The sequence below is a fragment of the Embiotoca jacksoni genome, unplaced genomic scaffold (genome assembly GCF_022577435.1).
Source record: "Embiotoca jacksoni isolate LCO1_2020_lvr unplaced genomic scaffold, fEmbJac1.0.p SCAF_16, whole genome shotgun sequence".
Classification (NCBI taxonomy): domain Eukaryota; kingdom Metazoa; phylum Chordata; class Actinopteri; family Embiotocidae; genus Embiotoca; species Embiotoca jacksoni.
Window position 1 is genome coordinate 3,306,314 of NW_027185296.1, and position 70,588 is coordinate 3,376,901.

Here is a 70,588-nt window from a genome sequence, read left to right on the forward strand (position 1 = left end):
AGAAATGGCTGCATGTTTGACACATAAGGGGATAACGTTTTCTTCACAATTTTTTTCCCACTGCTTCCAAGTGAGCAAAAAAAAAAAGGTTATTTCAGGTTTACATGCTAATAAAATAGAATGCTATATGCTATTAAGCTATTTTGCTTAAGACAAAGCGGGTATAGATAACGGATGGATATAAAAGCCTGTGATTACTAAAGGAAAAGTGTCAGGGAAAACTATAGCTATTTGTATGGTCTGTCATGATAGCATAGGTTTGGAAAAACCTCAGAAAACTCCAAAACAGTCAAAACATTCCTCTCTTATATTTTTACATAAAATTGTTAAGAATAACATGCATATTATTAGAATTGAATCCATTTTATTTTGCTTTTGTTATACTAAAGTGTTGAACCAAAGAGAAAAAAAATTAAAACAGCAGCAATTGTTTACAGTTAAATAAAGGAGTGAAAGGCTTAAAATGTCCAATTTATTTATTCAAATAAGCATTGTTTTAAGCACAAAACACAAATGAACCCCTATAAACTGCAAACCTCTATAAACCACTATAAACAAATTCTGAACATCTTGAAATTTATTAAAAAGTACATTTTTTGTGACTGTCGGAGGGAAGAAATGTTTCCACTGAATTGGTGTATTGCGCAAATATAATTCACAACTGCGTCTGTGTGCGGATATTGTTGTCAGTCTGATAGACAAAAAAAAAAAGAGGAGGAGGAGTTTAAATAGAACTGTTTGTGAGTGCAAGTAGGAGGAGTTGGGTCATTCAGTAGAAGAGGGGAGAGCCCGCTGACAGACAGAGGAGGTGGATTTGGAGTTTGGAGAGAGGTGAACTAAAGTGTGTTTGTGCATAGTGAAGGAGGAGAAATTTTTGTATCTGGGATTTTTGTTTTGTTTCTTCAAGAACACATCTTCTTCTTTCCTTGTCGGATTATTCCCGAGCTCTGATGCTGTCCCCGGATCATGAAAGAAACGCTCACCATGAAGTTTGCCTGGAAAACTAAAATGGTAAAAAGAAAAAGAAAAACCTGGCGTGGCTTTCCATCCTGTGCTCTGTTGTTTGTGGTTTTAAAAACGGGGGAGGGGGGGGGTCATAGAGGGAACGAGGGAGAGGGGGGGGGGGGGGGGGGGGGTTTGGAGGCTTGGGAAAGTAGCGGATAACGGGGGAAAGAGGAGGAGGAGGAGGAGGGGAATAGCGGGGGAGTAGTTAAACACTGAGTTTCAATTGTTTTTTGTAGGCATTAAATCCAGTTTAACCTACATAGCTGGTGCGTAAAGATGTCGCGCAAAGTTTGGAAACGTGTAGATTATAAAAAAAAAATCTCCTGCCGATCTAGCCACAATATGACGTCGATCTGTTAGCTTTCCTCTCCCTGATGATGATGGATACGAAAACTTTTGTCTGGGGTCCGCAGTGGAACAGAGAGGGAACAATTGGCGAGTCCACGGGGCCATCACGGTCTCTCCGTGGGTCCCAGCTGTGTTCAGGCGAGGAAAGCACAACAGCGCCAAAAAAAAAAAAGAAAAAAAAGAACTGTTGTTGTTATCTTGAGGGTATTGTTTCCACACACAGCTGATCTCAGATTTAAGCAGAAATAGGGCACCACTTGTCTCTGTGCTCTCTGTCTCTGTGCTCTCCCTAGTGTCCTCCCTGTGCACTGTTTGAGCATCTTAAGCATCCAAAGGAGTAAACAATCTCCTCATCTCCTGTTTACACCTCACCCACTGTCACTTCATGTTATGTTCCCTCTGTAAACTCACCCCTATCTGCCCTGTGTTTTGTCTGATAGGCCTGTATACCCTCTATGGTGAATGGAAATATCACTTTTGCTTGCTTTGGTTTACATTTTCATGCAAACTTGTGGAAATGTATGGCATTATAAGGCCCGAAATCTGATGCATCAAAAGAACATAGTTTGTTTTTCTTTTTTTTTTTTTTTTTTTTTTTCCAAAAAACCCTGCTCTGAAAAACATCTCTAGCTCTGTGGCTTACAAAAAGCAGGCTGGGTGTGCAGACTGTGAACTCAGCAGCCCAGGCCCGGTCAGCACAGACCTCCTGCTATTGTTTTGGGAGTGTGCGGACTGCATGACTCATGCGCTGATGTATTTATCTGTCTCTGCGCCAGCCAGCAGGGCAGCAGGCAGTAGCCAAAGAAAGAGAGACATGTTGCCGGTCATAAGACAACATGCAAGAAGGTCAGCATGGGATGGGCATGCAGACATGTTTCATACAAATGGCAGCCTTTGACATGCTTGCTGGTTTCATCTGTCCGAGACAGTTCAAATCCTTTTTACTCCTCCTCTCCCTTTCTTTTTTTTCCTACCTTTGTCTCTTTTTTGTTTTGGGACTTTCTTTTCATTTCTGCATCACATGTTTCTGTTCAAACCCAAACAAGGCCCAGTCATGGTTGAGTGCCACCAGCGTCCAAGACTGACCATTGAGTCTGTTAACGGTGACTTTGACCCCTGATCTCCTTTCTGGCGGGCCCCTCTGTTTGGGGAGTAGCATGGACTTTGCCATTGAACTGTGCAAAAGAAAGTGGGGACAAGTGAGAGTAATCTTGGCTGCTGTTGCCTCTGTGTGTGTGTGTGTGTGTGTGTGTGTGTGTGTGTGTGTGTGTGTGTGTGTGTGGGTGCCGTCTGTGTATACGTGTGAGGACTTGGCCATCATACTGCATGCGTGGTATTTATATTTGGCCAGCCCTTCTCTTGTTAACTGTCTCCCTGCCTCAGTTTTTGTCTCCATATGTTGATGTCTCAGCAGATCTCAGCCTCTGTTTGCTCTCTCTCTCTCTCTTTCTCTCTGAGCAGGAGTTTTGTATTTTGTTTTCACTCCACTCTCTCTGTTTGTTTATTCACCCTGCTGTTTGGAAGTGATTTACAACCAGAGACAGACACAGCGCATATCAGTCCATGGCTGCAAGATGAACACAAATCCATTTGGTTTTACGAGTTGATTTAAATGTGGTTTTGCTCCTGTGGCACAGATTTGTAATCCCGCAATTAGACAAACACACAGACATATTAACAGAGACAAAAAGTGATGCAAATATTACTGCGTAGGTGTTTATTCAAGAGACTTTCTGGCTCTTATCAACAGATCCGAGAAAACAGTCCTTCTCTGACTTCAGCTCAGGACAGGCAGGGACATGGTGAAAGAGATGGATAGGGAATAAAAGAGGGAGTAAAGAAGGGAGGGAGGGAAGGAGGCCTGGCAGGCTGCAGAGTTGGGGGTTGGGGAGTTGGTCATTCTTGATGTTTTACTGCATTTCAGTCCTTTTTTTTTTGCATTCTCTAGTTGTTTTTTTTTTCCACATTCCTGCTTCTGCTTTCCTCAGATAGAGTTCTAAAAGTTATTTCCTATTTTGTTAAACTATTGAAACTGCACTTGTGGAAGTCAGCTCTTCAGCCTGCAGCTATTTACAGGAACTCCTGGAGGTTTCTAATACTTTCCCCTCTCACTCTCTTCCCTCAGAGCTCGGTGCAGGACTGGGGGGAGGAAGTCGAGGAAGGAGCCATCTACAATGTGACACTCAAGAGAGTTCAGATTCAGCAGGCGGCCAACAAGGGAGCGAGATGGCTCGGGGTGAGTGAGGTGATGAGGCTTCTTCCCAGAGGAGATGTTGATGCTCCGAACCTTCAGGGAAGCAGAGAATACTCTTGAAATCCTGACGCTTTTTCCACTTTCTCAGCCTGTTCTGATTCTGCATTGGATTTTTTATCATGTGCAGATGGTTTACAAAAAGCGGCTCGCTGTGTGCAGACTGCTGAGTTTTAAAAACACTAAAACCTCATCTCTATTGTCTGAAGCAGCTTGTCTTTCAGTTTCGGGGCGTCTCTCTCTGCATTGTGCTCCACCGGGGGCTCTTATTGTTCTAACATTCGTGCTGTAAAGCTCCCAGTTTAGACAACACCTTTTTAGTTGCCTGCTGAAAACCCAACAGTTTCACCAGACCTGGACTGTTTAGCCAAAGCATGTGATTTCCTGACTTTCCGCAGCTGCCAACAAAACTGCTCCTTCCCCTGTGCAGCGTACAGTGTTTTACGAAATGCTAGTATGACAGAAAAAAAAAAAAAAAAAGAGAGAAAGGAGTATTAAAGGCTTTTCCTTGAGTTGTGCATTTTTTGCTCTTTCCTCCACTGGGCTGTTTATATCAACATAATAAGACGTTAGACAGGGTATTATTATACAGGCACAGAAGGGCCAATTAGGGGCATTATCCTTAGTTTCTCTTGTGCCTTTTCTCAGGAAAAATTAGGGGACTTTCCTTTGGTTATATGAAAAATCCGGATCTTGTGTTGTGTTGTAAGCTCGTCTTTGGAGTTGACACGGGGGATGGGAACTGGCACACAAAGAAGAAACAGATAACAGCTCTCGGGCTATAAGGCTGTACCGATGTATTGACAAGAGGCATAAGCTGCCAACTGTATTAGAGCTAATTAAAACAATGTGGGTATTTTGTACAGGGCTGGCTATTGACTAGAGTAAAATAGAGAGAACTCCCTGTTGAGACATGAGTATATTTACCATAAACAAGTCAATTGTGAGTGAACAAAAGCAGCTACAATCAGTGCAGTTGTGGGCCTACACTCGCGTATTGTTTACGGTACAATGTGTGTGGTAGTTAGCGGATTTGGTTGCAAAGTCTGTGTTTAAAAAAAAAAAAAATGTATTTAGTGTTGTGACTTGTGGCGTTGAAGCCTGTGTGTGACTGTGCAGCGGATCACCTCACAGAGATAAATAATCCGACTTCTTGACGCTGTTATCAGAGGGGAGTGGTGGGAGAAGTTGGCTCCGGTGCTGTCCTCCTCCGTCTGGAGAGGGACGGTGGAGGAGGGGCCTCGCTGTGATTAAAAGCAGATTGGAGCGTTTCCTGTTGCAGCGTGCTAACCTCACCAAGGTCTCTCTCTCTCTCTCTCTCTCTCTCTCTCTCTCTCTCTGCATGCCTCTGCCACCTCTTCTACTACCCCCCCCCTCCCTCCCTCCCTCCCTCCCCCACCCCCCGCTGCTTTTTTTTTTTTTATTCCGTTTCCCCGTAGACACAATAGTCGGACACATCTGGAGATATTAGGATTAAATATAGGTCACGATTGTCGTTACCGTTTCCTCTTTCCCTTCATCTTTGTTGCTTTCCTTTTATTCAAGAGTTTAAAGCTTAACTATACTCGTCTTAATCCATCTCGTCCATCCATTCCCTTACAAATGACAAATAAAGCAATCTGAAGTGTCACAATTTGGATATGAAACGCATAAAGGCCAAAAAAAAAAAAAAAAAAGAAAAAGCAAAAGGCGGCGGATCCAGTTCACTCCGGTACAACGGTGTAAAGAACGTGTTTGTGTACGTGTTTAGGCGGAGGGCGATCGCCTGCCTCCCGGCCACACGGTGAGCCAGCTGGAGACCTGCAAAATCCGGAGTATCCGCGCCGGAACACTGGAGCGCCTGGTGGAGACATTATTGACGGCATTCGGAGACAACGACCTCACCTACACCTCCATCTTCCTCTCCACCTACAGAGCCTTCGCCGGCACACAGACTGTACTGCAGCTACTGCTAGACAGGTATTCTGAACATAATCCATATATCAATAAAAAAAAAAAAAAAAAGGAAATGATGCATTGACTACAAGTTGTAGTGATTTAAAATGTTTTTTTTTTTTTTTTTTCTTGTTTTCTGTGGCAGCTATGGAAGTGTGGAGGAAAATGAGCAAGACAGATGCCAAAGATCTGAAACCAATGGAGCCATCAGAAAGTGAGATACAGTTTTCTATGTACATTACTATCAGTTCCATATGGACAGAGACGTTACTTTCAGCAGTATTGCTGACTTACCACACCTGTCCATCGATCCACGCCAGCGCTCTCAAATGTTCCCCGCTGTCTTCACAGTGCCCTGGCTTCAATCCTGCGCGCCTGGCTCGACCAGTGTCCTGAGGACTTCCAGGAGCCTCCGGACTACCCCTGTCTGCACAGGCTGATGGAGTACCTGCGCAAAGCCCTGCCCGGTTCAGAGGCTATTAGACGGGCGGAGTGTCTGCTGGAGCAGCTGCAGGGTCAGGCCAGCATGGACGACACCGATGGTATCTTTTTTTATTTTACTTTTTTTTTTACAGGCATTTAAGATTTTCTCCTCAGTTTTTACTTCAATTTACACAAATGGTTTCTTTTTTTTTTTTTTTTTTTTTTTTTACCTCAAATGTCAACTTTAAATCAATTGTGTTTTCTTGGTTTCAGTTGGTTTTCACGGCAACAGTTCTTTCTGCCTCGGGGAAGAAGAGGAAGTGGAGATTGAGGTCCAGGAGGACTTCTTATCGTTCGATGCCGACCTCGTGGCCGAGCAGCTGACCTTCATGGATGCAGTAAGCGGAGGGAAAGGAGATGGACGCAGGCTACACGGGTTACGTCCTTGTGAAGTCTCCTCGGTGTCGTCATACTGACGTCATCCTGTTTTTGTGTGTTCCAGCTGCTGTTTAAAAAGGTTGTACCCCACCACTGCCTCGGCTCAATCTGGTCTCAGAGGGATAAGAAGCACAACAAGCACAGCGCTCCCACCATCCGTGCCACCATCACTCAGTTCAATGCTGTTGCGGCCTGCGTGGTCAACACGGTGCTGAAGCACAGACAGATCAGGCCGCATGTCCGAGCGCGGGTCATCCAGCGCTGGATAGAAATCGCTCAGGTCCGTAAAAAAAATACAGGCTCACACATGAATTAAGACATTAAATCTTTCAGAATATGAGCAAAGGTGTGACTGCCGCTGCGTTAATTTTCCTCCAACAGGAGTGTCGAATACGCAAAAACTTCTCGTCTCTGCGGGCCATTGTGTCAGCGCTCCAGTCCAATCCTCTGTACAGACTGAAAAGAGTGTGGGCCTGTGTGCACAAGTAAGCCTCCAATCTCTCAGCTATGCAGATAATCTCAGCTGGTTTTGATAGAAGAATCAGCCTTTTTGCGGAATTCAACGAGATCTCGTTACTGCTTATTTTGCACGTGTATTTTTTCTGCTGCTGTGTCCAAACCCATTAGCTGACATGAGTCTGTGTTTGCTGCAGGGACAGCATGCAGACGTTTGAGGAGCTCTCGGACATTTTCTCAGACCACAACAACTACCTGACCAGCAGAGAGCTACTCATGAGGGTGAGTTTGTTGTTGTTTACTGAATATCTGATGGAATTTATGAATGAGCATTTAGTATCCTGTGTAAAAATCTCAGTTTAAAAGTGTGTAGCTTTTAGTCTGACAGGCTTCAGACTCATCTGGAAATCCTGAAAACATTCCTTCATTGGCCGAGTTAGAATCTCGAGGACCAAAGCTATTTTTTGTTTGCCCTACAGGAAGGCACTTCAAAGTTTGCCAGTCTGGAGAGTTGTGCCAAGGAGCACCAGAAACGCACTCACAAGCGACTGCAGCTGCAGAAGGAAATGGTGAGACAAACACTGGCAGACTGAGAGCTGCAGAAACAAATGCCAGACAAATGGATCTTTTCAAATGCAGCTAAAATGGAGCTTTATAATTTTAAACAACGCATTCCTCCCAAGCAGTGTGCTGTAAAGTGAATTCGAATCTCTCCAGGGTGATGAAGCCACATGCTTAGCTTTGTTTACTCAACGTGCTGTAAAGCCGCCTTGCAATCTGTGACGACCACACTGTAAATACATATCTGATTTTACTGTAACATCTCGGTGAATCACATAACTGTTTCTCCGCAGGGAGCAATGCAAGGAACGATACCGTACCTGGGGACTTTTCTAACTGACCTGACCATGTTGGATACAGCCCTGCCTGATCTAATCGAGGTAAAAGAAAATCTAGCACCTGCCGATTGTGAGTGTGTTTTGCACTCGAGTGTGTGTTTCGATATTTGAGAGCATGTGTCTGCGAGTTTGCACAGCTCTGCAAGATCTGAGCATCTGTCTGTGCAACCGGTGTCAGAAAGTGGGGCGTGAGTTTCCATGAGTGAGTGAGGCATTTTGTCGGTCCATTTTTGGAGCGGTCCACCTAATGCTGTTTGTCTAAGCGGCCACTGGTATGTGATGTCCCGGGCCTGACAGCGTACTCTTTGTGTCCTCCGCAGGGTGGTCTGATCAACTTTGAGAAGAGACGCAGGGTGAGTGAGCCTCCAGTCGGCCTCCTCTGGCACAATTACACCGTGACATATTCACACGAGGAGCCTCAGATGACGTTTGAAGTGAAACATATCTAACATGGGTAACTTTCTGGGTTTCTGCAGGAGTTTGAGGTGATCGCTCAGATCAAGCTTCTCCAGTCGGCCTGTAACAGCTACTGTCTGACCGCAGACCCGGCTTTCCTCCGCTGGTTTAAGGGCCAGCCTCAGCTCAGTGAGGAGGAAAGGTACTATCGCTTTAATGCTTTAATACATTCTTTTTTTTTTTTTTGATTGCACCGTTATCCATTAGATAACAATCAAATTAGTGCACGAGTCATGGTCTGTTGGATCTATTGTTCACACACAAAAACACAAGAGAAGCTTTCTCTCCCTGCTGATCTCATGTCATGTCTTTACTCCCTACTGATCTATTGTGCTTATTGTTTTTGTTCAGCAAGCTCTCTCTTCTCCTTCACTGACTTCTCTGTCCTTCTCCCTTACTGAGAACACAGCCTCTAAAACCACTGATCACAGGATTTGGTCATGTTTTATGATGTTGAAAGTTTACTATTAATGCGTTCTCTTGCAGCTACGCCTTGTCTTGTGAGATTGAAGTTTTTGGCGACAGCAGCCCGACTTCACCCAAACCTCGAAAAAGCATGGTGAAGAGACTCAGCCTGTGAGTACACCCAGAAAAGAGACTTAACGGAATCAAAAGGAGGAGGGATGCCTGTTTAAAGTCCGAATTTATTCTGGAATGCGTTTCTTGGGCTCACACATGCCACATTGAAGATGTCAGGCTGTCATATTCATGCACTACGCTGCTGAGACCTCTTCATTTTATTATCTAACAACTCCCTTCCTCCTCTGTCCAGGCTGTTTCTTGGAACAGACAGTAACGCAGCCAGTTCTCCAGTCAGAGAGACGCCACGCTCGCCTCCTACTGGCAGCTCAGGGGAGAGCATGGACTCAGTCAGCGTGTCCTCCAGTGACTCCAGCAGCCCTTCAGAAAGCGAGGCACTCGCCACCCCCACTCACAACTCAGACTCCCAGCAAAACAAGGTGTGTTACTGCACAAATAAAAACAAAAATATTAGTATTATTAAAAAATATATATATTTTTGAGGGGAGGACAGCCTATCAAAATATCCAAACCCTATCACAGCTTTTCCAAATACCAAATCTATTTCTGAACTCATCCCCCCCCCCCCAATTACTTTTTGTACAGCCCCTCAAAAATCCCCTGTCTCCTTTGATACAAAGTTTTATAGGAAATACAATTTAATTTATTGTTCCCTATCTCGTTTAAGCCTTTCAGGTGTCACTTTGTTTCAGTACTTTGCCAAATAACCGCAGTAGATTATAAGAGGTGCTGTGTATTGTTGCATGAAAATGATTCAATTATGGTTGTGTGCATATTTTCGTGACTTTTTTTTTTTTTTTGCTTCCACAGCTATCAGAATCATCCTCCTGTACTTCACTCCACTCTATGGACACCAGCTCATCGACAGCCAGTGTCTCCATAACTCCCGCATCTCCTTCCCTCCCTGGGCCCCAGTGCACCCATAGACGCTCCATCTCCCTCACACCCATGTCTCCCAGCTCCCCGAGTCAAACCCCAGCCTACAACACCCAGGCCCAGGACGCCTGCATCATCAGAGTCAGTCTGGAGCATGGCAACGGGAATCTGTACAAGAGCATACTGGTGAGTGAATATATCTGTATGAGGGAGGCTGCAGGTTGACCTTTTCACAAAATTCATGATAAACCCTATATGACCTAAACCTGTCTGTTCTCGAAATAGTTGACCAATCAAGACAAAACCCCGGTTGTAATTTCTCGGGCCATGGCGAAGCACAACCTGGAGGTGGAGCCGGAGGACGGATACGAGCTGGTGCAGGTCATCTCCGAGGAGAGAGGTAAAACATGCTTCTGCTTTCAAATGGACTTCATTTTTTCCCCCCCATGTTGGGTTCATATATCCTCTCAGGTGATCGTTTTCTATGGATGCATGCAGGCCCCTAGTTGAATATACGCTCCCTGATTCCAATGGTATATTTCAGCACAGTATCACACCAAATAATACAGTCAAATTTACAGTAACAACATTAAGCGGACGTTGTTGCAGCAATTATTAAATAAAAATCCATTTGTAGTTGCAATTAATGCATTTTAAGTTTTCGACTGATCAGCTGCTTTTAAACTTCATGACGCACAATGATCACATCACTATCAGCAGGCCTCTAACTTCTCTTTGTTTTTTTTTATTTTAGAACTGGTGATTCCAGACAATGCCAACGTTTTTTACGCCATGAACACCTCAGCTAACTTTGACTTCCTACTGCGGGTGCGAGGCTCAGCGGGTCGGCCGGTGCAGCTGCGCAGCCGGTGTAGTTCCACGCTCCCTCGTACCCAGCACCGCTCGAGCCTCTCGCTTAGACTCAGCAAAGTCACACTGTGACCCTGGACCGTGGCGACCCAGCAGTCTGCCCTTCCACCACTAACCCGGGGTAACACGGGCCTTTGATGACGGATGGATGGATGGACGGACGGATGGATGGATGGATGGATGGATGGATGGATGGATAGATGCATGAGGAGCTTTTAGACGGAGCAGCTGGATCCCAATGAGCTCTCAGACTCTTTGACTCTTATCGTACCAGTCGGGTTTCATCCCGAACTGTGCCATCACCTGCCCGGCCTTAACACGGAGCATGGATGTGTGGTGTGACTGCTGTGCCAGTGGGACTAAACTATTGACTAGTGATGCCTGTGACGGAGTGAACCAGCGACCCCAAGTGGCCTCCACTCTTTACAACAACAGATTTTTGCACATGATGTGGGAGCAGCCAAAGTCCTGACCTCCAACAGTATTCTGATATTGAATGAACTCCTCTTTGTCCTGTGACGTGTGTGTAGCTGAAGTTGTACTTTTTCTCCTCACAGAGGAGTGGTGAATGCAGAAAGAGAAGGTGGCTGGTGGAATAGAAGGAGAAGCGGACTCGGTGTCCAGTCCTGTTGCCTTTTTATTAACGAATGAATGGACCTCTAACAGTATTCCGAATGATATTAACTGATTGACAGGAGCTGTGATGTCATTGTACCCCTGGTCAGCCGTGTCTGGCTCGTGCACAGTGTGCACAGCGTGTGCGCCCCTCTCATATTGTGAGCTGTGTGACGAATGCAGTGTTTATGTGCATTCTGATTGGTTCCCGTACTTGGTTTTATCAAGTCCTCGGCAAATATTGAAATGGCCTTACCTGCCCTGTCATTAGGTTGTAGAGACGCTGTTTGTGCTGCTTTCTAAACCAGAGAGATGTTAACTTTTCAGCTTCACATTCTCAGAGCTGGAAGAAAAGAACAGAGAAGACGAGTGAAGAGTCTCTGAAATAGAAATCATCACTGAAAGTGTCTCAGACTGATGCATATTTGTACCTCTTTGCCCTTCATTATATGAACTATAGAGTTGCACTTGTCAGTTGGTAGGAGATGCCAATGGGATGTGAATACGGAAGAGTGAATTACTCTTCGCTAAAAGAATTACTATTTTTGTTTGTAATGTTGCTTTTTATATGTTTATATGTAACAATTCAGGCCAGAAACGTCGACCAGACTGAAGAGTGATAAAAGACTTTTAACAGAACTGTTAATGAATTCACAGAGTGTTATAAAAAGAAAAGCCAGGACCAGATTTTACTGTGATACGTTTGGATGGACACTTCATTTCATTCCAGACACAAAAGCCAAACACCTCTTCACGCGGTAAACTCCCATCTCATGAACACACTCCTCATTTCCAAAAACCATCACACTCTCGCGGATACAACACCTTTCGCACGGCGGCAGATAAAACATTCACAGAGTCGTGGTTGTACCATTAGTCTAATCTGTTCATGTTCCTTCGTTAACATTACTTTCCCCCTGGGTTCACTTTTGGACTGTGTTAATGTCCCAGTCACGTTTCTCCATGCAGCACTCGACTTTAAAATGTTGTCAGTAAATCACCCTCAGTTCCTGTTCTCCACTGCCAAAGACTCCTACTCTACCTGAATAAATAAATTATTATCATTATTAAGATGTATTGTCTTTTTGTGTTTTCATTCCCTCCAATCTTTGCCCAACACTCTGTAACTTTGAGATTTTAAAGTGCCTCTGTAAGCAGCTCTTCGTCCTGTCCTGTCTTTTTTTTTTTTTTTTTTACCCTTGTGCCGTGATGGACAACATGCTCGGCACCATCACGGCTGACATTGTCAATAAAAGGACCAGAGGTTGTTCTGGACGGAGCCCAAGTTATTTTGCTGAGTGGAAGACGTTTCTGCTGACTAGAATGCAGCACTCCTGACCTTCCTTTCCTGAAACTGGGTTTGCTGCACTGGTCAAACATGTTTCCAGGAATTCAAAGACAAAAAAAAAAAGAAGGATCTTTTGACATTTACGGGATTTAATTCAAAAACCCTAAAACAGACGTGGCTAACAATTTCTTTGACAAAATCTTTTTTATGCAGCAGAAACAAGTGGAAGTGATGGTTAAGTATGTTTTGTATTTGTGGACCTCTTAGTTGTGTGCGTGCTTCATGTTTTTTTTAGGACTAGATCAGTCGGGAGTAAAGGTCTTGTAGTCTCATCCAATACTTAAAAATGAAACACTGAAAACTTCAAAGAACAAGAACAAGCCTTCTTCATGCTGTTTCAAAGCAATTAAAAATAAAACGGGAAACAAAACACAAAACAAAAAGAGCAATTAAACAATGTGTGTGGTTAGTTGTCTGTGTATCTTTGTGAGGACCAGCTTGAGTGAGACCTTTTTGGAAACGAAAGACATTTTAGCCAGTCCTCAATCTGTGACCATCATTGAAAGAGAGGAATTAGGTTTAGGTTGCGCTGTACAGCGAGGGGAGTGCATTATGTCCATGAAGGTCATCACAAGCACAAATACAAACCCCTGTGTGTGAAATAGGGGGACTCACTATTAACTTGGGGACAAATATCTGGTCCCCACAATCAGATTAAGAATAAAAAGGTCAGTGTTGGGGTTAGCAATAATCTACTGCTTCTGCTTTAGTAATCCTAATTGGACAAAGTGGTTCCAAACCTGTGGGTCAGGACCAGTCAGGTCTGATTGCAACATTATTTGTATGAAATACTTTCATTTAAAAAAAAAAAAAAAAAAAAAAAAAATTAAAGTCATGGGAATCTGGAACTGCGCTGACAGACAGATCAAGGTGGTAGTAATCTATGAACTCCATCTACCGGAAGATAAAGTGACAGTGAATACGCTTTGGCAGGTGCTTACTCAGCATGAAGTCCTCATTACGTAAAGGGCAAACAAAGGGTTTTACTCCAGTGTGAGTTTAAATGTGACAAGCTTGTTCAACAGCAAGTACAAGCCTCTTTTTTTCTCAGCCGTGCCCACACGACACAAGAGATGGCCTCTCACTTCAAGGACAGACATACAACCACAAAAAAAGAAAGAAAGAAAAAGAGTTACACGTACCACATGTTGCTAGAAGCAGCGATGCAATTACACTTGACAGAAGCAGCTTTGTCTCCGAGTGTTCCCGGAGTGAATCCAAGCAGAAATAACACAACAACATCAAGGTGGGGAACACATTGAAATCCACCACAGCCTTCACCAAACACTACAAACACAACAAGATACAGTATTCATAATTCACAGGTCATGAAGGACTGGTAACATCAGTAAGTGTGCATTGAGTCTAAAATAAACACGCAGCACAGAAAATATGCTTGTTTGCAACCTTTGCCAGAGCATGTTAATTATTATCTCAGCTGATAAAAGCATGCAGACAAATTAATTATTACTATTAAAGATTTTGAATGGCAGCCAGCATCAGTCTTTTTCAAAGTGTGCAACCTTTTGTCACAGTCAGGTCATTAAAAGAAGGTGGAAAACCAGAGGCGCTTTGTCTCCTTTTTCCTCTCCTCATTCAGGTTTCCTACTCAGCATAAAAAAAAGGCCATACGTGCATCTGACTGAAATGTGCAGGTAGACGTTTCCTGGTGTCTCAAACGTATACAGTGTAGTCTAAACTAACAAGCTGAGCACATTCAAAGGCAGCTCTCTGGCTCACACGTCTGTCTTCTGTTGTCGAGGCCGTGCTCATCCACCGTCCTTTGATGCATGTCAGCATGAAAGGCCTTTTTTTTGTTGTTTTTTTTTGTGCTCGGGGCTGTGTGAAAGTGTGGAGGGGTGGTGCTTGTGTTTGATGCAGTCAGGTCAGGCCGCACTAACTTACGCAGGGGGATGGACTGCCGCAGCTGCTTTTAATCCGTAAGAGCATTTGAGTGAGACACCAGATTGTTTATGTGGTCTATTGGAAAAAGAGCTGGCACAAGTGTGTGTGTGTGTGTGTGTGCGTGCGTGCGTGCGTCAGGGGATGAGGGTGAACGCAGCTTACGATCCATCTGTCTGTTTCCCCACAACGACAGCATTGTGACAGACAGTGAGGGGAGGCTGGGACAGACGCGAGCCCTTGTACTGGTTTAATTAAAACACATCACTTGAACCTTAGTTGGCACCGACGCTAACGAGCCCATCCAACACGCAACTCTACAGACAAGAGACTGCAGGGAGAGGAGGAAAAAAACAAAAAAGGAAAACACCAGGCAATTAAAAGATTCATTTACTCATCGGCCAATTATTCACCCGAGCCAGTCTTGGATGTTCCTCGTGCAGCCTTGTGAGGCCTTTCACTACGGACAGGTTTTTATTCACTGAGCGCCAAGGACCGCCGTGACTGGAAAAATCAGGGGCTGAATGAGACACGCGTAGCTTCCCGCTGACAAATGCTCTCTTGCACATTTACGCACACAAAAAAAAATGTCAAGACTGATGAAATAGTTTAACAAAGAGGAAAAGAGCCACATTTGTTATCAACTTCTGGTTAGCTTTTATTAACTTATTCTCTTTAATTTTTTGGAAAAAAAAAAAAAAAGATTTTTTTTTTTTTTTTTTTTACTAAAAATGTGTCAGTAGAATAAACAACGGATGAGAATGTGTGACGATGAAAGCGTGTTAAAACCAGTCCGAAACACATTTGAATGAAACAGGAGCTTTTCATATGTCTGCTTTTTGAAGCTCTTCTGTTATTATTGTTTCATCGCCTCACACACCTTTTCTGAACATACCCAAACACACATGGCTCTGCTTGTATTGCTTCATTGAACCTCGGCACAAATGATAAATTATAAACACCTTGGGAAAAAAAAATAAACAAACAAACACAAACACAATTTGGTTAATTTATAGCTTTCATACTATGTGCCTGCGTATCTGAACGCTGACATGACATGATCAAATTTATCACGCTGTGACATTTACATAACAAATGTGTAATTGATAGAAACATCAAATTTGATGAATAAGAAGTTGATAAAGGAATTTCAGCTTGAACATTTTTGCCTTTGCTCATTAAATATACAAAACATTAAGAGCAGGTACATCAGGTAAAGCGCTAAAAAAAAAAAAAAAAAAAAAAAAAGTTTGACTTTGGTTCATATACCGACAAGAAAACCTAAAAATCCTGATGTTCCAACAAAAATAATAACAGAACAGTCGTAATCTCAACTTTCAACTAAGAAGTCTAACAATGCGATGCTCAGTGACTTAAAATACGACGACTCAGTTCGGTAAAAACACTGATTCTTTTACATTTTTAGCCACTAATGTACTCATTTTGGTTTCCAACTTTGGTGGCGTTCCGATTGCATTGTTAACGTACATTTACGTTTTCCACACGTTGCACCTGTGACAACGTGGGGAAAATATGTGGAAAAGTATAACATGGGAATCTACATGGGCTTCACGCATGACGCCATGAAAATGTTTCAATACGGCACGTTTTCTGTGAGGATAGCCATTGGGATCTTGTCACGATGGACTAAAGTGGGTCTGAAAGAGGTTGTAATGAAAAACCTAAAATGACTTGGGACATGTAATCTTGTACTATTTCTCCGCAATCACATCATTGAAAGAGAAAATAAAGTGGTATGTGAGGCAGGATGGGACAATCTGCTGCATACTGTTCAGTGATAATTCTCCCAAAGAGATGAATTACCCATAAGGGCAAAATAACACGTTCCGTTTTCCAGCCGTTACAAACCCGGACTGTACCGTTAACGCCGGGAAGCAACGTTACTGGTGTTAATGAGGAGATCAGCTTAAATGCCGGACTTGTATGCGTAGAGAAATATTAAAGGCAGCTGTTATGATGACTGTAAACCAGAGAGGAGAGGCTTTAAAGAGACGTTGTACGGTTACACAAAGCCTGTTTGATGTCTAGTTTTTCCTGACAGTGTAGCACAGAATGGCAGTGGATTGTGACGTCAGCGTGTTGGTAGAAAAAAACAACAACAACAAAACAAAACGGTGCCAACACGGCTCGCCTCCTAAATGTCTCGGAGGAGTTTCATTACCGAACTCGTTGCCGATGCTGTCGAAGCTGGAAAACAACCTTTGAACTACGCTGCTGCACTGTGATGAAACATGTTTCTGTGCTTATCTGAATGAGGGAGGAAAGGATTTTTATTATTAGAATGTGAACCTCATCAACCATTAAAATGAGAAAATTGATGAGTCTTTTTTTTTTTTTTTTTGGAAGGGCCAGAAATCAGAAAATACTTTAATTCCAAGTACACAAAAAAAAATGTCCCTCAAGATGGAGGGTAAATGAGTAATATGGAAGGCAGAGAAGTTTTTAAGAACTAAAGACAGAAAACAATAGAAACAGACCGGAGCCGGGCGACCAGGGCTTGTTTAATTTTAGTGTTGCTTCTTTGCTCCAGACAGAGAGAAACAGGAACTCGGTTGACAGCTGTGACCTACCGGCGTGAGACGTAAACAACACTGAAAGAAAACGGACAGACTCTCAGACGTTCCACTAAATCAAGGGACTGGAGGTGTTTGCCTTTTTGAGGCCTCATCCTTCTTTTAAAACAGCCAATCCAAGTCCACTGCCGGGACACAGATATGTTGCAGAGAAAAAGTTAGTCAACGTCTCTCACCAAACTTAGTCTGTACCTCAGTTTTAGCATCAAAGTCAGCTTCATTTCACGGTTAAAAATCAAAGACAAAAACCAAAAGTTGTCACGCTGGATGAAGTTGCTATCAGAAATCGTTGCTCAAAGGATCTGAGGATTTTTTTTTTTTTTTTTTTTTTTTAAGCACACACTGACTCTAAAAGGAGGGTTACCTGAGCAAAAAGTTCAGTACAGTAAAAACTAAATTAAAAGTAAAAAAAAACAAAAAAAACCAACTCATATTCATGTATGTGGAATTCTCATTCTTCCCAGGAATACACACCAGTTTCTATAAACCCAAAATACACACGAGGGAGATATAATATTTGAAACACCTTCCAATATAATGCAGTCCAATTTGACACCAACCAATAACTACAAAATAACAACACGGTTAAACTGAGGATTTTTTTTTTTGTACTGTTTTTATATTGGATTGCACTTGATCTTGCAGGTGCAGCTAATATAAAGTGGGAACTCGACGTAAAGAACATAAATACAAACTTGCTTGCCAGAAAACCGAAATATTCCCCAACACGTCTCAAGAGTTCTCCAATAAAAACGTTTCGCCCTTAATCTGCAGAAATGAAAGTGACACACAAACTGTACGAGCAGGCTGGAAGCTTTCCGTGTGGACCGTGACGTGGCTGACCTGTATGGTTACTTATCAGTTTGTTGTTCTTTTTCACCTAACACCAACAACAACAACAACAAAAAAAACGATTTCCCCCGTGGACGCCGTCCGCGTTACTGCAGAGTACAGGAATACATTTGCTGCCACGTGACGCGGAGCAGCCGTGCTGTGAAAGTTTCTGCTTAAAAAAAAAAAAAAAAAAAAAAAACCACGACAAGAAAAAACACCAGAACAAAAACACCAGTCCGAAGTTCTTTCACACTCACACGCGTCCGTTTATGAACCCGCTCCCTCCGCTCCCTCCGTCTCATCGATCCGCGGGCGGCGCGGCGCGCGAAACATTAACACTCCCGGAAGCCGCGGGAAGCTGAGGGACGGTTCACAGGATTCTTGGGACAGATTTCCATCTCGCGCGCACACACACACACACACACACACGAGAGAGAGAGAGAGAGAGAGAGAGAGAGAGGGGGGGGGGTGAGGTGAGGCCGTAAGGGGACGGTGAAATATGGTAGTCGATGATGATTGCAGTGGCGACGGCGGCGGTCAGGCGTGTTGCGCCGCCAACTCCTGTCCTATGAAGCGGCGCAGTCGCTCCAGGTACTGGCTGTACAATTCAATGTCGTTGTGTCCCGCTCCCTCCACCCAGAGGGGCTCCACGGCCTTCGGGCAGCGCTCGAACAGGGCGAGGCCGTGGGAGAAGTCGATCACCTCGTCCTCCGTCCCGTGAATGATGAGCACCGGCGACGTGATCTTGGACACTTTCTCGATGCTGAGGCGGGAAATAAGGGCAGCGGTTAGGGACAGAAACAAGTTGAACAGCGCTCCTTCGTAAAGCGCCCGGCCTCGTGGGTCGGGGCCGTAAAAAGTACACCCTAATGGGTCGGTGTGTTTGGTCTGGAAAAAAAAAAAGTCAGTGAGATATGTTGTTGAGGATTAAGTACAAACATCTTAATGGATTTGTGGAAGCTTAATTTTGGCCTGGACCTCAATAGCAATTTTGTTGTTGTTGTTGTTGTTGTTGCTATAAAACATATTTATTGCTTTGAAAGTAACTTCATATATTAGTGTTGCTATTTCGGTTTAGCGAAACCAGCCCCAATGTCTGGCAGTTCAGCGACTAATAAACAACGGTGGTGCAGAGTGGGTGCAGATAAATGACGATAATGTGCAGATTTGGGATACGTCGCAGCTTGACCCATAAAAATCTGCAGCACGGATTTGACCCCCGTGAGTCTTGGGATTTGTTTGTAGTTCACGTTGCTAGAAATGAACACATTCGTCTCCAATAGAGATGTGAAAAATCAGATAAGATGGTCTCCGAAAAGTAATCGCAGCCACAAAAATAAGAAATCTTAAAAGTCATAATAAAGTCATCTGAGGGGGGAAAAAAAAAAAAGACGTATTCCACGTAGAAAACGGGAGGGAAAGATGCAGGAGGGATCCGCACGGAGGGAGGCCAGCTGCCCGCTCTGAGTCCGAGCAGCGGGTGAAAACTGGAGGCTTTCTCAGCTCACTGGACGCACCGAGGCGTTCCCTGCTTTCCGACGACCTCTGCCGCTCCTCACCCACTCGCACCATCCGGGATGAGATCCCGCACTGAGGTTGGCGTCGGCTGCCGTCGACCTCTGTCAGACTTTAAAAAGCCCGCTGCCGCAAAAAACTAGACCGACGACAAGAACAGAAAGGGATAGCGCCTTCCCTGACGTGTCCTCGTTGTCTGGCCATGGGAATGCATTTTGTGGCCAAAGGTGTAAAAAAAAAACAAAAACAAAAAAACAACAACCCTGTAACAAACACTTGAACACCCACATTACAGGTGCAAACAAATGCGTGGCGGGAGGAGGAGGTTATAACAGAGCGAGGAGCATTAGAGGACCCTCTGACAAGTCCGGGGCTAAAAAAAAAAAAAAAAAAAAAGTACAAGTTCACAAGCAGCCTCTTGTTTTCTGGGTAATATCCCCGGGTGTTAAGAGGCTGAAAGGGAGCAGGAATGTGAGACTTAAAATACATCCGGGTACATGTAGGCACTGCAGCTTTCTTAAGTCTGTATAGCAGCACCGAGGAATGTTGTGCTTCCGTTGACTACATTTACCAACACGGATTGGACAACATCCATTTAAAAAGTGTCGATTTCCCCCCCGTAGAAGTAATAAGAAACAGGTGATAAACTTCCACTTAAAACAGGTGATTGAAATAAGGCACGAGACCTTTGTATTTTGCCCTTTTTCCTTCCACGCTTCAGTGTGGTGAACATTTTTTCTTTGACTGCAACCCGCTGGCAAGAGCGACTGACTGGGTGTTTCAGGCTGGACGGGGTTAAGTTAAACTATTTTGAATAGATTCTCATAGCACAGTAAGTACTTTTGACACTTTAGATTCCATCATGTTGTCCCCCGTCCCCCGTCCCCCTCTCCTCACACTGGCGACGTGAACGAAGCAATCACTGAAAAAAAAACTGCAAAGTAACAAAACTGCCGGCCCGGATTTATTTCCTGCGGCTCCGCTTGCTTTTCAATAAGTGACAGGAAATAGCTTCGGACCCAAACTTTATCCTGGTAATTTACTTCCAATCAAAAGGACTGCACGTCTACACACGTTTAAGTCCACATGACTTTCCCCAGAAGCCTGCGGGACAGTGGCTGGATGTAACGACAGTGGTTTTAATGCTTCTAATGCTTTACATAAATAATGCGAAATGACCTTCCGCGCTCATTTAACTCCTTTCTGAATTAATAGAAAGCCTTACGTAAGGAGGTCTCGTTAATACCGACGTCGCGCGATGAAGGTCGCTATAACTGACATTAGATGTGCGAACGACACATAAAATCTCCGCGCAGAGAGACGAGTGTGAGCCGCAGCAGAAAAAAAATCACTTCCGAAAAGGTGCCAGAGGAGAAGAATTAATACACGGCGAGATCACACAGACCTCTGCAGCGACACTTCCTCTTGTAGAGCACAAAGGTAAAAAAAAAAAAGAAGAAAAAGACGCTATGTCAGCGCAGTCCTTTTGCTTGTTTATCTTCAACAACAACAACAAAGATATCAACACGCTTACCAAAGAAAGAGACTGAAACTAAATCTTTTGAAACTGCAACCCGAACGAAGGGAATCTGTTCTTTCATCGCAGATATTTGTCTTGGACGGGGAAAAAAAAAACCACTTTAACGAGTGCAAGTGGCAATTATGCTTTTCTGTTGGCAGATTTGTAATTATGTGAAAATGGCAACAGGCGGCCAAACAGTCTGCGCGCACGGTTTGTAATCTCCGTGCGAGTATCGTATTCAGACGAACGCCCCGTTTATGGATTTTTTTTTTTTTTACAAGGTTTGAGAGAGATGAGGAGGACGAGGGAGAGCGAAATCTTCATCGGGACAAAAAAAATCCGACGGCTGCGGCAAATGGACAAACGAAATGAAAAAAATATCAAACGCGTAATTTGATACGATTTGAATTTCTATAAATTTGTATGTGCGGCTGATAATTAAAAAAAAATTAATTAAAAAAAAAACAAAAAAAAACAGACTTGTGGAAAAAAAAAGGTACGACGAGACGGAGATAGGGTACTTACTTGGGGAAAGCGTCGAAGCAGTAGGTTTTCTTTGTGTCTGGAAAGGCCACTCTCATACCGGACGTTAGAGGCGAGTGAAGAATCACGGCAGCACACTCGTACCGCGACGCCAGGTCTACGGTGGGAACCGTACCGATGCTCTGGCCGTACAGGATGATGTTCTCTGGGCTGATGCCGTACCTGGTTACAACCACACGCAGACAGACAACCTTACGATACAGGCCGACCGGAGTCGAGCGAGAGCATCGGACACTATTTAACTTGTGGTTATTGATCCTGCTTCCTTTCGTTACTGATGAACCCGTTTGACGATTTGTTTTCGGGGCGTGTTTTCCAAATGGTTGGTCATTTCAGTAACTATCTAAAATTGATTAAGCGGGTTTTGTTTTTGTTTTTTAAATGTAAATCTATTTTCTGTCAGTCAACTCAAATAATCATTTCATGATCATTTACTTCTCTACAATTCACAGAAAATCCATTCAACTTTTTAGATTTAGAAGTTTGCTTTTTTTTTTTTTATATACTGCCCATATAAATTCTGGTGTGCTGTTCGGGCTTATTGTTTTTGATTCATTTTGTTCCGTTGCTTATTTTGTCTATCTGATTGACAACTTTTGTTGTATTGTAATGTGACATGCAAATGAAAACTTCCTAGACTGGTAGAAGTACCCTGAGGACGTATTCTGAGTGTGACCATCAAATTTGACAAACTTTATAGTGGAATATCCTGAAATTATGAAGGTGAGATTAACAGCTACACCCAAACATAGATTTACCTCAACCAACCTTTAGCCAACGCTCTGTATTGTGATGTCTTCCCCAGGCTGCAGCTGCACTGCTTCCACTAATGAGACAATTTATCCCACCACAACGTCCTCGAGACACATCACCCCACAGCCCCCCCCATCATCCACTCTCAGTTTCGTTGTTATTCCCACGGTATCTGTCCCCACTCTGTTCTACTCTCTTCATCCCATCCTCGTCTTGATCGCAACTCCTGCCAGCTTCACTCACTTCGTCTTCACATCTCGGATCTTTCTTTTACCCTCTTGCGCTTCTCTTCGTTCTTCACTCCTTGGTACATTTTCCTCGCACTACTCCTTTCAACATTTTCAACATGGGCTGGTATGAACCAAATCCAAACAAAACTGAAAACATGTCACCGTCCCGCCTGCACAAGTCACACGGTATAATAAATCGTCTCTCGACGTGGCGCATGTGGGCCAGCGACACAGCAACGTACCGCGTTCGCAGGGCGTGCCAGGCAGCGTCGACGTCTGCGTAGAGGTTCTTCTCGGAGGGCTTGCCGGTGCTGACGCCGTAGCCTGAGTAGTCGTAGGAGAAGATGTTGCAGTTGATGCGAGTGCCGAGGCCGATGTAGAAACTGCTCATCTGGCCGAGGTCAACAGCATTGCCATGGGAGAATAGCAGCGTAAATCTGAGAGGATCATTCAAAAGGCAGGTTAGGAGGATTGGACAAAGACGCGTATACAAATTCATTGGTCTTAAATGTCCCATATTGTAATAAATTCGGGTCTCTTTTTTGGATTGTGAAGCGGGTCTAGGTGCTTCACTGTGAAATTAATGTGAAAGTGTAAAAACCCTTTGGAGAAATGCACACAAAAACAAAAACAAAGACATAAAAACAAAACAACCTGTTTTTGATAGAGCTCCAGGGAGAAGTTTAGAAGAGATGTAAAACTATATTGGGATGGTTTTTGGTGCTTAAAACCACAAAATATCTTCTAATGGATGTCAAGACTGCAAATAAAACACTCGAAAAATTTAAAGTACGGGACCTTTGAACCCTGACAAGTACTTAATTCAGAAAGCAGTGTACACACATCTACACTGTGATTCTGACTTTTGCATGACAAATGTCATTGTTAAATTTGTGTATAAACTATAAAACAGTTTTTACAGGACCTAGAAAGCCCAGCAAGCATCACATGTACAAGCAACAAGTAAAGTGTGCACCTTCATCATGTGTGTAAACGTAAGAAGTTTTACTGTGAAGCACAGACATGTATCACATCAACAGCATTCAAATAGACACAAACAAACTAAAACAGTTAAGTTTGACACATTTTACTATCCATGAATCTGAACTTGTAACTTGACTCTGAATCAAACTATATGCAACCTATCGTTAAGACAAACATTAGAAGGTCACTTGAAACTCTGTTGCTAATACTTCACTGTCTAAAACTGCTGCATGTTGGAGGATTGGTTTACCGCAACGGCGTCACATCAAATGACTCTTACTTCTAGATATTTTGTACAACCTGAGAAGCAGGGTATCCACTATGATCGCTGGGTATTCTTGCCCTGGACTGTTATTCATGAATGCACGTTGCGCTCTGCAGAGGAACCGGATACTTTTTCGCCACACTCACTATTTTGAAATTCTCCCTCGGTGGTTTTGTTTACGAGCTCCTCCAACCCGGGGCTTCGCTCACCGGCCTTTCCACTGAGAATATGGCAAAACAATGACTCTGCCATATCACCTTGAGAATCGATTCATTCTCTGTAACACTAGATAGATGTTTATACAAGACACATGGACTGTAACACAAGCCTGTCCATTTCTTTTTAATTGATTTGGTAAATTAATCAGCAGCTTCACAGTGCAGCCGAGATTGGTATCAAAGTGAAGGTGAATACTTTTACGTCTCATAAAATGCGGTTTGCAATCTCATAAAGCCACCTTCCAATCACTGCAAATAAATTCAATGACGCAAACCCATAGAAAGGAAAACCACAAAGGAAAATGATCTGTATCCGGCTTTCTGGAAACTGACATTGGCAATTGAGTGTGAAACTTTTTTTCTTTTTGTCTGATCACTATCATGAAATACCAAGCACAAGGTGAAGTCACCTTTTAACCACTCACAAACCCGCAGAAACGAAAGGAAAAACAAACAAACATGACTTTTAAATAGTAAATGATGACAGTGATCCATGGAAAAAGCAGGAAGAGAACATCTTTGAGTCAGCTGAGTCAACAGGGAGATAAGCAAAGGAAGTACAACTGGATGTGCGTAGAAGAGGACTGACAAGAAAGAGCTGGGACCTGTAACGACTCTGAGGAAGTGGGACACGCTGCCATGAAGTGAATGAGAAAGGTTGCGCTGGTTGAAGTCTATAAAACACAACAATCAGTCACCCTTTCAAACTACTCACCTGGCATTAGGAGCGCAGCGAATGTACATGCAGCCGACTCTGTTCCCTCTGCTGGACCGAGTGAGGAACACCTCCGTCATGTCGAGCTCTCTCTGAGAGTACTGGAACTCGGCGCGCTCCGTCAGGTGGAGCTTCCATCTCCCCTCCACACCGCCGGGCCCGCCACTTCCAGCGACTGATGCGCCGCTCCGGGCCCGCAGGCTCGACGTCCCCGTCGCGCCTGGTGCAGCTGGGCCTGCCTCCGGGTCCGGCAGAAAGGTGTACGTGGGCTCCGGGGGCAGGAAGGCGAGCTTGGCTGCAATGCGGCCCGGGCAAGGCGGGCAGCAGAACAGGCAGCAGAGCTCGCTGAGAGAGAGGCCATTCATCCTTCACTGTGCAGGAGGAGGACAAGAGAATCACTGTGCAAATGAATCCACATCACCCCGACGTTAACACAATGAGACACTTATTACAATGTAATGTACAAGGCCCTTAGTCCGAGGCTGCCAACAATGGTGTTGAACATTTAACACCAATTACATCGTGACCAGATACGCAGCATGTCACGAACACAAGTCGCAAACGGATAATCGCTGAATAGTTTTAAGGATGTGTCAGATAAATATCTCGACTTAGAGGTGAATCAATTAGTTCAAACAACAATGACAATCAATGAAACATTTTGAGTAATCGTTCTGGCGTAAATGTTTTGTTTTCAGCCTGTCTGCGTACCTAATTCTTCCACGACAGTAAGCTAAAGATCTGCAGACTGTTGGTCAGACACATTAGACATCAAAAAATGTCCCCTCGGGCTCCGAGAAGTTTGATAGACCGAAAAAAAAAAAAGGATTTATTTATTGTGAAAATAATCAATAGCTTACCAAGAAATGAATATAACAAATAACCGCAGCTATTTATGACATATTTTGTGGTTACAACTTTATGATGTTTTGAAGTGAATACTTTTTTTATGTCAGGGTTTTCCCTACCATTATAACACTTACGACTTATGACACTTATGAGGGAAAACCCCTAAGTGTGTTTGTCAAAACGAAGATGATTACTTTTTCTTTCTTTTTTTTAAACAATACATTAAAGCGAATAACTTAATAGTGTCGATAACATTTGAAAAAAAATAATAGACACAGTCCTACAGGACATCACTCCAAAGCTGCAGTATGAAGTGTGAATGACGACAGCAGACCTACCTGTTGAGCTGAAGACCTTAATAAAAGAAAATAAAAAAGACAAATGCACTGTGCACAAACAAAACAAAACCCAAGAGGAAGACGTCTCTTCACTTCACCAGGACACAGGACACGGTTTGTTAAGTGCCCCGTCAGCGGAACAAGGAAAAAGTAGTGGCGCCAACCGGCTGACAGGGAAGTGTTATTTACAAAGTATCTGCTGTGTCTTCTTGGTGCCGACCGAAGTCCACTTTCCTCCCATTTTGTCCTCTTGTAGAGAAGCTGACGAGACGATGTCCCCCTTTTTTTTTTTTTGTTGTTGTTGTTGTTGTTTTTTTTGCCCGAAGGTGTCCCGGATAATTCAAAACAACTGTTCCTGCTTTGTGTTGTCGGCAGCGGAGCGATGACCTCGAAGTGACCAAAACACACACACACACAAAAACTTTTCAATGACAATCAAACGCGCACGAACGAGGTGATGACATGAGAAAGGCAGCGACGAGAGACATGATCATCTCGGTGAGAGAGGCTTGTGTGTCTGCGACGGCCAGCTAACGCTCCGGTGGCTTAAGCTAGCAAGAAGACATAAACACTCAGTAAAAAAAAAAACAACAACAACAACAAAAAAAAACAGCGTACGTCCGACGTAAAACACCGTCAACACACAGCTCCCAGCGGGGGGATTTGTCTCCGCGGATCCATTGCGCACCGATACCAGAGTCTCCTCTGACTTTACGGACAGCGTCTTGTCATTTTAATGAATCCATGTTCGTGTGGTGTTTTCCTACTTCTCTGCCGATTCACCGCATCCGGAAGCGACAGCTGACAGGATGTGACGTAAGAAGTTTCCATTGGACAATTAAGGGAAACTTGTTATCAGCCTGGGTGACGATGTCGTAAAAGATGACATGGTTGAACTTTATTGTTCATTTTTGCACCTTTGAAGAAAAATAAATAAATAATAATAAAAAAATTCCCACATTATTATTTATGAGCGAAGATCTCACGGATCACCAGAGTTAACTTTATCCTGACGAGAATAATTTAATAAAATTGAAATGTATTACTCCCCTATTTGCCTACAACTTATTTGTCATTAACAAAGATGTATCATCATGTATCTGTGTGTACCCTAAATATACCCTATACGATACCTTAAAGCAAGTCTTCATCTTACTTCCCTCGGGAAGGCATGTCTCCACAATGCAATGTCTCCACAACAAGAGTAACACAAGTAAAAAAAACAAACAAACAAAAAAAAAACGCACACTGAAGTTATGTGTGTGTGTTTGTACTTAAATAACAGGAAGCTTTGCTAACTCGAGAACCATCTTTACTACCTTGTGATAGGTCTTATAACTTGTTTTGTGTTATGTAGACTACCCATGGCTGCAAGAATTAGACCACCTTGTTACCGACCCTGTACACCCACACCTTAGCTTTGGCTTAGGCTGCCTAAAACCAATAAAACTAAAACCTTTTCTTAATTACCTTTTGCCTACAGTTGCATATAATCTATAATCTTAGTTTTAATTGCACCGGGTTTTGACATATTCATCCTCTATTTTACTTCCAACCCAGTACAATGGAAGTGATTGGAATTTAATTTGTGGGACTCAGCATTTTAAAGTTGTGTTAAAAAACACATCAACAATGCTCCTTTTCTGAAACATTATGTGAACACTGGATAATCTTTGAATTGTCAAGTTTTCAGAGGAACTATTACTTCAGTAGAAAGCACCTCAAATTTAAAATGCTCACAGTGATGAAGTTAGACTTTTGTGAAGTTAGAAAAGTCTGGATAATTAAAAGAAAAAAATGCTTTAGGAAATTTCAAAAGACCTTAGTCACAGCAGATATTTTAACATGTCACACTAGTAAAGCTGAGGCATATTTATTATCAGGGATGGCAGTATTCCACTTAGGGGAACTCTTGGCATTGTGCATGCAAGCCCACAGGAATTACTTACTGAGAAATTCAACATTGGAACGAAATCATTGTTAATGTTATTAATTTCAGCTGTTATGATAAGTATATTTGCTGTGCTAAAGGGCGACCAGGCACCATCTGAGGGCGCCTGTTAAGTAAAAAACTGTGGGGGAGACTTTAGGTGTCCAGGGGCTAAATTATTGGACCTTAGGTTAAGAAATGAATCACACGGTTACGGCTAATGCTCGGGAAGTAAATTGACATAAGTGGGTCAACAGAAGTGTAAAACAAACACTGTATCATAAGAAAAATGTAAATACCTTCTGCCAAACAACTGATAAAAATAACTTAAAAAAAACAAAACATAACAATTCTATTTATCACTTATGTTTTTCTGATTACCACCTCACTTCAACACCCCGTTCAGTGGGCTTTAGTCTGGCTTAGTGGCAGAAGACGACACAGCTGCCGTTGTTGGGATAAGTCATTAAATTGGTAAAACCTATTTGTATGGTTATAAATCTTATAAAAGAAGACTAATGCATGATGGAATCTTTTGCTATAAATAAATCATGATGACTTAATTCATATATACAAAAACACAATACTGTGCAGTGAAGTAGCCGTCGTGGCAACTCCTCTTACAGCACACACTGAAGCACATTATGCGCTATTGTGTAGTACCATTTGTGCCTACAGTGTTTTGCTGAGTCCGAGAACAATATACAAGCACAAAAGCAGTGGGGCCACAGTGTATAAATGTATTGGTCTACAGCAGCAAAGAAACTATCAGTGTATGACTTAAATATACAAATATTGTTCTGATTGAACATTCAAAAGAATCACCATTAATTTAAAACAACGTATTAAAAGAAATACAAAAGACAAGTGTAATTTAAAATAAACTTTGTGATTTTATTGTTTTATACTTACTCTTACACATCATACAATCCTAACTCTTAAAAGAAAAAAAAAAAAAGAAAAGAAAAAAAACAATCTGGTGGTGTTTCTGGGGGACTGGAGTGCCAAGGGACAAGAACTACATCTCTGTGGACATTGGAGATTTCATTTGAAGTCCCTAAAGCTCATGGAAGACAAAATGAACAAAGTCCTCTTCATTTGTCTTCCTTTCTGCAGTAAAACGAAACTTTAACCAGATTCATCATAACTAGCAGGTTTATCATCATCATCATCATCATCATCATCAATCAAAACCCTTGCATGATGAACACATAATTACGAGAGGCTGTGCTAAAGACAAGACTGGAGACATCAAAACATTATCAATGCAACAGAAGGAAGAAAAAAATTTATATGTACTGATAATATCTAGATTATTTAGGTACGATAGCCCTAATTGCTGGTGCAAAGTCACAGAAAGTCAAAACAGTTTTAGTGATCCAACTGTCCCAAATCAAAAGTAAGACAATTGGGCCTCCATCCTCTTCCCAAAGACAGCCAATATCGGGGCCAAATAATTTGATAGATGACAACTTGTGTGAATTATGTTGGTTTACATTCAAACTGCTCATGTTTATTAAGAAAAACAAGTTGAAAGGGTTGATTTGAGCAGTCAATAGAAAACAAGTGTAAACCATGAAAACCCCATCATTTACAAAGCTGAACAATCATTCCAAGTAAAAGACTTGTTCTAAAAAAGGACCATTTCTGTAACAGAAAACTGAGCACTTTGTGTGCAAATATGTTTTTGTAATAGTCATCAACCCAGCCAGTCTTAGACTTCTGTATATATAAACATACACCAAACTGCAGAGCAACACTGACCACAAGTCCCCCTAAACATGACAATTATTCTCGTCACCACTCAAGATAAACTCCTTCTGAATTTCAATTTTACACTACAGCTTGAGATGGAGGAAGAAATTAAATCACAGTCACTATAGATGACCAACTTATCCCGGGTAAAGAGCGTTGGTGTTGGCATCAAGACAGCCATTCAGAAATTTAAATAGTTATTCTGATAAAGGCAAAGTTTCCAATCAGAGCCAGAACTAAATCCTCCCAGGTCCAACATGATATTCTGTGTATATATAAGGAAAAGCATCACTCACATCCAACACATTCTGCATTGGCTTATTTTGAAAATGCATACCCTGCAAATTCCTTGCAACATTTCTACAGCTCTGTCATAAATATTCAATGATCAAGATCAAGCAACATTTACAGGGAAACTTTTAATAATGAAAAGATGAAACCTCAACTGCCCCTCTGTGTCTCACATGGGGCCTTTTTTTTTTTTAACTTTCAGTAATATCGCTATGCTATGAGACTTCAGTAACAGGATAAAAGCATGGACTGGGATAATGTGTAATTCAGCAACGTTAATAAAGCTTAGAGGGGCTCGTCAACAATCTGACTAGTATTGTAAAATAGAAGCCAAGCGGCCTGTAGGAGATACTCACGGTAGAGCCAGTTCTTCAAAATACTTTGAACATTACATGTAATAACTTGTAAATAAAAGGGGAAACAAGATGGGAAAATATCGGTGCCAGTTGTGGCAAATTCTTTTTTGGGATAATTATGAAAAGCACTTTAATACACATAGTACTATTCTTCACCTTAATTCCCCACCTTTATTACCTGGCAAAAATCTACATTAAGATTATACTATATGAATAGGAGCCATATGGTATTTACATTTGGAAAAAAAAAACAAGAGTCCTGTTAACTTGAACTTCGAGGTTCCAGCCATGCATTGTGCTACTGCCGTGTGGCTTCTTAAACATTCCAGCTTCGTTTCAAACTGTGCAGTCACTTACAAAACAGTAACTCATATGTTTAAATGCACACATGCATGTAAGTTTGATCTTCCTAGAAGAAGCTAGCTAGAGGCGGTCTTCGCATTGAGGATTCGTCGGAATCTGAGCACAATGTAAAAGCACAGCACGCAACTCCGCAGCATTGCAACAATCTCTACTTTTTAGCTGAGCAGAACGTGTGTCGTTTTGTTTAGTCACTGCGACCCGGGTCAGTTTTCATTCAGCATGTGTCAGTGGTCTGCTGGTGGTTAGAGAAACGTGGGGCTTCCCTCTGACTCCAAGGAACATAAAAGGGCATTCAAGGAGAGCGCATCGCCTTTACTAAAAAACAACGTCTCGTCAGTCGAACAAGGCAATTTCCTCAGAGCCGGCAATACATCTCAAATATAAACTGCAAATGACCCAGATGCTGAACAAAACTGAGTAGGTGTGGCACGTTAGTTTGTGCTCGGCAGTCGACACACTTTGTTGTGCTTCGCTTCAAGATCCCAAATAATGGACGTTGTACGGCACAATCTTAATTGTAACGGCTTAACTGGACTCTACTCCATCGTGTCAGAGCTCGTGTATTTTTTTTTCCTTCAATGGTTATATAATCAAGATGAATTACTTAAATATAATTGAAAAAAGGTTAAACGCAAATCTTAGTGATTTGCTGACATGCTGCCAATCCTCCAGCACAGACCAACCAAACGATAAAAAATAAATAGAATGCAATCACACAATTCAAGCTAACTACAATATATTAATATAGATCTTCTGATGTCATACGCTCATTAAAACGGAAAAAAAAAAAAAAAAAAAAAAAAACATCAACACAGAATTCAATCACTCAGTTAAGTCAAGGTTCTCCGTTTTCCCCTACGCTTTACCTGCCCCACCTTCCCCTTCTAATAACTGTTCATGCACCCAGTATCCATACAAGTCCACATATTAAAGATAGACATATCTGGAAAAAGCTGGGACTTTGGAGTTCAATGTGTGGTGATCCAAAGAGAACAGGAAGGGGGGAAGAAAGAAAGAAAAAAAAAAAAAAAAAAAAGGCCAATTTGACAAGAAGTTGACATCATTTTTCAGTCTGGGAGAAAATTTGATATTCCAAAGCCCTTAGTAGGTCTTGCTGATACAGGAAATCACCCAGTTAGGTTTGTGAAGCTTTTTTTTTTTTCTTTTTTTTTTTTTTTTTTAAACTCACGAGACCCTCTAAATATTCATGTGTCATTATGCAGGCTGTGACACATTCCTTAACAGTTTATCCCTGTTCAATTTCAACTACCTACAGGGATTGTATAAAAATAAACTCACACGATCCCCCTCCCCCCCAAAGTTTGGAAACAAAAAGGGGTAAAAAAAAAAAAAAAAAAAAAAAATCAAATGCCTTCCCTCCCCACGGCAACACAACACAAGCCCCTGCTGCTCTCTCCCCGACTCTCAAGCAAATGCGCACTCTCACACACTTTCATACAAATACACACGCACATACAAAAACACTCGGGTTCGGCTGCAGTCACTAGCGGAGAGAGAGGGAGATGCTAGTAAGGGAAATGTCTGGACTGTGGCTGCCACCACACCAACCCCGCCCCGTCCCGCCCCGCCCGCCTCAAGACTACCATGAACAAATGAAGCCATGATATCAGGTGTTTTCATCCAAGTCGCCATTGTTCAGATTTCAAAAAGTCAGCGAGACTCTTTTTTTTTTTGCATTCAGGCCTCATAACTTCTGAATTTTCTCGGCCACCACGATGGGGTTCTCCTTGCGTATGCGGGCAGCGGCCGCACTCCGGTAATCGTAGGGACAGTCGTGTTTGTCAGAGTAACGATGAATGGCACAGAACAGGTTGCCGCAGCGACAGTCAAAACCTTCGGTAGAGAGAAGCAAACAGGTCAGTCAGACACAGAACGTTCATCATAAACATCATGAAGCCATTGCACTCTTATTATTGTACAGACATATTGTTGCAGTGAACCTCCGCGGGCTTTTAACTGCTTTTAAATTGGCATCTAATACAATTCAAATACTGTCCAATAAAATCTCTCTTAAAAGTTAAAAAGCCTTGAGAGACCATGAGAGCACCCCTGTTATGCGGGCGGCTGTGTTTGGGCCCATTTTCACATGCATACTCAGGATTAGTCTGACTTAAAATGATCATTATTAACACTGAAAAGCCCTCCTGAACCTCCTTCTATTTGGCCACTAAGTGGAAGCCAAGCAGTAGACTGCGAAATGCACCACTAACCTGCAGTATGTTGCTCTCTGTATCAAAGTGTTTGGTAGTGGAGGAAAAACATTACACAAACCATGGGCTGCTGGTGATACTTTGCATATGTAGGTTACAGGTATCTGATTTTGTTAAGTCCTTGAAAGTAACAGTAAGTCTAACAATAAACCAGAATACTTGAATTCAAATCTGTTGATGTTTTGGTAAAACAGTGATCGCAGACTTTGGCACCAGCTGCAGAGGGTGAGAGAGTTGTGAAGAGTGAGTGGAGGCCTTTAAAAAAATGAGTATTTCAAAGTTAGTAGCAGAAGTCTGGCAAGATCAGATTTTTTTTTAAATTTTTAGATACAGAAAACATATCTAAGTGTGGAGTCAAAGCTTAGACCCAAAGATCAAAAAAGGTGAAATTGTTTGTGTCTAACAGTAATCGTTTCTCTTTGCAAATGGTGTCAGCTTGAGAAGAAATGGAGATGGAAAATAAATAAAAAAATATCTTTGATATCACACCACGTGCACACATGGCCACTTCACCAGAAGACAAAAGAGATCTCCAAAAAGTGTGTTTAAAAAAAAAAAATTCCAAACTGTGTCAGGTTGTAACGGTCAGGTGAGAATGGGAGAACACCAGCAAACTAGATTCATGACTCCTAAACCTTTGGACCACACCAGCACCTAAGAGGAGCCCACAGTTTAGCATGTGTTTGTGTGAAATTCTTCCCTCACTTACCAGTAAGGCCCACTTTCTTCCGGCAAGAAAAGCAGCGGTTCTTCTTCTTGTTTTTATCAGGAGTTTGGTCACCATCAGACGAAGCCTGTGCTGCTTCCCCCGCTGGCTCTGGAGGCGAAAAAAAAAAGGGTGAAGTAAATCAGTCATAATAAGTAATTAAACTGTGCGTGTTACTGCTCCAAGTCAGTTGAAAGCAAAATCTTATGAGTCACATAAGAAAGAGAGGATATAAAATGGCCAGAGTTGCTGTGGTTTTGTTCTTTAATTTTTTTAAATCATTTTTTAGAGCTCATTTCAGGCACTACACCGCCACCCTATTCATTTATCATGGACTACATGAGAGTAAGTGGAATATATATAAAAAGGTAATACATACTATATGGAATATATAGGTGAATATAATATTTGCCTATATAAAAAAAAAATAATCCAAACCAGTGTCATGTGGAAGGGTGCAATCGAAGCCTTCAACAATTCAACAGCCACCTTTGCAGAATTGCAACACTCCTAAACTGAATCACTCATGCCAGAGAGCAGAGACATCTTATAAGTTGAAGAATTTTTTTTTTTTATAACAAAACCCCCACTCTTCCCAAAAATGAAGTAAACTTCAAGATGGAGAATAGATGAAATAAAAAGGGAAAAACAATGGGAAACATGATCACAGATTATATTGTTTTAGGGGTGGCAAGTGTATCCCACTGTTAACTTGTTTATTCACAGTGTGGTCTTTGATAAAGAGTCCCCTCCACAGCTTTGAGTATGATTCGCGTTGTGTGGATAGTGGGACTGACTTGGGAAAGCACCACTGCTCTCTTTGATGTTTACCTGAGCTGTTGGAAGTACCCTCCTCTTCTCCCTCCTCAGCCTCCGCTCGATCAGAGTCTACAGCTTCTGAATCCTGGGAGATGCTCATTGCGGTCATCTGTTGAGTTACTGGGCTGGGAGAGCTGGGACTAACACTACAACAAAAGCCAATGAATACATTTTAGACCATTTAAACCCAAAAATTAAGAGGAGCAAAAATAACAAGACATTTGACCATTTCCGGTATTTTTTGTTGTTTTATTTTGCTGCATACATCGTACCATCATTTTGTTTTCGACCTGTCTCAACAGGCTCGCTAGAAACTACATTGAGAGATGCCTTATTTATGTTTTCACTGGGCACATATCAGGCACAAATAATAACACCATAATTTCATCATTTTGGAAACAAATAACTGTTAGGATCTCTCTGTTGACACTCTGAGAGAAATAAAGCCATTACTGGAACAACTTGGTGGCATTATAAATGTGGGGAATCTGTGTTTTCCAGGAAACGAAGGTCTTATATTCTACTACAGCAGTTACTGCTCAAATATTAAATCCTCAAGTGGTGTATCAGATTTTCTTTCTTTAAGATCCTGTCCTGGTTCACTGTCTTTCTTTATATGGTTTCTTTCAAGGAAATCACAGTCAAATCTATTAAAAAAAAATAAAAAATCTATTGTAATGCAGACATTTTTCTTTTATAATTCAAACAGCCTCACAGAATTCCAACCCATCACCATGTTCAAATACTTTTCTCATCCATCACAACAAATAGAATAATTTACTGGCACAGCTGAAACAAACCATACAAGAGCCCTTACATAACACGCAGGAACAAAAAAATGAACTAGGCCTGCAGCAATCATTCAACATTATACTGCAGCTTTTAAGAGCAGCCCCTCAAGCACATTTCTAACTACAGTACTCCTCGGCTCCTTCTTTCAGTGTCAAAGACAACAAAGCTACATAATGTGGCTTAACTCTGCCTTTGTCTCTCGGGGCTTATACCTGACCCCCCTTGAAACATATTGTAAGCCTCTATGTAAATGGCAGTATGAAGTCACTGGCATACACTATGTATGCGGTGAAGTTATAGCAAAACATCACACAAAATTTAGGGGTATGAACTTCTTAAAACTGGCAGAAAAATGGGTAATGACTGACAACGAGTTCTTACAAGACAGTTCACGGACATCAGGTTAGGTTAAAAATGTTTGAGCTGTAAAACGACCAGAAGGTTGAATTGTGGTGAAGTAAAAGGGAAAAATACACATATCTCTTGATTTATGCAGAGGACAGCTGTTGTACTAGTATGAGTTAATGTGACTAATGAAAGCACATTAGATCAATGTGTTTTAGAGCAAGAGATAAGCTGATCTACTCATTATTTCGTGAAGTAAACAGATATTTAAACAATATTATTTAATGTACAATATATTTACAAAGACCAAGAGGACATATTTTTCGTGGTGCTTCTTTAAAAAAAAAAAATCTAAAAAAAAAAATCTAAAAAAAAGTCACTGATTGCAGAATACTGTATTTAGAATTTTACTTGAGGTATATTAAAATTACCAAAGCATGATGATTTGCTGTTTTGTACACTTTGGAACAACATGGGGCATGCAAGTCAACTAACCTGGTTGCTTGTTCCTCAGGTGGGGTTCCTGCCACCTCTGTACTGAGCTCTGAGGTTGTGCTCTCCACAGTCACACCAGCTGATCCCGTCGGTGATGTAGCAGCTGTATGGGGAAGGGACAGTCTGACACCACAAACAACACAGAACCTGTTGTTCTACCCCTGAACATGGACGACTTTCCACTTATTTCTAAGTATGTCAACCATTCACCGCATGCGTTTTGTCTACTATGATCAGATTTTGAATGAATATGAAACAAGAGATGGTGATGTCCCTCTCTTGCTTTCTGATGCCACAGTGTAGGCAGCCACTTGCTACCTCGGTTCTCCAACCCCTTTTAGCAAATTCAAGTACCCCCCTATACCTGAAGAGTTTTTGAGTTACCCCGAAGTTCCTTTTTCACCTAGCAGACCCATATCCGGCACCCCCCCCTGCTTTTTATAGATCGTGCCTCTTCCATCTTCCTACCTTTCTCTCCCGGGGGGCTGGATCGCCCCCCTCCCTGTTGTCTCTGCAGGTGTTCCTTGTAGCAGACCGAGCACATGCCGTTGGTGCGGGGGTTACCATAGAAACCGCATCCCATAGTGCAAAGCATTGGCACCTGCGTCTGATTGGTCTCCTGAGCCATGCTCTGACAGAGGGGGCGAGGGGGACGGGAGAGGATGTTCCTGAAAATGGGGTTGCAAAAGTTAGTCAAAATGATTATCAGTCCCTATTTGATGACATCGTTTTCTCCATGTTTTGGCGAAAAGAGCTCGGAGACTGGCACGCGAGCACGAGAGCAGAGCTGGAGCAAAAATGTGAGTTTCTTTGTGAGCTAAGGGTCATGGCCCACTATTTAGCAGCTGTAATGAAGGTTTGTCAAAAAAAAAAAAAAAGAAGCTCGTAACTTCAACCAACCAAAATAAAGTCCAGTTCTGCCACTACGGTAGAACTGGACTTTATCACGCAACAAAATACAATCAAAATGACATATTCAAATGAATGTAAACGACAAAAAACAACAACAATCTGACATTAATGGCCAAATATGGCAGCAAATAAATGCCAAAATAAAACTGATCACAATAATTCACTGCACTTCCTCAAGGCAACAACGTGCCAGGAGTTTTCAAAGTAGTAAGCTGTGGATTTGTTACCAAAAAAAAACAAACAAAAAAAACTGTGCAGAGAGAGAGCTGCGAGAGACAACGAAAACAAACAAACAAACAAACAAAAAGACAACAAACTCGTCCTGATTTTCACGGTTATAGACAAAAGCAAAGGTCTCCGGAAACACGAGCTCAGCTCAGCGCTTCTTTCTTCACGAGATGTTTCTGTCAGGACAAAGTTAACAAAACAGGAACAAAAGCTGAAGACATGCATGTACAAAAAAAAAAGAAGAAAAACACCAAGAAAAAGGAAAAAAAAAAAAAAAAGCCTCATTTTACGCGCTGTCCTAAGTTGCTGGAAGAAGTTCCAGCTGATTGTCCTGTCCTGTCCCCCCCCGAGAGGACTTTGTCCGCAGAAGAAAACAACGTGCTTATAGCTCAAAGCAAACACTGTAACGTTAGCAAACAAGCTTCGCTGGACGTTTTGTCTGTCCCGACACCGCATACCTATGCGGGGGGGGGGGGGAAGAAAAAAAAAAAAAAAAGAAAAGAAGGGCAAAACTCCCTCGGTTGGCCGTACCATCGGGATGCAAATCAAGAAAAATAAAAGCCACAGCGTCCTTGGCGACGTGTTATAAACACATCTGGTGTTTTCAATCGAATAAAACGCCAGTGTTAGCGGGCTAACGTTAGCGGAGTCGCTTAGCATAATTCAGCCGACCCGAGCCAGCGCGCCTCCCGACAGCGTCCCCCCGGCGGGTTTAAAACCGGCAACACACCGCGGGAGTCCCCCCGTCGCGGCCGACGGTAAAGACAATACCTGGATCTCGAGGTACCGGAGGCTGTCGACGACCTTGGGCTGAAGATTTGTTCAGGTTGTGTCCCGAGCAGAGCGCGCGGCCTCCTACCCAGCGCTAGCTCCCGACATTCGAAACAACGACCATGACGTCATCATCGCCAGCATCGATATAAAAAAAAAAAAAAAAAAAAAAAAAAAAAAAAAGTCCTCGGTGAGACGGGCCAGCAGCAAAGTCCACCACCCCGACACAAACTCACGCAACATGCTCTTATAGATGTACTCAAAACAGGACACCGAGACGGGTGTTTTTTATTATTTTTATTGAAACGTCAACACATTGACAGCTCCTTCCATCACGGTTCAGACACACACACACACACACACAAAAATAAATACTGAAATTAAAACTGTAAAATCTTAAAACAAGTGAAAAGTCCTCGTGTTTATTGTTGTGGTTTACAGACGAAATAAAAAAAAAATCGGCTTGGTTTTGGGGATTCTTTACAAACAAAACTCAAAGATTTCACAGATATATGGCATCATGTTAAAAAAAAAAAAAAAAAAAAAAAAGGAAATATACTTGGATTTTCCTGCATAAATAATAAAGTGCACAAATGTATAAATTCTGTCAAGGCACATGTTTTCAGTTATAACTGAAGTTAAAATTTAGTGTGTGTGATGACGAAAACATGAATGTTAAGGCATCTTTAATTATAGAAAAAAAACAGAGCATTTAAAAAAAAATTTTTTTTAATAGTCTTGTCATTACAGTAAACAACAGTCTTATGTCACCACAGCATATTATCTCGTTGATACACCACAAGTCATCAGCTCTAGTTGTTCGGGGCAGCCGGAGTCATTTCCACATCTTCCTCAAGCTTCAGAGCAGCAAAAGGTCCCACCAGCCAGTTGAGTGGCGTGTTGTGTTGTAGATACTCCAGGATACCATCCAGAGACTGCTTAACCTGGGAGAGGTACATAGCAGTATTACGTTTAACTTTTACCATACCCATTTTCAAAACAAATTCCAAAAAGATGCTCAGCTTCATTATGGGTTAGAAATAGGTTAGGTTAGGTAGTTACTTTATTAATCCCTAAGGGGAAATTTTTTCGCTACAGCAGCATACAGGAAGCAATAAGATAATAATAGAAAGCAATAAAATAGCAGTAAAAATATTAAATATTAAATAGTGAGGTTACATGTGTGCATGACTAAATACAACATAAGCTTGACTGTATAATGTCATAAAAGCACATGGGAAAAGCATATACCCTTGAGAATGCATGGAAGTGAGGAGGGGTTTCCATTTAATTAATCTGCAATAAGACTGCGTGTTGAGTGATTGCATTGAAAATGAAAATCCAAGCGCTGAGCTATATTTAGCGAAGCTGACATAGCAAAATAAAACACAGCAGTAAAGACAGTGTAGTGCCATTAGTACTTGGTTCAGGTGGTGACGGCTCCGCTCCAGAAGGAGGGGTGTGATGGTGCTAGTGTTTCCCAAAGAGGAGTGCAGTTCTTCAGCGGATTGCCGTGCACTGGTAAGCTGGTCCTGGACCGCACCTGGGAGACCCTGAGCACTTGAAACCACACTGGAGCACGCTGACCGTAGCTGGACACTCAGATCACGCACCATAGAGAGGACCCGCCATTCCAGCTGCTGTAAACACCAGGTGGAAAATTTTAATGAGACATAAATTTCAAACATTAACTTATGCCCACACCTTTACATTTTACTCCCGAGACATATCTAAAAAAAAATGTATGTGTATGGCACCTTTTTTTTTTTTTTTTTTTTTTTGTAAGATTTGTGCAATTCAAAGTACAGACAGCTAACAGACAAGCTAATAATAAAGTCCATTTTAAACACTTAAAAACATTAAAATAAACAATAAATACAAAGAAATAATGCGATTAAAAGACTCTAATCAAATGTTAAAGTCAAGGTAGGGATCTGAGAACATATTTCTCTATCCAAGTCCTGAATACCCCATGTTATATCACTGCTATCCTGCATGTAATGTTCTCTCCTCTGAAATGTTCTCCTACTCTGAGTTTTTTTTCTTATTCAAGCAGTATCCCAAATTACTTTGGAGTAAAAATGCTGTACATATAAAGTATATAAAATGTAAACCATGCAAGATGTAAAAACAATCTGTCTCTCAATCATTTATTAAAATCACCAAATGCTTCAGTCCTGACCTCTGATTCATCTTTGGCTCCATCTGGCTCAGACTCAGCCTGTCCAGCTCCTTCCTGCTTCTGCTTCCACTCTGTCCAACGCTGCTGTAGCTGCTCTGAGGCTCCTCCGATCTGGTTACTTGCTGTACCCAGACGGGTACGGGTGCTCTCTAGCAGGTCCAGGGTGCTGGTAATCTGAGCCACTGCAGTGTAGGTGGCATCCCTGGCATGCTGTGCACGGTCCAGGGATTGCTGTAGAGCACGCCCCTGTACCTTGGCGGAGAGTTTCCCCAAACGAACAAAGTAGCTGGGGCTGGCCGAAGGGGTGGTCACCTCAAAGTTGGCAGGTTCAGCCAAAGCAGCTGAAAAAGAAAAAGTGTCAATCTTATGAATACTCAAATCACACGTTCTATGAAGTTGGCTTTCAAATATCTACCTGTGAGCACAAAGCCATCATTATAGTCGTGTATGATACACTATTTTGCAAACTCTTGGAAAAGAGAAAAAAATATATCGCCCGTTTTTGATCTTTAGTTTTTGCTTTTATCTGAAGAAATTCACAAAAACAAATTCAATAAATGTGACATGTTTACTACATGGGTTGATGGCCATGTTATGCCTGGCGGGTGGAAACAAATTATTCCCTCCCACTGTGCCAACTGGTGCATCTGTTCCAAGTTTTGCAACTTGACTCATCTACTCAGGAGAGACAAAGAGTTGAGGGCCACTTCATTCCTTTCAGTCATCAGTCTGTGGACGTTAAGGGATGGAATACCATCGATTTGTTCAGTAATAACCACCAAAGTGCCTTTTAACAAAGAAACAGTGACAGAGTATTACCATTATCAGTACTTTACCACAATTACAACTGCATAGTTTATATATCCACAATGAAAGAGGAAGGCCTCTTGAGCATTACCGCTATACTGGAGGATGGCAGGTTGTCACGATAACATGACATCACAGGAGCAGGTGTCAAAGCTGTGAGTGTTGGAAATTGTAGGTGCTTCACAGGCCAAGTTAACAGAAGGGAAGTTCATTGGCATATCATGCCTCCCTCTCTATGAATAGCATCAGCCATTCATGTGTTCAACTTCAGTGTCTGTGGTAGAATTGCTGCTTTTATCATGACCAACCCCATCTTTGCCAGATTACCTTGTTTTACCTTCCTGATCATGTTTTTTGGCAGCTTTATTGAATCTTGTTTCACCTTCATTTGATCCAGCTGTCAGAACACCCCTGTCTGCACCTCAGCATCAGCAGACATATGGGTTTATTACATCCCCTCGCTTTCATGGACCGATTAGGTTTTCCACATTTAGTACAGCTACTGACCCAGCTCCCTCTCAGTGAGCGGCAGGTTCTGGTCAACCCAGTCTTCAGATCGGCTGAGAGCCAGGCCCATCCCACTGCTGACCATCTGGCCCATCCTGGTGCCCATGACGGTGCTGATCCCTCCGCTGACTGCTGCCCGGGTCAGCTCGACACTACCCATTACAGCCTCCCACATCGACTGGTACACCGTACCTACTGTGTCTGACACCACCTGAGGGAGTAAAGAAGAGATAATGTACCATGATCGGAGAGTAATGGTTGGGCTTTTATGTAATTTTCACAGGGCTGTTATTCTGTTGACAGAAATGACATGAGACAAAGCGGGGCGCACCAGTATGAGGGAAACAAGATCAAGGTGGCGGCTCGGGAGCAATGTTTTCTCCGTTATGTCCATTGTTATCTTTTTTTTAATGACCACACACAGTGTATTAAACATAATACCAGGACTGCAAACAGTATATGAAGGAAGAAAAAGAGAAACTGAGGTCAAATTATTAACATTTCTTTGCAGTCAGTTTAACCCATTGCTTGGTTACTTAAAACAAACAAAAAAAGGGTAACAGTAACTGCTCACATGTTGATAAGTGGTAACATTGTTGCTGTGGTTACCTGCAGTGTAGTACAACTGATTTAAGGCTGGTTAATGATTGGAATCGTTTTAAAAGGTCGTTATACATGAAGGTGAAAGTTACACATCATCAACAGGGGCAAATAGCTAGTGGGATAAAGGTCAATGACATAATTAATCAATCCAAACACGGAGTTAAAAAGGTGAGCAGAAAGAGAGCAAAGAGGGTTTAAAATGTTTCTTTTATGTCGCACTAAATTAGGAGTGTTCTGTCTGACCTTGTCTGCTGGTTGGTGAAGAATAGGCAGCGTTTCTTCCATCTTGTCCAGTCCTTTTAAGGCATACTCATTTACTGTGGCAACTGCAAAAAGCACACAACAGAAATTCAGTTCTCATTTAAGAGAAAGAAATAATAAATGTAAACATGAAAAAAAGATCCTCTGGTAACTCAAGGTGAAGTAATACCACTTGTTTCTTTTTCACAGTAACAACTTAAAGATTCAAATTACACATCTTGTAAAGGATCTGGAAATCTTGTTCAATATTGTATTCTAGCCCTGAGGTAGCAAGTGGCCCGGACATCAATTTCACAGCTTTAATGTGCAACAACCTTGCAATATTCTTCTATAGTACATTTAAATGGAGTAAATTTGTGAGCCGTCTTTGAGAGGGAAGAACCTACGCTGTGGTTCTATAATGTCCAACAGTGGTTTGGACCCTGTGGTGGCAGCTGCTCCCAGGGTTCGGACCCCGCTCTCAGCTGCATCCATCACTCCCTTCAGCAGGGGCAAGTTCTCTTTGGTGCTGGTGTAGGCACTGGAAACCACCTCGCAGGCCGAACTGACCAGGGGCAAGTTGCTGACTCGTGAAACCACAGTCTAGGACAAAAATGCGACCGTTACCGTCAAAGAGCGTCATTCATTTCGGGATAATGATTCATTTCCCACAGCAGCTTATCAAAATGGTAAAATTCCAAGTGTCAAATGAGTTCATAATACGTTTCAGTTTTGTATGAGGTATCATTTTGGGTCACAGTGCTCCTCACCTGCTGGTCTCCATTAGCTTGTTCTGCTGCTGCAGCTCCAGTCTCATTAGTCTTCCCGCTGTCTGCCATTATGACTGCTGGATTCAATCTATGACATAGAATATAGTGTCAGAAACACAGATTGCTTTGTGTGCATGATGAAATACATCGTCCTCTCTTGTATTTTGTGTTTAAGTAGCTGATGTACTTTATCTTGCTGTCCTGTCAGATGCTTTAATGTGCACAGAAAGGAAACTCAACCATATTATATTCATTTGTCAACACCATGATGCAATGAGGATGAAATTGAAGTGGTACAGCCAAACAAACAAGTCTCTACACTATGTCAGAGTTAAAAGTCAAACATTTGATACTGATTTATTTGAAATATAGCTTTTTTTTCTTGTAGACATCACACAACTAAATTTGTGCATTTTCAAAACTATGCTGTTCATGAAGGAGGAATCTGTGAGACCAGTAAAATAAATCAATAGAGTTAAATATTTAAAAACATAAGTATGACTTTGACTTAGAGATTTGACTTCAGTTTGTTTCACGAGTATCTATGCGTCAAGAAAAACTGAAAGCCATTTTATTCTAGACTGACAGATTCGTTTCATAATTCTATCAGTCTTGGCAGAAACTTCATAGAAAAACTCACAAAATGAATTTCTGCTTTCAAGTTCTTAAAAATAAAGAGCTTACAACCGTCTTGATAAAATATGAGCACCATATTGTACAAGAAGGTAAAACAGAGAATCAGCCCAGGCCTTATTCATCAATTTAGTTCCACCCCTCAGCTTTAAATACGAGTACAGCACCTTGAAACAGTACTGGATCATCAGGGTAATGCTTTTCTTGCTCTTATATTAAAAACTCACTAAATACGACTGGAAGACAAAATTAAAACAGAGAATATAAATCTTGTGAAAATATTCTGCGGCTACAAAAGTTGGTCCAATTTCTAATAAAAGAGTCTGTGGAAAACCGTGAATAATGAGCAGAACTATGGACCCGCCGGCCACTAATGCTGGAGACTGATTGTTCACAAGCTCTCTTGAAGGCATGCAGGCAAACTAGACCTCTGATACCATTCGTCTAAAGTGAAACATCGAGCCACACTGCGCTGCTACTCAATGTAAAATATTGCTTTAAATGAAAACGAGACCAAATGACTTACTCGGGTGAAAAGTGGCTCTACGTTTTCATTCATACAGCGAAATATTGGATAAATAAGATCAAACATGCTACAAAAGTCCCCTTTGTCCCCTTCACTCCAGTTTGAGTTATGCCGTATACACCTTAACCTCCAGGACACCTGGATGCCCCAATATATTGACATTGATGGAAAATGTACTCGTAGATAAAATAATTCGATGTCTTTGACAACTACAATGAATTTAGTTCCTCACAAATAAAGAGACTTCATTACATTGATGCAAAAATTTTACTCAATTACAATGTTGCTATCACATCTTGTTTTTTTTGGAGCCAGAAGTGACCATATTTGGACGAGCTTGGGATGAGCGAGTGGTGCGGCTGACTAATAACCTGAGAACACTATGCCTGCCCACCTATACTGGAAACCTAACTGCCCACCAGGCATGTCAACCAAACCAGACACGCCCCCAAACATAGCTTTCTGACAGTTTTCGGAGCCAGCACCTAGTGGCCCTCAGTGATATCGCACATTAAAACATGTCAATTTTTCTTCACTTTTCAGACTACGTCCAATTTCATAAGCAGAATATGATTGCAACATTAGCTGTAGTTGTCAAATACAAGCAGATATGTTAAAGGGATAACAAACAGTATCGTAAAAACCTTGGAAATCAGGTAAATTTGTCATAGCGGATTGTGTCTATTGCCAAAACACCCACAGCTCATCTCTTAAGTCATATTGGAGTAAGTGAGGATGTTCAGTTTGGTAGTTACGGTCCTTATTCGTCTCATCTCTGTCTTGCATCCTTCATTTAAGACATGACAAATGAAGACAGCAAGTGAGGGAAGGAACGAGGCACGTTAGGTGGTTGGAAAGAGCCCAATGCGGTGAGATCTTTTCCTTTTCACCATGGTGCTCACAACATGTGGATGGCATCTGTTTGTGCTCTACCAGATGGCATACAAACACGTTAATGGACTCCACCCGTCTTAACTGGAACACTGTTAGCAACCGTTGAACCCGTTTGACCTGATGTGTTCGACAGACGAGTCAAAGAGGGATGTGACCCCCGTGATCGTACTGCTGGAGAAAACACGCTACAGTAGCACGAGGAGTGCAGCCGACCAGCTGTAACCTGTTGCCAGCCTGAAGTGAACGCTCAGGTAGATTAGAATCCATCCATCTGACAGGAGGAGCTGCTGACAGAGAGATGAGATACTGTATAAAGGAGTCAAGCAGCATCAGCCATGGATGGACATTTCTATAGAGCTGCCTGCCGTTTAAACATTTCGCACATTTTTAGATGTAAAACACTTTCTCTGATGTTTTCATGAGCTTTGGTGTTTCAGACAATCTGTCTGGGATCTGTGCAATTGCGACTTGCATAATGTTGCAACAGCTTGGTTGAGCAACTTTTTTTTTTTTCTTTCCGAGTGGCGGATGTTGAGATCGTCACTGACTTCATGACAAAGCAACGCCTGACACTATGCCCCCTGAATTCAAGCGTGATAAGAACCCACGATAACGTTCAGAGTTAAGACGAAGGCAGCGGCGCAAAACCAACCTTTGGTGTTAACACTGATACATCATCAGGAAACTACCGAGACAGCTAAACTAGCTAAAGCTAAAAAAAGATCTGATCTTTGATCTCAGATCCCTGATCTGATATACAGAGAAGAGATGCCAAATACTGAATAATTTTAAATAAATAAACACATTTGTCGGGTGCATGCAACATTGATGAACATGTTGGTCTGTCGGTCTGCTTGATTATCCATATCAATCACATATTCATATATTTCATTAGATAAAACACATTTTCCTTTAGGGACATAGCTGGCAGTTGAAATAAGGTAATAAATCACCATACATGTTATTGTTATACTCAACATTTAAAAAATATTATTGTATTGTGATAATATCGCATTGTGGGTGTGGAGATATCCCCCCCTCACCCCCCTCCCGAGATAAATCCTGAGTAAATTAAGGGTAAGACTATGTTCCTAAAAGCTGAAGTTAGTTTTATCTAAAAGAGTGATTATATTAAAAGGGCTCCAGCATTTCTTTTTTATTATTATCCGAGAGCGCCTTCATCTACAGGGTCTACTGGTTGGATACCCCTGGTATATTTTATCCACATCAGCAAGATCATTTTGCATGGGCTGAAAAGCATTTAGTCAGTGGTCCCACCATAAATCTGGATGATTAAAGGGCGAGGAAGAGAAAATTAAATCTGCTCTACAAGCTCATATCACTACATTTTCGCTTGCGAAATACTTTTATGATTCTCCACTAATATCTCTCAAATAAAACATCTCAGAGGGGAAATAAAATCCCTCATTTTGCTGAACTACTCAAAAGTCCACACTGTTGGGCCACAACTTGAACTGAAAGGTCTCAAGAAGAGAGAGATGGCGTCAATTTTAAAAGGGTCATAAGTTTCGAAAGTCTGGAAATCACTGCCTGGCGCAATATTACTTTAAGCAAAGGCACTCAGAGCAGGAATGATGATTTCCAGCCTCCTTTCAGCTGCTTTTTTTTTTTTTAGCATACAACTCTCAGTAGAGCTCAGGCACAGTCATTTCTTCCACTTTATGGCTGGTGAACTTTACCCCAAATCACAAACTAGTTACTGAAGAGAACAACAACCCTTTTACAATCGGTTCCCTCGTACTCATCATAACTTCTGGTCAGATTCAGCGCCCTTCGACAGAAACAAGTAAAACAAATACATTTGATTCTGCAGTTTTCAAAGGGATGCAACGCTTAACTAACTTATGAGCTAAGTAGCTACCGCTAGCGAAGCAACACGTCTTCGAGAAGTGGCTTTAAAATCAAAACAGAGTTGTCAAATCAACCATTGACCTTACCGACAGCCTGTTGGTCCTCTGTCCTGCGGGGGATACTGCTGCGCAATGAACCCTGAACCGCCTCAAGACTCTCTTCCTGACCGATTACTGAGCTGGACTTTAATAGGAGAAGAAGAGGCGGAGTGTGGGATTGTTTTATGAACTTTCGACCAATTAAATCACAGCATGGAAGCGAAAGTCACTGCAGGCTATTGCTGCTGCATGGTTCAATATAAACAGCCGATATCCACATTAAAATCTGAAGTCATACAAAATTAACCTGATCTCTGATGTTCTCATTACTGATGGTTGCATGAACCTGTTCGAGCAAGTTTATTTGATTTCAGATAGCAATACATTTACTTTTTTAAAATAAATTCTGCAAGTATGAAATACAAGTGGCCTATATTTTGCACATTTAAATCTCTAAAAGACCAGCCTCCTACAAAATGTATACTTACAAGCAAGTAGCTAGATTTCATTTGAAAGTATTGTTACTGAATGTAACAACTAAGCTTTTTTCTTTTGAGAAATGAGGACTTTATTTATCAATATATTTTGTGAATTAGTTTGATTGTGAAAAATCTATTTTGTTTTTACAATAAACATATTGTGATCTGTCAATCAAACTGGTACTGTAATGTGACTTCAAGTATTTGTTTAATTGGAAAATCTTTGTAAAAATAAAGATTTAAATAAATTAGAAAACATGTTTAGTTTTTGGTGCAGTGGTGGAAACAAGTTATTCCTCCTGGTTCTTCTTATAGAGATGAAAGAGGACGTTTATTTCAACAGCAAGGTAAGGTCCAATAGAGGAATATTTACAATACGACTTTGAAAATTCTTATCGAACCAAACAAATTTCCTATAGAGTGGATAGATTTATTTGTGGAAATTTATTTGAAACCTTTTTATGGGAAAAAGTAATAATCCAAAACTACTTTTTCAATAGGGTTAGGGTTAGTCGATGACCAGCAGATCTGCTGGTTAGTCCCTATTTGATACAGCCTATATTAATTTTGAATTGTCAGACTCTGATAACAAACCTAGTCATAATGTGATTGAATCATACACTGCATGTGAAGATGGATGAATTTATTATGTAATCATTAGCTTTTGTTTCTTGATGGGGTTCATGGTGGATTTTGATTTCGGATCATCCCGTCGTGGGGACAGCATCTTTTCAGTTGAAATGATCTTTTCATAAATTTGAACTTCATCTGTTCACAGCATTTGTTTCCAAAACAAGGAAAAAAAAGCGCTGCAAAAAAAATGCAGATGTTGCCTTTTCAGATTTAAGAGGTTGATCTCTGTGATGAAGTCTCTGGTGGGATAAGATTTTTTTTCTGACAACTCTTTCATGTAGACCCTGTTTGTGAAACAACGCAGCACAGTAAAAATAAAGCACCACTACCCCTAAACCTTCCAGACAGCTCTCCTTAGCTGCCATTTCTTTGAATCAAGACAGAGTCAGACAGTAAAAATTGCCACTAGAAATACTTTGATTTGATCTTTTTACAGCATTCCCCTTATGTATCAGCAACAGCTGTCCTAATTTTCGGAAATGTTGGAGTCAGGTCGTTGCTGGATTGACCAGAATTGAGTTGTTATTCACTGAGTGTACATTGGGGGTCGCTGTACTTATGTCTGGAGTTCAGGTGTGCAAGTAGGAAGATCACTATTGTTGTCAGGTGTTTGACCGCTGTGGCGCTAAAGTTTGATCGTAGTGGCGCTGATCAACGTGTGTTGATTTAGTACTGGAACCAGCGCACTGGACATGTCTACACTTTGGAAACAATAAAAGGGGATTGCCATCGCACAACCGAAGGAGCATCCTGCCAGCAGCTGGTGAATTCAAACAGAAACGCGCCTCGTCAGCCGGATCACTGCTGATTTAGAAATGCTTGAATTAATAAACTTGGTGCCGACGCTTGGAGCTAAACCATCTCTCTGATCCCTCCTTAAGGTCGCAAGATTTAGCTGAAAGCTTTCAAAAATGTCCAGTAAGTGTTGTTTTTGTTAGCACCCTACTCGTGAAGAATGTAGAAGCCAACAATGGATGATTGACATGTTATATAACAGCTGCAATCATCTGAAATATGTCCCTGTGGCTTTTGTTATGTGGATATCAAACACAAAGTAGGCAGTTTATTTATTCTATTTTCACTCTCCATGACAGTGTGCAAACCCCATCCACTGATGGAGGAAACAAGGTTCAGCAAGATGGTGCAGGAACGCTCCAGAAAAAAATCTAGTAAGTGGACTTTCATGTCAAACTTTTGCTGATCTGGTTAATAAAGTGGCCCCACGTGAAGGATTTATACATGTGTATTTATGTTTAGTAAATTTAAATAGAATTGTTTGTGTACATTATCATGTTTAAAGCTATATTAAGAGTATTATTGATGATTTGGTAACTTTTTATAGACCAGTTCTGAATGTGGAGAAGTTGTAGTTATTGAAGAAGACATTCATAGACACTTAAGCATGTTGTTATGTTTGCTTACAGCTATCATAATAATTATTGATAATTAAATAACTGTTACTGGTAAATCATATGTGATGTCTAATGCCAGTGTGGGCCTCTCCCTGCTGTGTATGTTGTATACAGTCAGATGACAGAGCGGTGCTAAAAGTCAGGCAGCCATGTTCACTGCAGTTAATGCGGTAAACCCTGAGAGGGCAGTGTTTACCCATTAAGATAACTTTTTTTTTTTGCGGCCTCACCCACGCAGACACGTTCACGTTTACATCTTAAAGATTTTCTTTCTGCAGAAGCACTAAAACTCTAAAGTAGAAATCCCATTTTGCATTAAATATTAAAGAATAGAATATTTTTTTAAAATCTGCTGAGAAAATGGGGTCGGGGCTGGTAAATGAGGACAGACTGTAACAACACCTGCATTAATTTAATGAACAGTCTGGGATGTGATTTTCACATAACTATTTTACTTATGGTGGAATTCACCCAATACCGTCTACTTTACCGTTGTAAAGCTAGTACAGTCACTTCCTCTGCGCGATGCTGTCTATCACAATAACTCTATTAACGTGGCCTTTTCATTTAAGGAGGATTTTCATTATTCAAGCTATTACAGTTTTCATTATGTGTCCCTTTGTATTTTCCCAAACGCCTCCACTGGGCTCCAGAGAAACGAAACTGATTACCTTTAATGTTCCCATCAGACATTCATTGAATGAGAACTGTTGTAACTTTGTTTTGGTCAGGTTCATTATCCTTGTGGCATCGGTATCAGTTCAAGTTATAACGACAGGTCACCATCAAAGTGACTGAAAACAGCAAGAGGTGGAAAACCCGTGTGTTGTCTTGACTTCAGTTGTGTGATCCTTTCTCTTACTTTGTTTGAAATGTTCGTGAGTGACATCGTAACCTCTGCATCGCGTGCCTTTAAGTAAAACACATCCACATCCCTGCACTCCAGTGCCAGCACACTCCCCTGCATGAGAGTTGGCAACATGTGCCCCGAAGGCTCTCATCTGTTCCTGCTTAACTCTTAACTCTGCTTCACTGGATCAGTTGATTGAAGCCAAAATTGTTCTGGATATTGAGTAATGGAAGATTAGTAGATAACAGGAAAATCACTCATCCCTCAGAGTAAAATGATCACTACGCTGTCCCTCTTGCCACCCCTTTCTCTTTCTTTCTCCTAAAGTCCTACCGTTCAAAATTAAAGCAATAAATTGGCAATTTGACCAAAGCCTAAAATTCTTATTTATATTGATTTATCTATGTGATATTGTTTGCCCTTTTGTTGTGAGATTAAATAACAATGCCTACTTGGCTATAGCAGCAAACACAACTAATTAATAGTGCTAAGTTACAAATACTGTACAATGCAACGCTGTATAAAAGCACAGATTTGCATATATTGAATACCCACTATAATTGTTCATGCCCTGTAACTAACTGAAAAAACCCATCAAAACCCACAGCACATTGAGCAAACAATGCTGTGTGGATGACCATAAAAGCTTTAAGATGTTCAAATCCCAGGTGCATTTTAGGTCTTAAGCATTATGGATGGACGATTAATTGTTTCAGTGAGACATCCATCACCATCAAAAAGCACTTTTGCAAGGATGTGGTATGCAATGAAAGGAGCAGTATCATTATAGTGTAATGCAATCCATTTGCTCTGTTTCATGTTTACTATTAAACCACAGGTCTCAGGTTTACTGGCAGGAGATCATAACACAAACACTTCTTTGACTCAACCTTTATTTTTCCCTTCAGTTTCACCTTCTGCTCTTCATCGTCAGCAACCTCGAAACCGTAGAAATTATCCTCCGTCCATTAATAGCTGACCAGCTCCGCTTGGTTTCATCTGTACTAAACAATAGATGGGAATCTTATTTCCAACATCCTGCAAATAATTTCCGGAGGCTTGCAACACAAGGTATCAGTGACATACAACACAGAAACAAATCATCTGCAGGTTGAAAGTTGATACGAACCTTTGCCCTTACTACATTCTGCCCAATAGCATATTAATAAGGCATAACCAAGGCCAGGATAATGCAAATGTTTAGTGTGAGACCTTTTCTATGTTAAAATAATAAAGAGACAGGAGGTTGACCTTGAGTCACATTCTGGTAAGCACAATATTTATTATTAACATTATTTCTGAAAGGATGTATTGATCAGAGTATCATGACCTGAAACTGCACTCCAGCACTAACTTAAAACTTTTTTTGCTTTCTTTCTGAGAGTTCAATGAGAAAATTTATAAAACTCTCATGTCTGTATAGTAAATATGTTGCTGGATTTAATGCAATTAGCTTGGTATTCATATAATCTAATGCCATTAAAAGAAGAAAAAGCAATTAGTTCAGCTCAGCACAAAGATGGAGGGAAACAGCTGGCTTTGACAAAGAAAAGCCTCCCACCAGAACTTTTTAAGCTTGATAGTTAACGTGCCATCTTGTTTTGTTTATTCCATACAGCAATCAAACTAATAACAACAACTGGCGAACCCGAGGGGACTCCAGAAAGTAGTCCTGGACTAGAAATAGTCGTCATATAACCACCTAAAAAGAAAATTGTTAGTTTTACACTTTTTGTACAGTTTAAGGAAACAAGCTTTAAATGACAGAGCCATACAGGCTTCCTGTTTGCAGTGTTGATGCTAAGCTAAGCTAGCAAGCTCCAGTTACATTACTGTACATACTTTACAATGGCCTAAATCTACTCATTTAACTCTCAGCAAGAAAATGAGGAAGTGTATTCCCCTAAAATGTCCAACTGTTGCTTTTAAACCAAAACTAATATGGACACGTGCTATAATTACAGAACAATATACAGAAGGCCATTATCAGTGCAGTGCAGAGAATTAAGTATCTGATCGTATTAGACGTTTATAATTATTTTGCTCCACCCTTTAGGTCTTAGGTTTATCTGTTCATACTCTAATGCAAAATATACAAACTTAACTAATTATACGCATCAGAATGTATGACAAGTGAACATTAACATAAAGTATGTCCGTTATAAAGTGGAAGCTCAAAATGAATGCTCATAAAAGTCGTTAATTTTATACATTCAACTTTTTGCAAGAGTAACAGTCTTTAATCTTTTGAGTAAAATTGCCCTGCGAGGACAACTTAACTGGCTACAGACGCTTTATGACTGTTGTGCCGTCAGCTTAAAGGATATTGGAAAAGTGATTTGTGGGAAACCTCTGGCAGACCTTAAAACACATAATCTAAAAGATTTGTAGCCACAGTTGGTGAACATGGGAAATGCCAGGTCACTGCATGCAACATACAAAATGAAAAGCAACAAAAAAAAGAGAGCGGTGTCTTGCCATGGCCAACAGGTCTCAACTTTGCTTCCACAGAGAATTAACAATTTCCTCACACTGAGACGGCTGCTTTTTGAATACCCATGGCTGTCTTTCTATTTTTCAATGTCTCCCCTGTTTATTTTGGAGAGCCTGTTTCACCCCAGAGCCCTGACAACGGGTCAGCTGCCACAGCGGAGGTGGAGATGAGACGTGGAAAGAGCCATCTGGCCCTGAAATATTTATGCTTCTTTAGTGTTGTGATTGTATGAATTTTGGCTGCAGTGCTACATTACTGTGACCCTTCCCCAAACAAAAAGCCTGATGTGTTGCTATCTGTGGTGGCTTGAGAGGTGAGGCAAAGTACCTGATTCCACCACACACCGCTTCTCCAAGCTTGTCTTTTTCTCTCTCTGAGTCTAAAAGACATGTTTTAGTATTGATCCAATTCCCTTCCTGTAAGTGTTTTCCATTTCTTTTATCCTTTTCCATCATTTTCTTCAATATTACGTTCTACAAATTTCTTCCCGGTGAAATGTGCTTGCCGGTTTTCCTCTCTCTGCCTTCATACCCCATCTTATTTTCTCTAGCTTGTCATCTCAGCACTTCATTCATAATGACAGATTGATGGCTGTCTCTGCAGTTCCTCACTGTAATAATAAAGTCCTCTAGATTAGTTGCATCTAATTTACAACAAGATGATCAAGTCTATTTACACACTGATTGTAAATTATTACATATTTGGACTATTAAAAACGTATATGTAATCACATGAATTTTAATTACAACTATTATTGGACTCAGTGCAGATCTCTGCACAAATGAAGTAAGATGAGTAAATTTAAAATTGAGTTTACTTGTTTTGCATGGATTCATAATTTGAGCAAACATCCTTCACTGATGAGAGAAAACGTATTGTTGCTCTCAACAAAGGTTTGTTATTCAAACCTTTTTGCTTCACGGTGACATGTCGTGCTGAGAAGAGGAACAATTTAGAACTGAGCTCACTGCTTTGATGTTTTGTATGAGTCTTGCACCGCTATCAAGGTCATTTTCTGTGTTTTTATTCAGTACAGTTACCCACCATAAATGCTGTTATGAAACTGAGAAAAGGGAAAAAAAAAAAAAAAAGTACCTCAATCAGGCAATTCAACCAATGCTATTTTTCTTCTGCACAACACTAGTCAAATATATTTTGTTTCAAGTTTGCATTAGATTCTGTCAGATGACATGTTTCAATGTCAACCCTGGAGATCATGGAGACCCGAAGCAGCAAGTGGTGACGGAACTTACTGATTCAAGCTTGAGTTGTCAGCATGACACACGTGACACCACATTAAGGCTGTTTTTAGGGCAGTCATTCACAAATTATAGTCCTCACTTTCACTGCATCTTAAACTTCAGCTATTATTCAAACAAATTAAATATCCTCTTTGTATCAAAAGTTGTTTCATACTGATTTGCTTAGTGGTTTAAATGTTTGAGTTTTTGTAATGAATTCATCATGATTTTAAATTTACAAATGTGAAACCACTAAATTAAAAGGCTGGACTTCATTCACGTAGTTGAGTTGTCTGAGTGACTCCTGAGCCTGTGAAGTTACTGGGTCTGATCACATGAATCCTGCATGCAGTCTGTGTGTCTTTGTTCAGAGTTTAGTGAACCATGTGATTACTTTGGTGTGACAGAAAATGGTCTCACAGGAAACTGAGGCATCTTTATTTTGCATTCGTATGTCTGCTGGAATAGAAGTTTGCACCCTAAAGCTCTTGCGCTGAAGAGTTCTTCTGACTCTGGCATCACACATCCCCTCTTACCGCTACTAACACATGCACACTCACACACCCAAAGGTTTGGGGGTGGATGTTTGGGGACTGTGCTGCCCTTCCCCTTTTCCCCATGTTGTTAAAAGATTAAAAAGTGCATTTCCCATCAAAGGTCGTAGTTTTTTTTCCCTAAGCGTTCTCGCTGTCTCGTGGCAGAACTTCCCCCTTTTTTATCATGCTCAGGTCTACTGCCTGCCTGCTCTGACACACCGAGTGGGATGAAAGGAAAAGGAATGAACAAAACGGATATTTATTTATTTATTGTTGGCACACAAACTTTGACAGCAGATGAAACGGTAAAAGTTCTTTTGTTGAACACGGCTCAAAGTTTCTGTGTCCTGAATCATTTCTATGCAAAGTAGCAGGAAACAGAATAATAAATGAATCTAAGGATTAAAAAAATTTAAAAACGTTTGGAGAGCTTTTTAATTTTAGAATAATATAACAGGACTGTCAGCAGTCGCTACAGTATGACTGAGAGTCATAGTGGAAGTCCTTCCCACCCCCTGCATTTATTAGTATACTCTGACAGGTTTCCCTGTGTAACTGCTATTTTAGGCAGTAGTTGGAAGGTGGTTTTTTTTGTATTTGGAGGTTTGTTTCTGGCAAATGTGAGTCCAATATTCACGTCTGTTGTAGCTCTGTCTGCTGTGACGGAAAGCAACGCTACTGGAACAGAGCCAAAGAATATGGATGCGAGCAGGAAAACAAAAACAATGAGGCAAGAAGCTCTGTGGAGCTAAGTGACACTGTAATGTCAGATAATCACTTTTGATGATGACTGAACTTGTCATGTGAGTCTTGGCTAATACAAAACTATTAATTGTAGATCCTTTGAGTGAGTAAAGTTCCTCAATGTAACCCAAGTAAATGTAGTGAGTTAAAAATAGACCACTTCCTTTATTAATGTAGCTATCAGAGACTGTATATAAGTGGATGTAGTTTCCGGGCCTGAAAAATGACACCACTGTGGAAGTGCCATAAAATGCAATACCACCATGGGCCGCTAGGGGTTGGCTCTAAAAAGGCTCTGGCTCTATAGACTCTCATTCAACTTCTCTCATGAAATAAGAAGTCCATACATTTTTTCCAGAAGTTCTTATGGTTTTGTTAGCTAAAGTCACTCCTTCTTATTAGTTTTCTAGCAGTCCATCTGAAAATAATCCCATCGTTAATGAATAATATTAGGCCTCAAAAACCTGTGTTTGTGGGAATGTGTCTGTTTGATTGACAGGCCTGTGGTGCAGTCAGGTTTTCATTATAGTTGGGCGGGGCATAGTGTCCTCAGGTTTTCAATCAGATCCAGTCAGATTCCCCGCTTTCTGCCTCCCCAGCTCGTCCAAATATGGTCACTTATCAAACAGCTCTGAGCTAGCCAGATGGCGCCAGCCAAAGTCCGAACTCGAGGCCTCATAACGACCGTTCACAAACCAATGGGTGACGTCACTGTTGGTTGCTGCTTGGTAGCTCTAAAGAAGCAGACAATGCCAATAATCATGGAAAGTACACATAGGCTACTATAAAAACGTACGAAAAGTGGCTTTTGTACTTTTGCAAGACAAAGTAGCCTAACATATTTTCCCACTAATAACTAAGTCTAATAAGCAATTACTGCATCCTTGCTCAGTTGAATATTATTTAGATTTTGCTGATACCTTACTTTGTTTGGTGTGACCAGTAGCATATGGTGGCTAACTATTCACCTCTTGTGCTACTGTTCACTAAATGCACCATCATTACATAACTGTAGCTTGTGACCACAGTAGCTGCTGTTCAGCAAAACTAAATACACTGTATCCCTTTAACGATATTGTTTGAGTATACTTTCCAACAATGATTTTGCAGTAACGGTACAGTGCAGGGACAAAGGAATAAAAAGTTATCGCGCTCTAAACACACATGCTCACAACATACACTCTCAGGAGTGCACACAGGAATACTCTTCAGGCATTTTCTCTAAATCCTTCTGAAAAGGGGATTATTTTTTCCCCACGCAATTCACAGTGTGAACTGATTTGCCCACTCATCCCAGGCATTTAAAGATATTGTGTCCTTATTGCTGCATTGACTGCACGTTATATAAAATAAAGACAGAATATCTAGGTTTAGGTTCTTGAGACATGCTGGTGTGAGAGCAATAGCGGAGCCGAATGCGAGTGAGAGAGGGGAACTCATCATTATTCCACTGTTGGTGAGACTATGTTTGCCTGAATAATGATACTGCTGTCAGAGAGATGTCCTCTGTTGTAACCATAGTCAGCCTGTACAAAGACTTTCAGCAGGTCTCTCCTGGAAAAGGGAAAGTTTCTTTTTAAGTTTTAATTGTGGAAGCTATAAAGTCACAGGCGGCATGGCATGATAAGGCAAGCAGGATGAATAATGTAATGAGTATTACAGTGCTGCATGGGGCACATTTTGCCTGTGTAGATGATGATAAGGAAAAACAAAAAAGTAAACAACAAGCAAAGCAGTGTCCTACAATAATATGACTATCAGACAAGAGTGTTGTAAGCTCCACAGGACATCAGTGGATTTTTGAAAAATTGAATTTGTATAACAAAAGTCATAATAGACCAAGAGAAATCCTTTTGGTGCCTTCTGGCATGTATTTCAAATACCATCTAACAACCAAAATAACTGCTAACATTAAATAAGTGATTATTTTACATTATAATAATTGTATATGATGAACCTTAGGTAAAAATATCCAGAGATGTTTATGGATTAAAAACTAAAAGCACCACAGGCTAGATTATACTCAGTGATTGCTTTTTGCATATTTCTCCCAAATCAAAGGTTGATCCATCTAATTTGCCACTGCTGATTAGCAGCTTGTATGAAGGCTGTCAGCCTGCTCACAGTAGATTTATTAGGATGGTAAAGAGAGTGAGCTGAACACATGAACCTTCAAGCCTGTAGAAGTCATTATTTCAGCAATTAATTATTCATGAATCTAAGCTTAAAAGTGGCTTTAGCTCCTGGCAATTTCATGGCAGGTCCAGGTTTTAACCCCTTTAACTCAGCACCACCATTATCCACTCACTGCTGCACATTTGCTTGTCCATGGAGTACTTGGAAATCACTGTCCTTCCTACTTATGTGGATGAACCATAGCAGTGTCAGTCAAAAAACAAAACAGAGTGCACGTCAGTTTCGAACACAAACCCCAAACTGTATTGTAGAACAATTAGGTTTGACTTGAAGCTTATTGAGATTTAATGAGACTAAATTATTCCTCTGTTGTGGTAATTTAGGCTCAATAAGAAGATGCAAATTCAAGAAGGCCTTAAACTACAAAATGGAAACTGTGTTTTCAAGTTCAAGTTTCGAACTATTTTATGGAGTAACAGTGAATAGGACTTTCAGGAATTGTAATTAAAACTAATCGTTTCCACTTAAGTGTGTCCCAAACAAACATTTAGGCTGACTCATATGACATCAAATAATAAAACTAAAAACAAATTACAGGTTTCTTGCCGTGATTGAATGATTTGAATAATGGCATCAATGTTTTCTACTATGTTATTATCCACTATTAAGCTGAGATGCTTTGCCCACATATTATTAATAAACCCCATGATTAAACTATTTCATCTCATTTTGCCTAATTTTAATGCATTTTGTGACTTTCTGGTTAGCACAGCCTTTTTCAGGTACTTTCCACAATAACCATCTGATTATCCAGAAATGAGAACAATAAATGCTCACTATTATGGACAAATTGGTTTGATCCAGCCTCGTGGTTTTATTTTAACGTCAGCAAAATGACTGCAACATCGCTGTCATCATCATCATCACCTAAATCTTCTGTTTGTATTGTAGTATAATGGTTCTTTGGATTAAAATTTACCCAGGAGCTGTGCTCTCTCTTGGGCGTGCGCCCCAGGTGTAACTTGACGTCAGCAGTATCTAAGATGAGGAATTTAGACCTCGTTTTTTCACCACTGAATTTAGACCACACTAAATCAACAATGAGCAAGTTTCTGCCACAACGATAGTATGTCTTTGATCGGGTTGTGGGTGATTGGATGACTCACAATTAAACCCAATTAGTCATTAATCAATTCCATTCCAGTCGCCGAATAACTCTGCTTCAGGTTTTGGCACTAACAGGCTTTAGGAGTCTCCTGTGGATGACAGCAGTGCTGGAGATGCTGTAGCTCATACTGCCGCTAGAAGACAAACGCGGTGGTCCTCCCATTTCACCAAAGCTCCTGAGTGCCGCTCAAGGAACAGCAACTATTTTTAATAAACCGATGAATGGGACTTTGGCGTGCGCTGGATCCCGAGCCTGACTCTGCGTGGAAGTGTGGCGCATATGCAGAGAGAAGAACAGTCTTTTCTTTCATTGAGACCCGAGGTGGAAAAGACGCAGCAATGACAGAGCAGCAGTCGTGCGCAGCGGCAAAATAGACCAACTATCGTGGGGACGGAAGATTGATAACACAACTGGGCGAACAACGAGGGCGGCAGATGTAATTTCCAAACGTTGCAGCTGGTTTGGTGCCAATGGTGTGCTGGATGGGTTATTATTGCACGCTCCTTTTCATCATTCACTGCTCCCAGCGTTTCCAGATTACTTGGGGATCTCGGACGGCTGTCTTTGAGGGAGTACTGCTGCAGAGACTAACGGGGAATGCCATGTGTCGTTGCGCGACATAGAAGCTCTTTGTGGGCTGTTTTGCACCGGGGACAGGTGGTGCCGCGTGTGTGTGTGTGTGTGTGTGTGTGTGTGTGTGTGTATGTGTGTGTGTTGACACGAGCAAGGGGCACGGACACAACCCCTGAGACAGTTGTCTTAGGGATGTCAGGCCGGCGTACGGGATCAGTTTTTGCCAGAGACAGGTGCGACAAGGAGGAGTAGTTTACAAAGCCCGACACAGGATCTGGTAACGCACTAACGAGCCTGCTCTCTCCTCTGATCACTCTCGGATTTTTTTGTATCCAGCGGGACACACAATTGACTCATACAGTTGCTATCTCGGCGGCACCTTCCCCAGATAATCAGAGGTAAGTGACCCGAGTTGTCCGATGTGGAGGTCGGTGCTGGGTGGCGGTGCGCTCTGTGGCTCTGTCGCGCCCTGATGCTTTGGACAAATTGATCACACGACGGAATTTAATTATAGGAATCGGTTAAAACCAAACCTCAATAGTGGGCTGATCTGTAATCTTTGGCATCCTGCCTCTACAATAGGTTTCACTGTACTCTCAATTTCATACTGCGTAGCTTGCAGCCACACACAAAACAAGCAGGCTTCTGTCCGGAGCCTGAAGACAGCTTCACCATCCATCTATTGATTTGGTATTGACATTGCTCTCATAAATCCTGTGTATCGTGTCTCACTTTTACAAAGAAATGGTTTAATTGCTAAATTCCTGACTTTCTTTGCTGTGCCAAATGAGGTTTTCCTCTTTGACATTGCAGTTGTTGTAAAGCATAACTAGAAAAAGAGTTGCAGAACTGTGGAAGCAGAGTCAGTGTGTCTTCACCAAGACATTAGCCAAAATGTACCTTCCTTACCTAGTCTTCCTCACTGCGTTTGCATGTGCGCTTGCTGTTTGTATGCTGTGAGTTGTGAGATTGCATGTTATCTTCTAGCGGTCGTGTCTGTTCTACAGTCCTACCCGCTGGGCCCCTAATGTCCCCTATTCCTGCCTGCAGGCTCTGTCATCTCGCCCTCTCTCTCCCTCTGCAGTAGCTGCTATCTTTACAGTACATTGAACTACTTGGCTGGATAGTGTCAGAATCACATTTTTGCTTTTTCTGTGCAAGGACCGCTAACTCTCAGTAGCTGCCTCCAAGTCTCCTAAAGTTTCCCCATTTGGGAGCTGCATGTTTTTGTTGTGGGCCTTGTTTCAAATTCAAATTGCCTTTCAGCTACCTTTTGTCCAATGCTGAGGTTTGTGGACTGGAACGAGAGACAGAGAAGTAAGTAAAGTCCCGAAGGGTCAGGGCATTCCTATAATGAGCCCCAGTGTGAGAGGAGAGAAGAGTAGGAGGAGAGACATCTAAAGAAAGTGAGACAGTGCTCCTTGTCCACTGTGAGGCAAGACAAGCCAAGGGAATACCAGCACCTCCACTAACCTTTCTGTCGCTCGAAACCGTGTCAATCAGCCTCGGAGGACAAGAGCCTCTTTAATTCCTCTTCCTCTGGGCTGTCACCCACTCTGACAGCCAGGGCTCAGGGTTGCTGCCGCAGGTTGCGCATAGATCCTTCCTCCCTGCTACTCAGATGCTCCTTTAGGGGGTGATGTACTGCACCAGACTCTGTTTCAGACTTTATTCTTTTTTACAGACAGAAGTGAAAGGGAAGAAGTTAGGATGAAACATGAGGCAGATGAAAGGAGAGATGATCCTAAAGTAGATATCGTCTCATCATCTATGTCTAGCTGTTTCTTGGGCATTACAGAGGCACAGCGGTGCCCTTTTCTCTGACATGTTTTTGTAGGCTCATCACACCACCAGTAATTACAAGACAAGCACTATCAGAGGGAAGGAATTAATAGACAACAGAGGAAATACCTGTCTTATATGATCTCTGATCTTCTTATGGTACTGGATCCAGTTTTCATTTGTTTAGAAGCTGCACTTCATCAGAGTTTCAAATAGAAGCATGGCACCTTCTTGCTGATGCTTCCAGTCATCTTGAGAAAGGTGGAAGGAAAATGTACCCAGAAATAAAATGTATTTTTCTTTCATCAAATGCAGCACAAGATCATGAAACCTGAATTATCCAACGCAGACATTGGAGCTGCTGACAGACAGTGACCACAATTGAAATATTAGCCCCATGTCAAAATTCACATCAACAATTTTACAAAAGTGATTTCTGTTTCGATGGTATTGAGGGAATTTACAAATACGTTTTCTCAAACGAATTTACTTTCTCTCTGCAGGCAGGGGAGAGGGGATAAATGTTTTCTCAGTCAGCATATAAATAACCAGACTGTAGGAAGCATTACTCCTTCCAAAATAAATGACTCAGTAGGGGGCAAGATTGCACTGAGAATTATGTAAGGTGAGCATAAAGAAAGCAATTGGAGAAACAGTGCACCTGATGTCCCGAACACTAAAAGTGATTAGTGGAGAAACCTCAACGGGGGAAAAAAAAAACAATAGTTCCAAATTAAGGCCTAATACAGGGGCAGGATTTTGTGTCAATGGAGAATTTGGATAACAATGCTAAATGTGTACCCAGGAAAGCAGGCAGGAGGCATCTACCGTTCCAAGGTCCCAATGCTGATGTCAGTTTTTGGCGGTGTTTTCTCGGTCCCCAGTGCTTCTCCTCGCAGCTTAACAAACTGCTCGCTGGAGCTTGGCTAATCCTTGGCTAGCAGTGCCCAGTGATTTATTATAAAGTTAGCTAATTTAGGGAGCTCTGTAACATCCCACCATACACACATGCCCTTGACAGATCCCCGCTGTCTTTACTGTGGAGTCTGAGTCGCCAATTAGTTTGAAGAATTGTTTGTGTGTGTGTGTAGGTCAAAGAGAAAAGACACAGTGAGAGTTTGTCCATGTTTATCAGAGAGAAACATAAGAGACAGTGTTTGTCACATTGTGTCTGTTTGCCTTCCTGTCTTGTATGGACTTTGTGTGTGTGCATGTGTGCGAGTCAGTCTGTCTGTGCCTGATACAAGTGTGATTCAGCACTGTCCAGCCTTGGTTGAATGGCTGCCCTGTTTGTGCCTCATTTCTGACGCCAACAGCCGCTCTGCGCCCCTTGCTTCGGAGCAAGTGTTGCACCCTATGCGTTAAAATAACAGGTGTCTTTACACCGTGACTTAATCCCCCTTCCCCACTTCCCCGCTGCACCCTGCCGTGGGGTTACATCACCTGTGGGCCTGGGGCGGTTCCAGCATAGAAATAAAAAGCATAGAGTAGTCAGACAAAGCTTCACTTGACAGATGAAGTCTTACCTCGTCGTGTTTCTTTTCCATCATTTCACAGAGTCTAAAAATATAATTGCAGAAGTCATTGCTGAAAACCTGAATGTAGAAACCTGAATTCTGGGCTTAGGAAGTGGGGTCCTTTTATTAGAAAAAAACTTCTTTAACCCAAAGATGGTTGAACTTTTGTTGTTTTTCTAAACTTAAAGGGGCACCCTCATTACGTCGTTCCCACCCCCCCCTATAAGTCTCCTCTGGACCTTGATGTCAAGGCCTCTCAGGCAGTGTGGTCTCTGTCTGCAGGCTGTCAGGGCAGGGACACTGCCCACTGGGACCCTGAATGGGACAAATTGACCGTAACAATGTTCCCACTTAGCATGTGGAGCTCGGAGAAAGAGAAGGTGAAAAGGAGGGCCTGATGATTGAGGGGGAGACCAGCCGCAATAGGAGAGAGAGGGAGGGAGTGAGGGAGAGAGGAGGACAGCTCTTTGAAATGTATGAATTGAAGACTTTTATTAAATCACATAGCTTGTATTTTTTAAATCCTCTTCACGTATTCTCTCGCTCGTGCACACACACACACACACACACACACACACACACACACACACACACACACACACACACACACACACACACACACACACACACACACACACACACATATGGCTTTGCTTGTTGTTATTTGCCCAAGGCTACTGCTAGGGGTTACCATAGCAGCAGGATAAACACGTTGTCTATGACCCTGCAAGCCCTCACATCCACACATAACACACCTCATTCTCAACGCCCAGATGCCTTCTAGGGGGGAAGGTTTGTCAAGGCTGGCAGTTTGATCTGCACTGAGGTGCTGCCACTGCCTCACAAAGGGTCAAGGATCATGCAGTCCCCCCATTAAAATGCAATAAGTGCTATAGCCCAATGGGGCTACCTCCGCCATGTAATCACACACCGCTGCTTCCTCATCATCCACTCTCTCCTTTTTATCTTTTAATCACTTGTTTTTCCAGCCACATCTTCCTTTCACTGTCATCTCTCCATCTTCATGGCTCTTATACATCCAGTGCAAAGCCAAGGCAGTCAGAATAGATGAGAGTTCAAAGCAGAAAGCTTGATGTAGTCAATAATAAGCGCTCTTTCATTTTTCTTTGAAAAGTCTCCCTCATGTAGTTGCTCTCATCAGCAGCCACTGGCTTAGCTCAGAGTTTGTAAAGTCTGTGATTTCAATATTTTCGTCCATGCCCTTTAACTGTGGCAGAATGTCTCGGAGAAGTTGGAGCGGTATCATGTTGTGTAAGCCCGAGGTAGCGCAGTATGACAGGAACAAAGAATGCAGCTGCTATCACCAAAGGCCAAGTGGCTGTTGAATAAAGATGCATCCCGTTGGTAAAACTGGCTTTCCATGTAGACTTATTGTACCTCCACAGGGGCAGCGTGTTCTTCTGTGTGTGTGTGTGTGTGTGTGTGTGTGTGTGTGTGTGTGTGTGTGTGTGTGTGTGTGTGTGTGTGTGTGTGTATGTATACAAGTGTGTCTTTCCAATATCTGAATAAGGTGCGAAAAGAGGATTCTTGCATTCTCTGCAGCATTGAGGAAGAGACATTTCCATGAGTATAAACTGCTGGCAGCGGACCATGAATGATACAGGACAGAATAAAATAACAGACGTGATGGAGACGGACACCGACATTTACCTCCTGGACACGAATAAACAATTTGTGTGTGAGCTGAATGTTTTTCAGAGCCTGTTTGCTTGTCACTAAGTTACATTCACATAGGCCCCCCTCCCCTCCCCCCACCCATGTCACTTTCTCTCTCTCTTTGTCAAAGATAGACACACTTTGTCTATGGCTGTTACATTCTTATGAAGTCTCGGTGTCAACAGAGCCTTGGTTAACGAGGGGTTCTGGTCAGGAAGAGAGAGGACAGGCTGGTCCCATATACCACCCACAATACATGAATACACACTGGCATATTTAGGCACGCGCACGCACACACACACACACACACACACACACACACACACACACACACACACACACACACACACACACACACACACACACACACACACACACACACGGGCAAGTAACAAGCCACCGCAAGCCCGAAGCCTGAAGCTGCATACTCAGTGCCAGCAGCCATTCTGCAATTATATTATTTTTCTTCTCCAACAATAGAAATAGCTACACTTATTTCTATTATGGCATTCATACATACAACTACACCTCCTCTGTTTTATTACCGTGGTTGCTCCGATCACCGAGCACATGCAGTAACTAATAAGGTGCTGGTTATTCTGTATGGTGGGAGACGTAGCAGAGAGGATGCGGGTCACACACATCCTGAATCATTTCCCGCATCAGCACAGCGTGAATCTGAAGAAACCATGCCCTGTGGCCCAGACTGGTGTTATCCTGCTGCTGTTTTATATAGCTGATTCATTTCTGAAGGGAACTTCCAGCCCAAATAGCTCTATCCTGTCGTTTTATGGGCACAGAGAAGCTGCAAAAATAAAATTAGAGCGTTCTCATTGTCTGTTTCTGCTTTTGGTAGAATTGTTTACGACTGGTTTTGGAGCCTCTGCTGTTGTCGTGGTCTTGACTCTTTTCACCAGTTCTCTGCTTTAAGTTTGTGACTGTACACTTTAAAAAAAAATAAAAAAGAGTAAATGTCTGGTTATTTGACTGCCAAGCTGCCACTTGTTTTGTGCTTTGAGGTAATTACCAGCTTAATGCGTCCAGTGACCTGAGGGAATCAGTCATGCTGAAAAAACAAAAAGAAAACTCTGGCTTGCTGGCACCGTGCGCGGGGTTGGCACAGTGGAGGGACAGAGCAGAGACTGTGACCTACTGTCTCTCTTCGCTCTGTGATGGTGAAGTGAAGAGAGAATAGAGAGCGGGTGAGGCAGGAAGGGGCAGCGACTTCGTTGATGGTTTATGGATGAAGCTGAACTGTAAGGTAATTGGGGAAAAGCAAAGAGGCACTGAGTAGAAAGAAGGCCACGAGCAGAGGGAAGGGAGGAGAGGTGGAAAATAGTAGAAGAGTCTTGAGAGGATGCTTGTTCAGCCTCTGTTGCTGTTGGAAAGTGGAGGGAAAGTGGGTCCTTGAATGTACTCGCCTAAATTAATGGCTCAGAAGCACCAATTAATGGACAGCCTCACTGTGGGTCTCTGCTGTGCTGAATCAAAGAGGTCTGGCTGTGCAGTGCGTCTGCTCATCTCCCAAGTATCGAGCATGTGTGCATGTGCTCATACACACACACACACACACAGACACACACACACACACACACACACACACACACACACACACACACACCCATGCACACCACACACAGAGGGGATTTTAGCCAAGAAATTGGAGCGAATGAGTAAGATGAAAGCGTCACACCGAGTGAGGAGCTGAATGTCAAGGTTAAAGAACAAAAGGATGATGATGAGGGCTTTGTTAATAAATGGTGAAAAGATGAAGAGAAGGTCAAGTTTGATGTTCTTATCACTGGTTGAGAGGAGAAAAGATGAAATAAGGAGTGGAGGAGGAGGAGGACAGAGTGTGTTCTCTGAAGGCGGGAATCGCAGAATCAGACCGAGGACCCATCTGGAGGCAACAGGTCTGATGACAGCAGGCGGGTTCTTGATCCAAGTATCCCGGCCGTGTGTGACAGCCAGGAACAGAGCCAGGGTCTCCCACTGTCCAAGACTCTTGGAGACCCAACCAGTCCACCAGCAATCTGTCCCCTGGTACTAACCACTTCAGTACGACAGAGGCATGTTTGTTATGGGTTATAGATCATAATTGTTCAAATTGAAAGCGGATGGTTGATTGCATGGTATTAAGCACTGCTGTCAGAGATGAGTGGATTCTGGGAGGATGGTAGACGGTCTGTACACTGAGGAGTTATGTGGAAATTATAGAAAGGATTTAAGCTTCTTCACAGCAAATCTGTTAATACAGTCGATTATGTCCCCAGCCTGAATTCATTAACATTAATTTCTCTTGATATAAGGAGCGGTAACAATAGCAGTCACAAACCAATAAGTCACAAAAGCAAAAAAAATAATTGATATCCTACACACATAACACCTACTTCAAAAGACTGTGTGCTACAATAGAGCTGTTGATTGGCAAGTGCTCTGTGCTGGGTTTTCGGTGGTTGCTGTGCATTCAGAATACCATAGCTAGCGTGCTCACAGTAACTAGTGGGTCATTTGTATTTGCATGTAAATGTTTTTCACCCCTTGGCTCGACTGGTGGGGCAATCAGAATGGGTCTCTGTCTGCATCACTTAGAGGGAGGCTGCAATGACTGACTGTGACATTCAGAGCTCAGGCCAGGCTTTGCCATTTACTTTTTCTCGCTTGTTCACTTAAACATTCATTTCTGTGGGAGGGAGAAGGTAAAAGACAGGAATGGGTGTTATTTTTGTGTGTGTTGACGTGATATCCAATCAGTAGATCCTTTAGTCCACATGCATGCTCCCATCATTCATAGTCTGAATCGGGCCACATCATCCCTCCTCCTACCTCATCATCGAGCTCTGGAGCCTGAGCTTGGCCTCTATTATTGTCCTATGGCGCCATTGAGATAGACACTTGCAAGGCTTTTCCTGCTCCGACCAGCTTGACACACAGACACACACCTCCCACACAGCGATGATGGATACATGTGCAAACGCATATCTGCACAACGGAGGAGTGTTTGTGCTTGACTCATGTAGCACGTCTCGGGGTTTGGCAGTCTGTCGGGCATTTATCAGCCTCTGTCATCAGATGATACATGGTCCTTTAGGTCTCCGAGCTCCACTTGCATGGTTTCTCTGGTTGCTGAGTGAGGCGGGCACAAGGGACATTGCATGACAAGAAAACTCAAGCGGGAATTAGTGTTTGAGTGAATGCCTTTGGCCAGGAATTGGGCAGGAAACGGGTGAATGAACGAGGATTTAAATAATCCAAAAAAAAAATCACTTCCTCTACCGGTGTATTGTGGATTCATGCCAGAAAAAAAATCTTTTAAACTGACATTATTTTAATCATGTCTGTTATGACCACCACAGTGTTCTTCAAGTCAATCTATCTGCTGCACTTGGCGTTAATATTTTCTGCAGCCTCAATCTTGTGTCTTTGTTTGAGAATATGAGCCTGTCTCTGCTTGTGAGGGGACATTTTTTGTGTATATATACGATCTAAATAAACACAAAAACTATTTAAAAAGTTTTCCAGTTTATGCGTCTGTGTGTTTGATGTGCTTCAAACATTTTTCTAATCCCTCTGCTTGATATTTGAGTGCACAGTTGTTTTATCACAATTATGGGATGTCACTGTATGGTTTGTCTGCTGCCTGGTGACAGGAAATGTTGGTTTGTTGCAGCTATTATATGTCCTTTGTTGTTTTTTCTTTTTTGCTGCTCTTCTAAATATAGTCTAAAGAGTTGAGGCACATCGTGGGTTTAAGATGTCTCTAATAGGGCCACAATGTTAAAAGTGTTGTTTCTAATTTGGTTATGTGAGAGCTATCTGCTTGTTTTGAGCTCACATTGTATTGATTTTGACAGAACTCCTCATCAGTAACTCTCCAAACACAACTGCTCTTTTTGACCTTGTCTTTACCTGGCAACATCATCACCACGCTGCCGCCACATCGTCTTGTGTGCATCAACACGCAGCTCACTTGTTACCTGCTGTGCGGCTGCTCTAACCTTTTCAACAATTATCCGCTTGCTTCTTATAAATAGCCTTGCTTGTTCTGTCTGTTTCATTTCAAAACCAGCCACAGTCTCCCTTGGCTCAGTGCAGCGGCAGCGGCAGCAGCAGCAGCAGCAGCAGCACAGGGAAACTTGATACCAGAGTCTAAACTGAAGTAATAAACAAGACAGCAAATGCCCAAACCCCAGCTCTTGCCGTCCCGAGATGTGTCATGTACCATGAAACATTAAGGTTGCTGTGACAAGGGAAAAGCACTGAGTGAGTTTTTCCACTAGAAGAATAGCCATAAACCCATGTTGTTGTAACAGCTAGAAAACAACAGGCCAAATTAAGTAAAATCCTTGTGAAACACACATGCAGCCCATGAATAACCTCTCAGATCCGCCTCCTGCGTAATGGAACATTTTTTCCCTCAATTTTTGCGTTATTGATGACTCTCATGGAGCGTGTCTTTAATTGTGCTACCCTGAGGGGGCGAATGCTTAGTTACAGAAACACTGGAGAGCACTGTTCCTGCCAAATGTTAAAGATGGCAGTTATTCTTGTGAGGTTTTTTCAGTTTTTACTGCGTGCCTGCCGGACAGCACAGCAACTCCCTTGTAGGTAGTCTTTTTTCCATTGTAAAAAATCATCACTGTGTTTTTTTTCTGTTCTTTGGGTCATGCTGCTTTACCTGGCACAGGGATCCTCTCTGCTGTCAACAGCACCATTAACGGCCACAACAAAGTAGCTTTGAAGCTCTGCAGGGCTTAGGCCGTAATAGGAGGACATCTTCAGGCACGCACTGTAATGGAGGGAAAGCTCAGGGGCTCCACTGTTTTCTCCTTCATTCAGATTTCTGTCTCGTTTCATAAGAAAAGGCTCTATAGACACCCGAACCAATTAATGTCTGTTATCTTCATTGACTTCTCTCACTGCCTCGCATCTCTGTTTGAAGAGGCGCCGGCATTAAAGGTGAGGGTGACAAATGCTGCGATATGGATTGTAACTATGTAAGATAAAATGATGGCAAAGTGGCGAATGCGTGGCAGTTGGTTGAAATTCTCGCTCTCTGGAGCTATTTTCAAGACAGTAGTGCCATAACAACTGCTTGAAGCACGCTGTTTATTGCTGTCTCTTCTCTTAATTGCATGCATTATGTTCATTTCCTTCGCCGCTTTTCAAATCTTAATCAGATGGGTAATTTACTGTCTTGCAGGCTTTAACCAGCTGGCTCCGAACATAGACTCTTTCCCTCTTCCTTCATCTGCTCGTCTTCTATACGCATCTCCGCGGTTTCCTCTGCTTGTTTGGTAGTCAGGCAGGCATGGGGTTTCTGTGTCAAAGTGTGTGTGTGTGTGTGTGTGTGTGTGTGTGTGTGTGTGTGTGTGTGTGTGTGTGTGTGAGTGGCCCTGCTTGTGTACGAGGGTAGGTGGGTAGGTTAATGTGACAGTGTCTCCTGCCTCATCTGGCAGTAATACAATGAGGCAAGCAAAGATGTGAAGGGAATTATTTATCTGGCAGGTCTGAGTCAGTCCACAGAAGAAAAGACAGAGCCAGCATGAGGAGCCTTCGTTAATGTGAAAACACTCCTCTGTTATAGCAGCCAGCATGCTTTGCATGCCTTTTGTGACATGTGCACATAATGCCCACCTCGCTAGACCCACCAAGGCCACCTTGCTTCTTATGAATATATTTGTCACTACACAAACTTCACAAAAAAAGAAGGGGGGAAGCTGATTATGCTCTCTGCAGACACTTCTTCCTGTCTTTTACGAGCCATCAGCTCAGCATTTTCTTGCTATTGTCAAATTGGTTCCTGTGCTGATAAGGAGTAATTGCAAGTGTGGCAGCTGACTTGCTTCTTCCTTGAGAGTTAACATCCAGGCTGAAGCAGGCGTTGAGACACTTTTTGTTCCCATAAAAAAAAAAAAAGTCGACATCAGTGTCTTTGTCTGGAGGTGGGGAGATTTCGTTTGCATCTGATAATCCCCTTTCACTCCTGAAATTAGTTTCTCTCTCTTGAGGCTAGCATACAGAAGCAAAATTACAAATGAGCGAGGATTACAAATGTAGAAGTGTGAAACAGAACAGATAGGGGAATGAGTGGAGCGTGTGCGTGTGGATGTGCAGTTGCAGAGTGTCTATGAGTGTATGTGTGTGTGTGTAAGAGGCCTCTCTGCCAACTGTCAAGGACTCTAGCTGGGATACTCACCTGATTGAAATGAATAGATTCCTGGATCAGGAGGAGGGGAGAATGTTGATTGGCAGCCAGAGGACTTGTCAGTCAATACACACACACACACACACACACACACACACACACACACACACACACACACACACACACACACACACACACACACACACACACACACACACACACACAGGCAAGCTCAGTGGCTCATTAATGCACCTTAGCACTACCGGCTCCACCAGGCAGCATGCCAATCCAAAAACAGAAGCTCAGAGGTGATGCTCAGCATGGGCCAGCCTGACCTGGCCTGGGCCGGGTGGAGGGATGAACCTGGTCATCTGGCAAGTTTTAGGTATCACTCATTAGTACTCATGCAG

The 70,588-nt window shown here is 42.0% G+C and overlaps 5 protein-coding genes across 6 annotated transcripts in view; 2 read left to right on the plus strand and 3 right to left on the minus strand.

Annotated features, from left to right (window-relative positions):
* Positions 1–637: 637 nt before the first annotated feature.
* Positions 638–12,187, plus strand: rgl1 (ral guanine nucleotide dissociation stimulator-like 1). The gene is made up of 18 exons (XM_069150275.1): positions 638–1,011; positions 3,479–3,589; positions 5,355–5,563; positions 5,685–5,753; positions 5,891–6,081; positions 6,236–6,360; positions 6,465–6,680; positions 6,782–6,885; positions 7,054–7,138; positions 7,336–7,425; positions 7,711–7,797; positions 8,076–8,108; positions 8,232–8,353; positions 8,698–8,787; positions 8,984–9,170; positions 9,562–9,813; positions 9,913–10,027; positions 10,382–12,187. Exons 1-18 carry the CDS (start codon positions 967–969, stop codon positions 10,567–10,569), a joined length of 2,319 nt encoding a protein of 772 aa, XP_069006376.1. The 5' UTR covers positions 638–966; the 3' UTR covers positions 10,570–12,187.
* Positions 12,188–14,995: 2,808 nt separating this feature from the next.
* Positions 14,996–26,489, minus strand: abhd17ab (abhydrolase domain containing 17A, depalmitoylase b). Its single transcript, XM_069150276.1, has 5 exons — positions 25,723–26,489; positions 24,536–24,906; positions 22,596–22,790; positions 21,353–21,532; positions 14,996–18,553 (listed from the first exon to the last, which is right to left on the minus strand). Exons 2-5 carry the CDS (start codon positions 24,898–24,900, stop codon positions 18,328–18,330), a joined length of 966 nt encoding a protein of 321 aa, XP_069006377.1. The 5' UTR covers positions 24,901–24,906; positions 25,723–26,489; the 3' UTR covers positions 14,996–18,327.
* Positions 26,490–28,525: 2,036 nt separating this feature from the next.
* LOC138198700 (AN1-type zinc finger protein 5) lies at positions 28,526–37,843 on the minus strand. Of its 2 annotated transcripts, none has more exons than XM_069150277.1 (6): positions 37,717–37,843; positions 36,274–36,473; positions 35,806–35,908; positions 34,186–34,319; positions 33,358–33,465; positions 28,526–32,271 (listed from the first exon to the last, which is right to left on the minus strand). In XM_069150277.1, the coding sequence occupies exons 2-6, from the start codon at positions 36,431–36,433 to the stop codon at positions 32,123–32,125; spliced, it is 654 nt and encodes a 217-aa protein (XP_069006378.1). In that variant the 5' UTR covers positions 36,434–36,473; positions 37,717–37,843; the 3' UTR covers positions 28,526–32,122. The 2 variants fall into 2 exon arrangements, with proteins under 2 accessions (XP_069006378.1, XP_069006379.1); XM_069150278.1 differs by lacking the exon at positions 28,526–32,271 and adding an exon at positions 32,278–32,864.
* A 584-nt stretch (positions 37,844–38,427) lies between these two features.
* Positions 38,428–46,927, minus strand: plin3 (perilipin 3). The gene is made up of 8 exons (XM_069150280.1): positions 46,837–46,927; positions 42,826–42,913; positions 42,463–42,658; positions 42,059–42,141; positions 41,213–41,423; positions 39,899–40,239; positions 39,138–39,356; positions 38,428–38,660 (listed from the first exon to the last, which is right to left on the minus strand). The coding sequence occupies exons 2-8, from the start codon at positions 42,892–42,894 to the stop codon at positions 38,529–38,531; spliced, it is 1,251 nt and encodes a 416-aa protein (XP_069006381.1). The 5' UTR covers positions 42,895–42,913; positions 46,837–46,927; the 3' UTR covers positions 38,428–38,528.
* Positions 46,928–58,603: 11,676 nt separating this feature from the next.
* sema6bb (sema domain, transmembrane domain (TM), and cytoplasmic domain, (semaphorin) 6Bb) overlaps positions 58,604–70,588 on the plus strand; it is a 123,040-nt gene continuing 111,055 nt past the window's right edge. The window contains exon 1 of the mRNA XM_069150281.1: positions 58,604–59,452. The gene's annotated coding sequence lies outside the window, so the exon portion shown is untranslated. The remainder of the gene's footprint in view (positions 59,453–70,588) is intronic.

Excerpts from the sequence above, each read along its gene's own strand:
- rgl1 (XM_069150275.1), top strand. The coding sequence starts at position 967 with ATGAAAGAAACGCTCACCATGAAGTTTGCCTGGAAAACTAAAATG. Across the intron at positions 6,681-6,781 it reads GCTGGATAGAAATCGCTCAG|GAGTGTCGAATACGCAAAAA; the intron begins GTCCGTAAAAAA and ends TTCCTCCAACAG. Across the intron at positions 7,798-8,075 it reads CCCTGCCTGATCTAATCGAG|GGTGGTCTGATCAACTTTGA; the intron begins GTAAAAGAAAAT and ends TGTCCTCCGCAG.
- abhd17ab (XM_069150276.1), bottom strand. The coding sequence starts at position 24,900 with ATGAATGGCCTCTCTCTCAGCGAGCTCTGCTGCCTGTTCTGCTGCCCG. Across the intron at positions 22,791-24,535 it reads CGCTGCGCTCCTAATGCCAG|ATTTACGCTGCTATTCTCCC; the intron begins GTGAGTAGTTTG and ends TGATCCTCTCAG. Across the intron at positions 21,533-22,595 it reads TGGCACGCCCTGCGAACGCG|GTACGGCATCAGCCCAGAGA; the intron begins GTACGTTGCTGT and ends GGTTGTAACCAG.
- LOC138198700 (XM_069150277.1), bottom strand. The coding sequence starts at position 36,433 with ATGGCTCAGGAGACCAATCAGACGCAGGTGCCAATGCTTTGCACTATG. Across the intron at positions 33,466-34,185 it reads GGGTACTTCCAACAGCTCAG|AGCCAGCGGGGGAAGCAGCA; the intron begins GTAAACATCAAA and ends TTTCGCCTCCAG. Across the intron at positions 32,272-33,357 it reads GAAGAAAGTGGGCCTTACTG|GTTTTGACTGTCGCTGCGGC; the intron begins GTAAGTGAGGGA and ends TCTCTACCGAAG.
- plin3 (XM_069150280.1), bottom strand. The coding sequence starts at position 42,894 with ATGGCAGACAGCGGGAAGACTAATGAGACTGGAGCTGCAGCAGCAGAA. Across the intron at positions 40,240-41,212 it reads GCTCACTGAGAGGGAGCTGG|CTGCTTTGGCTGAACCTGCC; the intron begins GTCAGTAGCTGT and ends TTTCTTTTTCAG. Across the intron at positions 39,357-39,898 it reads GAGCCAAAGATGAATCAGAG|CAGCTGGAATGGCGGGTCCT; the intron begins GTCAGGACTGAA and ends TGGTGTTTACAG.